Below are 72,089 nucleotides of genomic sequence, written 5' to 3' on the forward strand. Positions count from 1 at the left end.
TGGAAAATAAGTTATACAGTCATTCTATTTAGAGTAGTTTTCACAACCCTATGTTCCTAATCCTTAATGCCCTTCAAATATTGGAGATTCTGTTGTATTAGGACTTTTTTTTTTTTTTTTGGACCAAGGTGAACTCTTTTCCTGTGCACTTCTGCAGAAATAACCTGGAACCATGGGAGAGTCGAATTTGTACAGCTTTGGGTGATGACATCTTTGGTTGCCTCAACATGCTAGGAGAGTTTTGGCTTGAGCAAGACTCCAAGGGGCCAAAATATTTTGGTGCAGTTTTTATGAATCTGAGGCCACTCCTGTTCGCTGCTTGACATTTGACCCATTTGAAAAGGAAGAAATATCAGGTTTCTCCAAAGCTTTGAACGTGGAATTCTCCCACACTCTGGCAAAACCCATTGCCACGAGAACTGACATACGAGTGACAAAAGCGATGATGAAAATTTAGAGCTTCAGATGATTTCAACTCCCGAGTATCAGGTATGTGGTAAAGGTAGTTTAGAGACCTGTAATGATGACTGCTTTGCGCCCTGACCTTTTGTACACACTTTTCTTCCTCCCCTACCCCCACCCAGTCATCCAGCCCGTCCCTACTCTGTCTGCTTGAGTGTGGTACATTCTTATTAACCTGAGTCATAACTGTAGTTACTAAGTCAGATATTTGTTCAAAACAGATTTATCAAATACTTGTCATGTACTAAAACTTGGATCATAGAGATTTTCAAAAGGTCTCTGCATTCTGGAAACTCACATTCTAGAAATCGAGACTGAAACCTTGGTAGATCATTAAATTGTCATATGATAAGGAGCATAATGGTGGTCTATCCAAAGGGTTATGGAAACTTTAAGGCAAGAATGATTGATTACGTGTTAAACTTGAGGTGTTCTGTCAGATATTCAAGCACAAATGCCTTGTAGGCAGTTAGGAATATGGACACGGGGCTCAAGAAAGAGGCTAGAGCTAGAGCTAGAGCTAGAGAATTTTGTCATTTATAAAGAGGTCCTTGTTGGAGTCTATCAGAGTGGTCCATAATGTAGCATAGAGTTTAAAGATGGAAGACTCTGGAGAAAAATCCTGTTCTTGTAAGATACTAAAAAGAGTTTTTTGTTTCTCTTTTTGATTTCTATTAAATGTAGTTTATGTTAAATCATTTTTGTTTGGTAGTATATAGATGTCATGTCATATGTCAACTTGACAAATATGTCAGGATGACAAATTCACATTTTCCTTTCATTGGGGAAGGGAAATTACTTGATTTCTGTTAAAATGGCTAAAAATGGATTTATTCCATTATATAACATTAATGCTTCTTTAATGAGATTCCATCTATCTATCTATCTGGAACAACTGAATGTGTTATTTTCCTAAATGGGGATGATGGAGATAAGATTCTGGTGGTGAGGAAGAAAATCTCATGTAAATGAATACATTGCAGGAACTAGCTCCAAAACATCTATTGTTCTATAAATATTCCCTCTTATCTCAAGGTGTGTGAGATAAGGCAATCTAGATTTTATCTTAGAAATGACTCAGGAAAGCTAATCCTGATTGGAGACATATGGCCAAAGAATGCTTATCTCCCCCTACTCCTTTTTACCCTGAAGGCACAAAATAAGAATGATACTAAGTCTTCTGCCCAGCATCTCTCAAACAAAGAACTAAATCTTTGGACAGTTCTTCAGTCTCTAATCACCATCTAACTCTCCCACCACTGCCAGGGATCATGAAATTTTCTGGTGGAAGAAGGAAGACTGGAGACATTACTTGATTGAAATGACATAGGAAGGCAGTGTGCAACCTGGAACAGTATGCAAGACATGCTCTGAGATCCTTCTTCGATGATGTTTTTGTTTAGGATGTGAATGGTTGAAGATATAGAAATGATTTACTTTAAATAGCCTTGAAAGAGAAAAGAGTCTGGAGGAGTTGTATGTGTTTGTATGTCCTGAGTAGGTCTGCATGCGGAAAGTAAATGTTAAAATTTTCAGAGATATATAGTACTGTTTTTATAACAACAACAAATAGTAACAACAACTAGAATAATACTAATAGGGGAGAGTTATGTAGCAAGTACTGTGGGCCACATATTCTTCCAATCTCTTATTTAATCCTCACAATCAAAATGTTATAAGGTAGGGATATTATTATCCCCAAGTGACGTATAATAAATACTCTTAATGTATTAAGAGTGTTCTTGAGCAAATTTGGGATCCTAACTTGATTAAAATAATTCTATCTCAGGGCCAGGCCAGATTTTCTTACAGGTACATGAGAAATGATAATGAGAATTATCAGGAAAATTCCATAACAAAAAAAAAATTTTTAAAGCTTACTTTTTATGGCAAATTAATATATGCATTTGAGATTTTTTTTAATTCTTGACATAGAGTTGTATTTGACTTGTGAATGGCACAAAGAAACACATTCTAATTAAGTTGTGAGTCCCTTTCTGGATCACCTTGTCTTGGGTTCAGCCAAACACATGCTTTTTCTGCACCAACCTGGGACTTAAACAGGAGGAGGATCCTCAGGTAATCTCTTCAGTAAAAAATCACACCAGATACTCAAGAACTTGGTATATTTCAAGTAATATTTATCAAGGGATTGAAGAAAATATCCATTTTTAGGAATCCCCAGAGAGTTTGAAACTTGGTAGTATATTTAAAATTGAGTCCTGGGAACTTTAAAGTGTGTTTTTGCTTCTGTTTATGGTTTTGGAAGGGAAAAGAAAAGGCATGTAATACATTTTCCTTACCCTTTCAGAGAGGAATGAACAATTCTGTATTCATAATTTAGGTATTTTTTCTGCATAGTCTTGATGACTGGGTCAAGCAGGTCTGATGAATCAAGCCACAGGTTGACTGGGCTGCCATAGGAGGCCAGCTTGCTGGATACTCTGTGCTGAAGCGTGAATGTCAGAATAACAGAGCTCGTGCTCTGTGGGTGACTGATAAGAGGTCAAGGTGTATAGGAAAATGAACACAGGGCTGAAGCCAGAAGCTCAGGGTTGGAGCACCAGTTCTCTAAGATAGTGGGAAGGGGCTGCAAAAAAATGGCCTGGGATGTTGGGTTTTTCATTAAGAAATGGCAAGAACATCTAGCTTACCATGAAAATATTTTCAAATTATTAAGTGATAAATTAATATTTTATTGATGATAAAAGTAGTAGCAAACTATCTATTCTGCAAGTATCTGTTGAGGGATTGCTGTGTGCTAGGCGAAGTTCTAGGCATTGATGATACAATGAGTGAGTGAGTCTTTCTAGTAGGAAAGACAGCATCTGAGGTTCAGGAATCTCGGAGTGACTTAACTGGCGATTCTGGCTCAGGATCTTTCAGGAGATTGTGGTCAAAGTGTCACCTCCGGCTTTGGTCATCTCAAGGACTCACTGGCCTGAAGACCAACTCTCAAGCTCCTCCGTGTGACTGTTGGCAGCGGGCTTTGATACTGTAGTACATGGGACTTTCACTACATGGCGCCTGGCTTCCTCCAAAGCAAGTTACACGAGAGAGGAGAGAAAGAGAAAGGATGGAAGCTGCAGTGTCTTTTATAACCTTGTCTCAGAGAAGTGACACATCATCACTTCAGATCAACCCTGCTATCCACAGTGGGGCGGAACTACAGAGGATGGAAATAGCAGGACCTTAGAATCACTGGGGACCATCTTAGATGTGGTTATCATGATATCCTAAAATGTGCAGTAAAAAGTGCTGCAAAAGTAGTTAAGTGCTGTGATAAAGAATGGCAGAGGGCCTGATTTAGGCAGCCTTTCTAAGGAGGTGACTCCTAACGTGGAATCTCCCAGCAGCCAATGAGCCAGCCACAGGAAGGTCCAGGGAAGAGGCACGGCAGGCAACAGCAGGGAGGTGAAAGAGGTGTTTTCTGGAAATTGTTAGGACCATAGTGTGAATGAGTAATGGTGAGGGGAGAGAGTGTAGCTTGAGGTACCACTGGAGGGTCAGGCAGGGGCCAGATCACATAGGCCATGTCGCCAGAGTAAGAGTTTGCATTTTTTTCAAAGAGCAATAGGAAGTTACTCAAAGGCGTTAGATGAGGCCTAGGTATGACCTGCATTAAAAAAAAAAAATCTTCATTGGAGAAGTGTCTGTTCATATCTTCTGCCCATTCTTTGATATGATTCTCTGTTTTGTGTGTGTTGAGTTTGAGGAGTTCTTTATAGATCCTGGATATCAACCTTTTGTCTGTACTGTCATTTGCAATTATCTTCTCCCATTCCGTGGGTTGCCTCTTTGTTTTGTTGACTGTTTCCTTTGCTGTGCAGAAGCTTTTGATCTTGATGAAGTCCCAAAAGTTTATTTTTGCTTTTGTTTCCTTTGCCTTTGGACGAATGGATAAGGAAGATATGGTACATATACACGATGGAGTATTATGCCTCCATCAGAAAGGATGAATACCCAACTTTTGTAGCAACATGGATGGGACTGGAAGAGATTATGCTGAGCGAAACAAGTCAAGCAGAGAAAGTCAAGTATCATATGGTCTCACTTATTTGTGGAGCATAACAAAAAACATGGAGGACATGGGGAGATGGAGAGGAGAAGGGAGTTGAGAGAAATTGGAAGGGGAGATGAACCATGAGAGACTATGGACTCTGAAAAACAACCTGAGGGTTTTGAAGCAACAGGGGTGGGAGGTTGGGGAAGCAGGTGGTGGGTAATAGAGAGAGCACGTATTGCATGGAGCACTGGGTGTAGTGCAAAAACAATGACTGTTACACTGAAAATAAACAAATTAAAAAAAAAATCTTTCTGACCCTTTCTGGAGACTGGATAGAGGAGAGCAAGAGTGGAAGCAGGGAGACTAGTTCTGAAGTTATTTTAATAGTTCACAGACAAGGTAAGAGGGGATGGTGCCAGATACAAGCTGGTGACAATGAAAGTGAGGAGTGCTGGGCAATAAGGGCTACAGTTTGGAATGGGAGCTTTCCGGATGTGCTGATGGATGAAAATTACTCTTTATGTGTGTGTGGAGGGGGTGGGAGGTAAGGACAGGATCAAGAATGAATCCCAAGTTTCTGTTGGTGCCATATACTCAAACGGAGAGGAGTGAGTTGGAAGGGATTGGTTGGGGTGGGGGTTAGTGGATAGGCGTTGGAGAGGGTCAAGAGCACCTTTGTCTGTGATGTCTTAGAAATGGCTATGAAATACAGTTAACAAGAAGGCAGTGGCACATATGACCCTGGGGCTTTGAAAACAGATCTATGAATCTGGGAATCACTAACAGAGATGTTTTTAAAGCCACAGAATGAATGAAACCCTCTAAAGAGGGTGTAGATGGAGAAGCAAAGAGCCCAGAGAAACCTAAGTGCATCCTGGGGAAAAAGAGATGACTCCAGCCACCACCACTGTCACTCCAGGCTCTCCTGTGAGAGCCGAGAATATGGATTAAAGAAAGAAGGAAAGAAAGAAGGAATGAAAGACCCAGAGGAAAGGAAGAAAAGGAAAGAAAGATCTGTCAGAGGAGGAGCCAGCTGAGAGAGTGGAAAGGCGTATCTGTGAACAAAAAGATGAGGTTGACCCCCAGGACAAAGGAGAGGAGAGAGTGTTCAATGTGTCCCAAGCTCTTGAAACACAGAAGAGTTCTTTGGATTTGATTACAAGGAGATGGTTGGTGGTTTTGCCAAACGGGGTTTTGGGAATTAATAGGTGAAATCGTAGTGGACAAAAGAGTAGGGGGATATGGGAAAGAAAAGACTGGATAAGTAGCAACTCTTCCAGAACTTTTGCTGCAAAGGGAAAAGGGTATACAGTGGGAGCTGAAGGACAATGTGAGAATGAGGGTGTGTGTGTGTGTGTGTGTGTGTGTGTGTGTGTTTCAGGATGCTTTTCCACTGGAAAGGAGAGAGAGAGACTTTTGATGCATGAAAGAGAGCAAGAGGGAGAGAGCAAGAGAGACCGAACAAAAGAGGATAACATCAAGATAAAACATGAAGCAAAATAAACAAAGAAAAAATTAGTTTAAACTTTTAAATTCGTTCCTTCTCTCTGCTCCTACCCTCCTTGACTAAAAAGGATTTTAAAAGTTGATTTCTGCCAGATCCATTTAGGATGTGGTGGTACTTTCTTCTTTCAGTCTTTGAGTAATTATTTATTTATTTATTTTTGCCCAGAAGGCTGAGTTACTCATCCTGAGTCTGACTCATGCCTGGATGGAGGATCTTAAAAAAATAACCCCAGCTGGGTGCGGAGTAATATCTTCTATACAACATAAAGGTCTTGTGATACTCCATGTGGTAAAACAAAGGAACCACCTGAATGGAAAAGAAATAGAATTTTCTTGGTTTGATGCCAGCCTATTGCCTGAAGGTGAAAGGCAACAAGAAGGGAGAGAGAACCTGCAATAGTGTCCTGGAGATCCCCAGTATTCCTGGTTCCCAGGGTCCTTGCTTCTCTGTAGGATGTGTTAACGAAAATACCAATCAAGCTACTGGGAGAATTGGCTTGTGTAGTAGCGTATCCGACAAACTAGTTTTACTCTTCTTTCTCTCCCTTCTCCTCTCTTTTCTCTCCTTCTTTAATTCTTTCTTTTGTCCTTTCTTTCTTTGATACATGTTCTTGGCACTCTCGGGGAGGGTTGGAGTGACAGTGCTGACGGCTGAAGTCATCTATTTATCCCCAGAATAAGCACAGAATAGGCAAGAGATTACGCAAATTGACGTGGATTGTGCATCCAAAATACTTTGGCCTTAATCGAGAAGGAGGGTGGTTGTCCTGAGCATTGACCTTTCCTGAGACTGCCTGGACGCTACCCCCCTCCACCCACCCCCGTCAGTGAGACTGATGGTAACTTCTACTGAGGACCAGGCACCGTGCTGGGCATGCATTATCTCACTTAGTCCTCCTCAGAGGAGTTCTGAGAGGTAAGAATTATCATTCTCATCTCCGTGAGACATATTTAGTCATTTTGGCTGAGCCTGGATTATATTTATTTATTTTTAAATCCTTTTTTTCCCCCCCATGAAGGATGTAGGATAGTGTTAACTAACAGGTGGATAAAAAAGTGCATTGAAAGTCAGTATGGTCTTTGGTGACTCATTCACTCAGGACCAAAGCCTATTAGTTATCAGCATATTTGAGTCCCTTGAGACCTTCTATTCTATGGTATCATGCTTCGCCACTGAGGCCATAATAGGCTAGTGTCAAAGAGAACTGCTTAACCTCAGGCAAAGGAGGAATTTGGGTGAAGTTTCTGCATCCCTGGCTTCTACTTTCTTCCTCCAGTCTGTCCTTATGCCCTCCCTCATTTGTAGATGCCTCCCACGCTGTTCCTTCTTATAAAAGCCTACTCCATTCCAGAGAAAGGAACAGATAAACTGATTCTCAGTGAGGTGCAAATTACTCATCAGTAGTAAACAGCCTCTCCCACAGGAATTTTCTGTTTTTAAGAGTGGGGGAATGAAAAGTTCTCAGGGTAGAACTTTTATAATCAGTGGACAGTTGGGCAATTGAGATACATTTTCACCTGAGGAACTTTCCTATGGCTCTGGAGAGTGCCCTACACCCTCTGAGTTGGCTGCTCTTGGAAGAGAGAGGACAGCTTGGCTGTGACAAGACACACCTACTGAAGATTGCTCTTTCCTCCTCCTTTGGCTTACTCATCTCCTGATTTTCAGGTTTATTAATATGCCTTCAGGTTTTGTATAGAGGAGAGGAATTTGGTTAGTGGTCATTGATAACCCAGAATAAGAAAACTAGAGGGTCCTCTAAACTGTAATTTAAGGGAATTGAACTATATTTTGAAGGTAAGGTAAGGTAAAATGACCTAAACATTTTCTAATTTCTAGCACTTAAAAAAACTATCTGGGACTGTACACCTTTATTTAAAGGGGTTTGGGTAAGGATTGTCAGTGTTCTTTTTTCAATCTCTTTATTAGATTAAAAAAATCACAAATATGTGCTCATTAAAGCAAGTCATGGAATTCAATGGCTTATCAGGAAAATGTGTCTACTCTCTCTGCCTCTCTCCTGAAGATATTAGTTTGGTGTGTACCCTTCCACAACTTTCTATGTGTTCTTACAAATGTATCTATAAAATAAGTATATATAATAAATGCATCTGTATATAATAATTTGTAATAAATATAATGTACATATACATGAGGTATAGATATGTATATACATATATATACACGTACATTAATGCATATAGTAGGGTTTATTTGCTAATTTTTGTAAAATGGTATCATACTAATATATTCCCTACAGTTTTCACCTCTTCACTGATAATAACTCCCAGACAGTCCTCCAGGTCAGCACAAACAGATCAAGCTCTTCTTTTTTAATAATATAATATTCCATAGTATGGCAGTGTCATAATTCATCTGACCACTGTCCTGTTGATGTACATTTTACTATTTCCATGGAGCGGAATGGGGGTGTAAATTATAAGCTCTAAGTATAAAGAACATCCTCAAATTGGTAAGAAGAATAAAGTCCAATAAAAATCTTAAAAATGGGCAAATAGATTCACAAACTGAAAATGTCCAAACGTATAGGAAAAGAAGCTCAACTCTCTAGAGCCATAGACACGCAAATGGAAACCATTCACTACGTTTTTTTACTCAGTAGATTAACAAAAATTAAAAAAGTCTGTCAACACCAATTGGTGACAAAGATAAGGCAAATCTTGTATCTTGTTTGTGGGAATGTGTATTGTGACCCAGTCATGTCTTTCAAAAGCAAGGCCTCTTATCCTCAATTCTGCAATCCCACATTTAAAATTCTAGCTGACATCATAAGGGCATCATTATGTAAGAACCTATGTTCAAAGATGTTTACCTCCTGTTCAATCTTCAGATCTAGTAATTTTATTCCTGATGTTCACAAAGGAGATGTCCACAAATTGATTTTAGAAACCTCAGAAAAGAGGCAGTTGAACACTAAGTACTACTATTATTATTGAAAAACCAGAGATAAAACAAGAGTAAAAAACAAAACAAAAGAAAACAAAACAACAACCAAAGGGAGGAAAAGCAAGCGGAAAAGCTGACCAACTATGAAATGACATAGCTTAATGTTTGTGGAATATTTGTGAGCATGAATTCCATACAGATGTCTCCCACTCTCCAAAGGGATAGAAGCCCCAGGAAGGTGGGCGAGTCCCATCCTGTACGTGTTCTGGCTACCAGGCAGCATGCTGCGGTTATGTAGGGAAGGTTAAAAGAAAACTCCCCTAAACAATGGCTCTAATTATTTTCTCAAATTATGTATACGAGACTTAATTCTGATTTTGTCCATGGAAAGCAAGGCAAACATTTAAGCTTTTCCTTACTTTACTGAAACTACTGAGCCACTGCTCAAATTGTAATTTCAGAACACTGTGAATCCAACAACCTCCTTTGAGGCTCTGGACAAATCATATAAACTTTACAGCCTCAACCAGCAAATATGGATCATGAACCCATTACAGTTGCAAAAAGGATGAAATGGGACATAAGGTAGGTTCAGCATTGGAGGGGGTAGCAGCCCCGTCTGAGCCATGGCGGATGGCAGGGCAGGAAGTTGTGCAGAAGAGAAGATTACACATTATCATACTGTAATAAGATCAAGTACTAAAAACAAAAGGAATGAATTTCCTTAAGAGGAGGTGCCATTTGAGTCTTGAAGGATGAGTGGACTTACTTCTTGGTGGATGAGCATTTCATATGGGGGAACAAAATATGCAAGTGCACATGGAGGTTGGAAAGTTTTTTAAAATGATGCTTGGTATGTGGTGTATTACAAATAAGTGTTGAGAAAAAATTAATAAATCTCAGTAAGAGGTACTGAATGTCAAGACTAACTGGCAATAAGAATAGAAAGGAAGAGCTGGAATAATGAGAAATGTTTATTTTTGAGGTACAATTTAGATAGTTTTGGTGACCAGTTGGATGTGGGAGATGAGGAAATAGGAAGCATTTACAACATAGTGGTGAATGAACTCTACCCTGTAGAGTAACACAACCCTGGGCCCTGTGAGTAGGTGACTTAAGATCACTCTAAACTTCATTTCCCCCCCTCTATGAAATCAGACTGCTAAATGCATTACAACCTCATAGAGCTGTTTTAATGCTTAAATCATAAAATGCATATAAAATGCTTAACACAGTGGCCAACAGCTAGTACGTTCTCCATAAATGTTCCTTATATTATTATGACTCAAACAGTAAGGATAAGAGAGAGAGAGAGAGAAAGAGAGGGAGAGGCAGAGAGACAGAGACAAAATGGTTTATGCTGTTATTCATCAAGATGGTATACATGATGTTGAAGGGATGGAGGAAAGACAGCGAGTTCCATTTTGAATCAAGTTTGAGACACCTGCAGGATATCGTGAGAGATACCTAGTTGGGAAATGGCTCTGGATCTCCTGTGAGAAATATTGAGATGGTTGGTGCTTAAGTCATGAGACCAGATAAGATCACCCACAGAGAACAGAAGAAGAGGTGATCAAGATAGAAACTCTGCAGACCCTAACATTCAAGGGTCAGCTTGCTGGAGGAGGAGCCAGCAAGGGAAACCAAGAAAATAATCGTGTCCTAAAACAAATACAGTGATAGATGTGTCCCATAATACTATGAAAGCTGGATTTCTATCCATAAGAATGGTCTTGTGTCTGAAGTGTTATTTACAGTACTTGCACATACATTATCTATTTTTATGTTCTAGCAATCATCTAATGGCTTCCTTAATTATCATAAATTGAAGCTCATGTTTTCAAATGGCAGAACTGACTTGAAACCGCATCTTCTTGCTTCAAATCCACTGTTCCTTCCAGTTGTTGTTTTAAAAAAAAAAAAAAGCCAAGTGAAATGTAGATTTGTGCTACTTTGTTCCTAGAGACTAGATGACCTGTTGAGATATTGTGATGATCCACTTATCAGTCTCTTCAATCCTATCAATTGACTTGATATTTCTGTTGACACCTGATCTTTGGCACGACTCCCAGGTAACCTAGCAGAGTAGCCCTGCAATGCCTCAGGGATGAGGAATCCACCTGTTTCTTCAGAGCAGGAGTGGGGAGAAGGATGGAGCACAGACCTTCTTGCAGGTTATCCCAGTGGGGTTGGGATTATTTTGCCCTCATGTTGCTCCAGGAGTCTTCAGCATTTCTGTTCATTTCTCCTTCACTGGATGAGAGGGCATGGGCTTTAAAGTTGGGCTAATCTGGTTTCAAATACTGGTGCGGCCACTTGCCAGTCATGTGACTTTGGGCATGTCATTTAACTCTTAAAAGATTCAGTTTTCTTTCCCAGGAAATGGGTCTAGTAATATATTCCCAAGGAAAGAATTATTTATGTTTGGCAAACAATTGATGATCAAGAAAAATTGAGTGAGTCTTGATTGAGATCAAAACTCTTCTCTGGCTCTCCATTGTTCTGGGATAAGAACTCCTTTATCTTATCTGGGCTAAAAAGCCTTGAAAGGTCAGTCTCTATTTCTCTCTCCAGCTTCCCATTGAGATGGATTTCTTATGCTCTTGGCTCCAGCCATACTGGCCTTCTTTCTGTCCCTCCTTGCCATGTACTTTCTTACCATGCAACCTTTGCAGATGCTGCTCCCGTGTCTAAAATATTCCCTTCTCTCCCTCCTTTCCCAACCTAACACCTATTCACCTTTTAGAACTCAGTTTAACGTCCCTAACTCCCTAGAAGCCTTTTCTAGTTTCTAGACCAAGTTGACCTCTGTATACTTTCCCTAATTGTAGTTATTACAGGTAAATTTTCTTATTGATTTGTTTAGTTTGCAGTACCTGTCTAGGAAGTTTAAGACCTTGTCTGTTTTTGTTATCTTTGAATTCTTAACGGCTGGTACACTGCCTGTCACATAGTAGATTCTCAATATTTGTTGACTAAATGAGTAAATGATATAATATATGCAGATTACCAGACAGTTGCAAATGCTCAATAAACGTCTGTGGGTTCCATAACTTTCAGAAGTGTATCAGCAAACTCTTGTGGTTACAAAGCTCTGGATCCCTTTGGAAGACAATATTGTTTTTGAAATTATATGGCACTTACATTTGCACTGAAACTGAGTCTGAATGCCAGCTTTGCTTACTAACTGAACAAATTGGAAACTTCTCTGACCCTTAGTTTCCTCATCTACAGAATGGGACAATCATACTTTCTAGGGATGTTATTGATGTTCATTCAGATATTCAGAGTACCTTCTGTGTGGTGGGCATTGTTTTTGTCCCTGGGGCAGAGGGTGATGAGAGTAGTAATCAGTGAGGTCTGAAAGGTGACAGGGTCCAGATCATGTAGGGTTTTATGTGTCACTATGAGGACCTTTATTCTGATTGAGGTGGGGAGGGTTTTGGATAAAGGAGTGATATGCATTTTAACAGGGTTACTCTGGCCAGTAAGTTCAGAATAGATTGGAGGGATGCCGAGGGAGGACCAGGGAGACCAGTTAGATGAGAGACACTGGTGGCTTGAATCAGAGAGGTAGCAGTGAAAGTGGTGAAAAGTAGTTGGGTTCTTTATATATTTTTAAGGTAGAGCTGACTTGCTAATGGTTTGGATGTGGGGTAGTAAGGAAAGAGAGGACTCAAAGGTGAATTGTGGACAACAGGAAGAATGGGGTTGCTGTTTACTAAGATGGGAAAGATTTCGAGAGAAGTCAGTTTGGTACCTGCAGTGGAAATCAGGATTTTGTTTTTGGACATCATAAATTTAAGATGCCAAGTAGAGATATCCAATGGCAGTTGGATATGTAAGTTTGGAGTTTGCAAAAGAGGTCTGGAATGGAGACATAAGTTTGGGAATTGTCTGCAAAAAGATGCTATTTAAAGCCATGAGACTGGATGAGAACAACGTCCAGTCTAATGTTGATAAATGCAGATATAAAAATAGAGACATTAGATCCAAGGACAAACACTTAAGAGGTTGAGATGATAGGGAATGCCAGCAAAGGAGTCTGATAAGCTAGGGAGGTAGGGGGAAAAACCGAGTGAGTGTAGTATTCTGGAAGTCAAAAATGAGGAAATTGTTCAAGGAGGAAGGAGTAATCTGTTAGTGTCAAATGCTATTGAAAAGTCAAGCAGGATGAGCTCTGACAACTGACCATTGGATTTAGGAGTGTGAAGGCTAAGGTTTTTGTTATATGTATTTACATATGTAATGGAGGAAGAAAAAAATTTAAGCCGTAGTGACCTTCTAGGAAAGATGTCTTCCACTGAAGGAAAATCTCTTTGGGTCAGCAGAGTCTAGATTAATATGAGCAGGGGTATTCCTAGAGCTATAGGTAGTAGTATCTGAGGTAAGCTGGACCCTTTTCATAAAGGACTAAAAAGGATCTGTACCGGGGGTTAGACTGGGTGGCTTGGAAGGAAAGAGATGAGGAGGAGGGATGAAGTCAGAATGAGTGCACGAGGTTATTGAGATGATCTGAGGCTGGGGTTGTGGAGCACTGACAAATGCCTGATGATTAAGGCCAAAGAACCCTGAAGAACTGGAATGATTATGTTTAAATTAAGTAGTGAATTGAGAGGATGAAACCATCTCACCTGTGGCCAAATCTTTGATTAAGTCTATCACTCACACTGACATCTTCTAAGAGTGTGATTTTGGGGGGTACCTGAGTGGCTCAGTTGGTTTGACTGAGCTCATGCTCTCAGGGTCCTGGGATCAAGTCCTGCTTTGGGGGGGGGGGGTCCCTACTCAGTGGGGAGTCTGCTCATCCCTCTCCACTTACCCTTCCAAGCCTGCTTGTGCTCTCTCTGTCAAATAAATAAATAACATCCTTTTTAAAAAAAGAGTGTAATTTTTGTTGTTTTGGTAGAAACAGAAGGTGGGGTTGAACTTCATGCATGTGTTAATGTGAAGTGGACCATACACAAGATGTGTGAGGTAGAAAGATAATCCATCAATCAGCAAGCAGCAGGGGCAGGAATTCAGAGCTGCAGATGACTAGGGGAGTGTTAGCCTCCCTGGAAATTGCAGGACATTTTGCAGAGAAGGCTCTGGACTTCTCCAGAGTGTGGAATGGGAGGCTTACAGTTGTCCTCCCTAGGTGACAATATCCAGGGACTTCTGAGCTTCAACCTACAAGGCACCAGCCACAAGGTAGTCTATATAAATGTTATTTTCCTTCCTCCATCTCAGTTCCTTTCTACCCAAATTTAAGCAGGTTCTCCAGGCATTTTATCAGTAGCCTCCATGATTAATGACTGACAATGGCATCAGTTGCAGTAGGTACTCTAGAGTAGAAGGTAGACAAGGTCTTGGTTTCCCGGGTGCTTGTAGTTGGGATGGGGAAGCAAAACTAAGGCAAGGCAGGATGAACTCAAAGGTGAGGTGGCATGGCTTAGGCTATTCCAGCTGTGGAATTCCTTGGTCAGTATTGTATTGTTTTGGCCTTCCAAGCATTGACCTGTTCTCTTAAAAGAGCGATGATATTCCTCAATGAAAGTCGTGCTAGAACAAGCAGCCCCATATTTCAGTGACTTAATCTAATGATTCAGTTCTTACCTATTCCCCAGGTCAATGTGGATCAACTGGAGTTGGAAAGGTAGGGTGCTCTGCCACACACTGTCATTCAGAAACCCAGGCCCTTTCTTTCTAGTGGCTCCTCTGTCCCTTCAGGCCTCAGAGTCCTCTGCATCTGTCTAGCCACCCAATGGAGGAAGAGTGTGTCAGGGATTCCCTGACCTTAGTTGCCTGCATGAGATGTGTTGTCCCCTCAATGCAAGGGAGGCTGGAAAATGTGCTTTAGCTGAGTATCCATGAAGAGGCCCTGGGTATAGTAAGTATCTAAATTTTTAAAATAATCCCTGCCATAGGCCCAGGGTGGAAAATAACATAGTTCTACAGTGGAGGGAACTAACAGAGAGTGTGCTGAGGTCTGGATGCAGGAACAAAAATTTGAGTCCATCTTACTTCATAAGAGACAAATTAAGAACACAAATGAGATGGTAAGGGCATTAAATCTGCTTTATAGCTCAGCACCTGATGCGAAGGGATCCCATCAAGCCTCTTTCATTAAGATTTTAGCATTTGTTTATAGACATAATTGTGTGCCTGTTTAGGTGGTAAAAGCCATCTCTTCTAAATAGGCATCTGGACCAAGACAAGTTCTAAACCACTTTTATCGCTGGCCTAACATTGGGGAAGGTAAAGTTCCTTAAGCCAAATTTGGGAGCTTTGAGGACATTTTTAGCAAAAACCTTTGGAAGGAAAATGGAACCTAAGCAGGGGAAAGTATGGAGTGAGGGTAAGTGCGTGATGTGCTTTGTTTCTTCATTTTAGGGGATCAATCAGGTATTCAATCCAATGGATAATTTTCAGGCACAAACCTAGTATTGGTTACTGTGGATATAAAAATGAACAATTCTTTTTTCTAATTCCCACAGAGGATTTTGAATAACATACACATAGGAGGCTTTAGAGTTCACTAAAATAGCACAGTTAGCCAAATCTTATTGTCCTCAAACAAAATGTTAAGACAGGCATCTTTCTTCTCTCTTGTGGCCCAGCTGGAGAATTTGAAGAGAAGCATAAGCAGGCACTGTGAGAGGGAGGTGGGCAAGAGAGGAATTCCACAGATGGTTTGTAAACTATACATACCATTTTCAAAAGAACACTGACATCTTGGGGTAAAACATTATACTTCTGTTGTATACTAGTCATATGCTGTTGCTTGAAAGTGTATCACCCATGCAGCCTTGAAATATGAGATTTCTTTTAATTAACATTCTCATGAACCTTATCACCAGGCTCAATGTGATTTTTTTCTTGATATACTCGCTCTTTTGCCTGAGGCTGCCTACAGGAGGCCATGTCCCAACTTTCCCATAAAAATGACTTCCACATTCCACATCCCAATTACTCTGACGGACCTGCCCAAGATGCCTATAAAACTCTACTACAGTCTACACCACCTTCTAACTAATATTCGACATGTGTTTTTGATCATTGAATCAGATTTTCAAAAGTCAGAATGGTTTTCCACGTGGAGTTTGAGTAAACATATAAACTTTTGTTATTTATATACATGGTTCAAAAAATAATATATGAGGCCAAGGTTGTGGAAAGAGCATCGGACTTGGAGTCGGCTGAGCTCAGTGCTCAGGTCAACCACTTATTTTCAGAGTGACTTTGGGAAGGTTAGCTAATCTTTTTGACTCTCAATTTCCTGATTTGTTGTAACCTCCAGGGTTACTGTGAGACTTATGTGAGCTAAGGCATGCCAAGGACTCACATAGTGAGGGCTTATAGTAGATGCTTAGAAGATAAACTTGCCTTTGCCTTTATTCGGTGCTTTTAGGTGCCAAGGAAGAAACACATTCAGGTTAAACCTTACTGGAAGTGCTTTTGGTTACAGTTGACAGAGAACTTACACCAAATGATTTAAACAGTATAATAAATGTATTGGCTTGTTTATGTGAAAATTCCAGATGTGGGACACCAGGTATGGTTTGATCCAGAAGTTCAGAATGTCATCAGGATTGCAGCACTATTTTCCTATGACTCTCCATTACATTTGGCTTCATCCTTAGGGTGATTTTTCTTGTGTCACTTGACTGCTTGCTGCCCCAGGGCTATTGTTTCCTTCTTCACATTCAGGGGGGAAAATAGCTTCTCCTGCCCCAAACATCAAACAATAGTTATGAACTCCCTCTGGTTAGGTTAATGGGCCCATCCCTGAACTTAACTATTACTGCGATGGGGGAAATCTGATTCCTTATTGGCTTAGATGAGTCAAGTCTAACTTCTGAAGCTGGGGGTAGAGTTAAAGCTTCTCAAAGCACAAAGTTGGGGAATTTCTTTTCTTCTTAAGAATGGGAGAGAGTAATGGATATTGAGGAGACGATACATTGGCAAATCCACTCCTTTGGTTCCCCCTTTCTTTCCATACCTACACCTTCAAAAGTTCTTGCTTATGTGAACCACACCCATCTCTTCCACAAAAGGGAAGACCTCAAGTCTCATCTTAGGTCCAGATCTGGGATCTGCTGATGTACCTTCTTCTAGGTCAGTTGTTGGATGGAACTCTTCATAGTCTGATAATTTATGACTAAATAATATTGTCCACTCTTGTGGAAGAGGCTGCAAATAGACTCTACCATCCAGTCTCCCAGTATTCCCTCTACTCCCGAGTTTTGATGGGGATCATGGCTCCCAGCAAGATGCTATCTTTCCCAGCTTTCATTGCACTCTGTGTGGCCATGTGTCCCAATTCTCAACAGTAGAATGTGGCCAAAAGTCACAGGTGCAACTTCCCCACTACATACTTCAAATATATTATTTGCCCTCTATTTCCTTTCAGTCTTCCTTCCTGATAGCAAGAATGCCATGAGGTGGCCAGAAGTCACGCACAGGAGCATCACCACCTAGAGAGTGTTCTCAAAGAGCATCAGCGTCACCTGGAAGAGCATTAGAAATGTGTATTTTGGGGTCCCACTCAGGCCTACAAATTCAGAAACTATGGGGCTGAGGCCCAGAAATCCCTAGTTTATAAAAAGTTACTAGTTTTATAAAGATAATTTGAGGATGCTAATTTAGTTGAGGAAGGAAGAAAGTGGTTTTTTAATAATCTGGAATTATTTGTGAGATGAGGAAGCAGTGAATATGGCTGGAGACAAGACCCTGCTCCTAAAATCATCTCCTAACATTGCCAAATTCATTCACACTTATAGCAGAGCAAGAATTTTGCATTCTAGTAAGGAAAGGTAACAGAAACTTCTGTCTTAGACTGCTATAATGAAAGAGCCCATAGCAGAATGAAATTGCTACCAAGAAAAACTTGAAAAGTTAGATATGATTTAAAAACAAACAACCAACCAACCACCTGTATGAAAGCATCAAGGAGTTACTAGGGCAGGGCTCAAGAACTCTGTTTTAACAAGCTCTCCTAAATCCCCATGCCAATTTCACCCATTTCCTCCCCCTGACCCCATCCCACCTCCCCTCTGGTAACCATCAGTTTGTTCTCTGTAGTTAAGAGTCTGTTTCTTAGCTTGTCACTCTTCTTTTTTTTCCTTTGCTCATTTGCTTTGTTACTTAAATTCCACACATGAGTGAAATCATGTGGTATTTGTCTTACTCTGACTTATTTCACTTAGCATTATAATCTCTAGCTCCATCCTTGTCATTGCAAATGGCAAGATTTCATTCTTTTTAATGGCTGAATAATATTCCATTAGAGCTAGCTAGCTAGAAACCACATTCATCTATCCATGGACACTTGGACTGCTTCCATAATTTAGCTATTGGAAATAATGCTGTTATATAAACACAGGAGTGTTTATATGTGTATATGTGTGTAATGTATATGTGTATAATGATACACACTTAAGTTTGAGAACCACTGCTGGGGTGACTGGTGCTCCTAACCTCCAGCATTTGGTGGTATTTTTGATTATCACAAAATGGATGGAGGAGAGGTGGTTCTAATAGCACCCCATGGGTAAGGGACAGGAACACAGTGGTTGTGGGTAGGAATACAGTGCATGTGACAGCCCTCCACAGCAAAGACTTATATGGTCTCAAATGGCAATAGTGCTGAAGTGGAGAAACTCCACCCTAGGGCTGGTGGAATAGTGAAATAGAGCTGTAGGTCCCTGGCTAACTTTGTAGAGCAGGTCTGTCTACTTGCTCTGGATGCCATTGTACCTCTACCTCTGCCCTGCCCAACATGGTAGCCACTAGCCACATGTGGCTACTGAGCACTTGAATTATAGCGAGGCTGAACTGAGATGGGATATAAATAAGTACAAAAGAAAAAGAATGTAAAATATCTCAATAATGTCTTATGTTGACTACGTGTTGAAATTTAGACAGCTTAGGTTAAATGAAATTAGGTTAAATGAAGTGTATTTTTAAAATTAACTTCACCTGTTTCTTTTCTTCATTGTGGCTGCTAGAGAATTTTAAATGACAAATGTGATCTGCATTATGTTTCTATGGGGCGATGCTGCTCTAAACTGGTGTATGAAAGGGAAATGAACTTCTGTCTTCTTTGAGCTACTGAATTTTTAGGTTTTCTTACAACAGCTAAGCCTAAACTTCTGTCTAATACAACAGGTTAAATATAAAATGGTGGTGGAGTAAATACAAAATTTAAAAAACCACAAGAAAAACTTTTAATGGAAGAAATAGACAATGAGAAGGCAATACCTAGGGGTCACTGGTGTATTGCCTAGATTACAACCTGCTTGACAGGGACAATGCTTGGCTTGGCCCTGCCGTGAGTCACTTGTTCAGCTGATCTGGCAAATGCTGGCTAGGTTTTCTGGGAGGATCCTCCTTGTCCATTGTCCTTCTTGGTTCATCTAAGATGGATACTGGTACGTATGCCCTTTCTGGGATCTGTACCTCTTCAGAGCCCATTACTTTTTGGTGCAAATTTGGGGGGCCTGGGAATTGCCTTAGGAGCTGAGTAATTACAGGCTATTGTCAGCCAAGCTTAGGTTTCTTGGTTGAACCGAATTGCTTAAAACCTTAGGCTTCCTGTCTGTTTGCTTCCCATCAATTCCATAAGCTGGTAATCAAAGCCAGAGTTCTTGTCTAGCCATCTCTGAGTCTGGGAATTCCTGTCTCCTAGCAACAGACTTCTGTACTCTGCCATGTCAAGATGGCCAGGGATGATGACTTAGACAAATTTTGGCCAACCATGATTGTCCAGCAGGCTGTGAGGCAACCAGCCAGAGGGTGCCATCCCACACGGCTACATGGTACTGCATGGGGAGTGGACAAATTGTAGGGATCCTGTATTAAGTCTGTTTCAGTTCAAGGCATATTGGAAGAATCAGTTGGTCAGCAGTGGCTGAAGCAGAGGCAGCAGATGCAGAGAGGTGGTTGGGTCCTTGCAGTGACCGAGTACTTCAAGAGGAAACAGTAGCTCCTGCTGCTGAGGAGTGACAAGGTCAAACAGGCACAAGAACTGTTTATATCCTGAATATGGTTCTAGCTTCTGAATACCATTCTGGGCATCATAAACCTGGCGATGTGGCCAGGGTGGTGGGCTTCATGATCGAGAGCAGAATGACCTATCAATGTAAGAAATCCTTTAAAAGACCCCTTTCTTGGGTTGCACAATGCACCCTAAGTGAGTCTCCCAGCTCTGGATCCCTGCCACGTGTCTGAAATGTGTCCCATTCCTAGCGAGTATTTGTCAGGCACTCTGGGTCCCCTCTCTTTGAAATGGACAGAATAAAACTCCTCTCTTAGATTTGAGAGTAGATTTTTCTGGCAGAATAATGAGCCCCTCTTGCCATTAATCTTATTAGGCTTTGGGGCCAACAAAATCCATTTTCCCAAGGTCGAAATTATTCTTAAGTGGACTTTGGGAAACATTTTAACCTTTTTGTCACTCAGGCTAAAGAATTAAAACACATATCTGGAATTTTTTTCGGGGTTACTAGAAAGCCAGAGTGAGACGTGGCTACCTTTGTGTATTTTTCTTTACAGAAATCTTGACATCAGGGAACATTGGCCCTTCTTATTTCTGGTTCATGTTTGTATTTCCATATATGGTGCACATTCCCCGTAGATATTTCTAAGAAAAAGAAGTGGCATAATGATAAACCAAGGAAAGTAAAAAATATTTTTTTATGAAGCAAATAGGCCAAAACTTAAAAAAAAAAAAGAATGATTATGACACTGACATACCACCCTGGTTATAACCCAGGCAGCGGGGTCACCGGCTTTGCATTAGAGGCTCAGACTAAATTCTTCTAATGTAAAACAGTGCATGGCAACCAACTCCCCATTTTCTCCCAGGTAGAGTGACATAGTTAGGGGATGTCACTTTGAATACTCCCAAATGAGAAAGAAAGATGACAGATTCAGCTGCTGCATGGTTCAAAGATGCAGGAAATGGATACGATCCGTGGGGTCGTTTAGATTTAAAATAAGCGTCCTAGAGTGTTCAGTGTTACTTGCAATAAATATATTAGATTTAAACCTCAGTTTGAACCTAACCATAACTGGACTCTTAACTATCTGGTTTAAAATGACTGGTAACATGAGGCATTTCATAATTTCTGGTCCATTAGTTGCGATCAGGTCCCAATTAACATTCCAGGACCTGGCTTTAGCCAACCTATGTGGAAAACTGGAAGTGGGAGCACATATTTGGACAGCCTGTGCCTTCAGTTGGTGTTTGTCATGTAGTTTGTATTGCTTTTTCTTTTCGTTCTTTCTTTGTGTGTGTGTGTGCGTGCGCGTGTGCGTGTATGTGTGTGTGGTTGGACTGGTGGAGGTCATCGATATTTTCTTTCTTTAATATTAACCTGAGGTGTAGGTACTTCCTGGTCCAAAGATGCTCTCTGTATAGAATGCAAAGGAAAACCCTTCTCCAGGGTGGTGAGGTTATCTATTGATCAGGCCATGCTAAAAGCTAAAATCCACTTCTCTGCTTAATTCCATGCCTGACTGAGAAGTTAAACTGCTGCCCCATATTAGCAGATTCATGTAAAAACACCATTTCATGCACACCTCACACCTCCAACACGAATCCAGCTTGCTCCTGTGGGGTCTACTGTCCCTCTCAGGAAAACCTCACAGGTTTTTCTTAAACTCCAAACGTTACCAAGAGGTGATATGCCCAAAGTATTTGCAGGAAAAACATTAAAAGGATTCTAATGCTCCACCCAGAGGATCTGACAGGCAGGTTATCCTAGGTGGGCTTTCCCTGAGCTACAGTCACTCAAGTGGCCCACGGAAAGGTTAAATATTGCGAGTCTGACATCACCTCAGTACCTGTAACCCTGTCAGGCTGTAGAAAGTGATCTGGATGCAACCAAAAATAGTATCTTTTTAACATTAAAAAAATTTTTTTAGAGAGAGAGATAGCGTGCACATGCGTGCTAGTGCAGGGGTGGGGAGGGGCAGAGGGAGAGGGAGAGAATCTTAAGCAAGCTCCATGCCCAGCACAGAGCCTGATATGGGACTTGATTTCATGACCCTGAGATCATGACCTGAGCTGAAATCAAGAGTGAGATGCTTAGTCAACTGAGCCAGCCAGATGCTCCCCCAAACAGCATTTTTTTTTTTAAAGTATAGCTCCCTCTCTTTAGTTTATAGGTTTACTGGGAGTTGTGTATCTGGGGGCAAATGCATCGTGGGTAACATCTGAGAGCTCAGGGTTTTGTGCTGATGATAAGCTCATCTAATGGCACTATATTCCTGTTTCCAACTTCCACTGAAAACACTCCTTGTTGAAGAGTCGATCATGAATTCCCATGGGGCTCCTTGAGTTCCTGGATTGTTTGGCTGGAAAGAGCATATTGAAGAGGTGCAGTGCTTCTATGCAAGTTTTACTGGCACTGGGCTAGGCTTTGCCGGTGTTTCTGAGAGTTAGAATACATGGGCACTCAGACATCTGCACTTGACTCCATAGTCAATTCCACCATAAATTGATCCACTTCTTTCTGTCTCTGGACACTGTGCCCATTGAAGACCCCTCCACCTCTCACCTGGACAGCTATGATCCTCATACCAGGCCTCCCAGCAGCCATTCTTGAACCTCTCCACATCCTTTCTCTAGCTGCTGACAGATGATCTTTCTAGATCGCAAATTTGATCATCTAACTTCCTTCCACAATACCCTTCCATGGCTTCCCACAGCCTTCAAGATAAAAGCCTCAAACTTCCGAGGTGGCCCATAATAACCCCTCTCTCCTTCCCTAGCCTCCTCAGGACACTTTGTTCAATGATCGTCTTTCCCCCTCAGACTGCAACATCATGAGGACAGACTGGAAATAAGTTGCTTATTGATGTGTCCTCACTCTTGGCATGGTACTGCACTGAGCAGGTGTTCAATATTTTCTGAGTAAATGAACAAATGAAGGAATGAAAGAATGCCTCAATGACCCAAAGTTAGGAATTATGTAATGACCAAACCAACTGCAGACCTGGGTTCATCCATTAAATTAGCTGTATGTTAAAAAATAGCTAAAACCTAGAAGGTCAAAGATTTCAGCTTTTTAGGAATGAATGGAGGTAGAAGGATTTGGTATGTCTGCCTGGTCATGGAACAATGCATTAAATAAGATTACAGTAAAATTGCAAATGAAATGTCCAGTAGTACTTATTTTTATTCTGGTCTAAAATGGGATAGGAGTGGGCTGGTGGTTGCATCTCAACTCTGGTTGTGGTTTGACAATCTGCAAATACTTTCAGCCTCAGCAGGATGGCTGCCTATGTTTTCATGCATGCCTTTGCATGTTTGTGTGGCTTTTGCATTTGTCACTAGAAAGCTTCTCCGTAGATTAATGTGTCTCTCTGGTTCTACTCCCATGCCATTTTTGAAAGACTAGAGATGAAGAGCCTTGTTTGGCTACATGAGACTTCTTCTTTAGAGGAGTCAGGGCAAATTTTCCTGATAACCCAACTAGCTACTTACCATCTCCAATGGGAACAAGAGGTGGAGGAGGTAGGCATAGGGCTACAGGTAGACATTTGCATGCCCAAACAAAACTTCCTGAATGGAACTCATATAATACACAGATCTCCAACAGCCACAAAGAGTCTAGCTGAATAGTATTAAAAAAGAGGAGGATCTCCCCACCCATCCATTTTTCCAGCATTAGTTAGATTCATATCTCACTTTTATCAAAGTAGGTAATTAATACTACTGTATTTGGGCAAATGCATCTAGAGAGACAAGAACTTCCATCTACTTCCAACATAATAGATGTAATGACCATAAGTGATTGTCACTATCTTCTGAGCAATGACCAGAACACTAATGAGGTGTTTTATATGCACAGCCCAGAAGTAGATATAGTTCCCTTTTGTTTGGCCCTCAATGGATATTTAAATTACCTATAGCAATTTAAATTACCTATAGATGCTAACATCTCATCTTACTCATAGGGGATGAATGGGGAGAAGAGACCATTGAGCTGTAGTTAGAAAAAATGAAAATATTTATTTCCTTTTCTTCTTCTACTCTCTGATTAGTTACTTTACAGATATGAGGAAACACGTACCAGAAACTAGTAGCTGCCCATCCCTGCATCTAATTCTGTCTTCCTCCTTTATAAAAGAACATGATATTTAGTTAGGCACATTGTCTCCAAGATGAAGTGCGGTATTTTCAAGCCTCTTTTTGTAGCTAAGTGTGCTCATATGATTAGTTTCTAGCCAATAAGATACAAGCACAATATTGCGTGGAGTTCTAGGAACTCTCCTTAGAAATCAGAGAGTGGCTTTTCTTTTCTATCCTTTCTCCATCCTGCTGACTGGAACTCATATGTCATGGCTGGAGCTCTAGCAGACACCTTGGACCATGAGGACAGAGGAGAGGGTAACTGGAAAAAGCCTGGGCCCTTGGTGTGGATTAGCTCTGGTTGATGTATTTCCAGTCTTCTTTTACATGAGAGAGAAATAATGTTGTGTAAGCCACTGTGTGTGTGATGTGTAGCCAGACCTAAGGCTAACTGTTATACTGTGAGCAGGGAAAGAATGGGTGGAATGAGTTCTTATTCTTGGCACCCAGTGTCTGCGTGCAGAAATAACATTTCCTTAGAGCACATTTTTCCCCCTAGGCAATATATGAGTTCTATATGAGGCACACACTCACTCCTCAGATTGAGGTCAAAGCAGCAAGTGGCAAGATTCATTTGACGGGGCTTTGTGCAAGGGTTCATGGGGATCTGGCTTTCTGTCCTAGCTTGGAGGCATAGTCTTGCCATCATTCAGAGAACACATGGAGAGGGGGGGGGATACTTTGGGAATTTTGATATGACTCCAGGTATGGTGTTTTTATTAAAGATGCTGCTCTTTTGAAATTTAATCAGAACTAGTGGTATGGTAGATCTGACTTGTACCAACTTATGAGAACATCTTTTCTCACTTCTATGCTCCGTATATCACACTGATAGCTTGAAATTGGCCTTGGTGGGAGTATTTATAGTATGGAAACCAGCAAATGCTAAAAATCAGTTGGTTTTTCCCCCCAGAAATCCTGCTCAGCAGGCCACTGGCTAACACTGGACTAGTGTTCTAAAAAATCTTCCTCTTTCCCACTGAACTATCAGAGAAGAGTCTGGAGCATAATAATTACTTCTACGGTCCATAGCTTTAAGAGCTACAGAATGCTTTTCCTGACATTATATCATTTCAGCATTGTAACAACCCATGAAATAGGCAGGGCAAGGGGCTGAGATTGAGAGGTCCATGCTGAATGAGGAGTGAAAGTGGGATCAGAAGCCAGTGCTGTTGTCTCTTATTCCTGCTAATTCCAGGAAGCAACTGCATTTCCTTAGGAACTTAGGATAGCAAAGAAGATTGGGAAGGTCTAGCTCTGAAAGAAAAGATGAATCAAGGAAGATAGTAATTTTTTGCATTTCAATGTTATTTTTTCTAATATAGGCCTATTTGAGATGTAATACATAAGAAGTCAATGTGACAGGTTGGAAGATAGCATCATACTTTTCTTTGAGTCCTGTACTAATTATAGTCCTTTAAGAAGCTGTGGAAGCTGTGCTGGAAACCAGCATGTTACTGAGGAAAGAGCACGAATTCTGGAATCCCACACCTGGTGTCTGAATTCTCATTTTACTGCTGTGTGACATTAGACAAATCATGAAACTTCCACATGCATCAGTTTCCCAATCTGTAAAATGGGTATAGTAGTGATCGCTCAGAGCTGTTTTGGGGATTAGGAGATCATCAAGAGTCATGCCTCCCCACTTTGCTTTTAGATTTTGAGATGCTAATTATCATAAAGTAACTCACAAACATCATACCTACATTTTCCTCAAAATAGGTCAAAGTGTCTCTAACATAAAACCATTTATATTCTAAATGTTCTGAAGGGACTCCGGGGTTTTCAAAGCCAGAACCAGCATTGTAGGTTAGTGGGAGATGGAGTTCAGAGGAGAATTTTGTGAGAAAAGGCCAGCAGTTTTTAATTTTGCTCTGTCTGTAGTACATTCCACGCTGGCTTTTGAGACCAAAACCAAATCTGGCAGCAGCAGGCAATCATAGAGTTTTCATGTAATTCAATAATTTATCACAAAAAATATTCATTTATAAACAATGACTTGTTTTGGAATGATAGCAGCTGTCAGTTTGGAGGTCTTGTTTCTCCCCCTGGGGAGTGGAGTCTGGCTTCCCCTTTGCTAAATCATACAGGGTCGCTGGGTTTGGAATCTGAGGCTGAATGCACTTTACAATGTGTTTATGTTTTGGTATGTGCATTATTTCATTTTTACTTTGTGGTCATGAAATCCATGTTGCCAGATGCTGAAAGTGCCTCTGAATAGCCCCCCTGCTTGCGGAGAGGAAATAACCAAGCTCGGAACTGTGATTGCACCTGAAAACACTTGGATCAGAAGAGGTACAAACGTAACTCTCTAGCATGACAGACACACAACATCCTGGTGCTCCTCTGTGTCATCGTTTGGATTTGCTTCAGCAAGAAAGAATCCTGGATCCTTTGCTTTTTGGAAACTCCATTGCCAGAATGATTTGTAAGTCTGAAAGTTGTGATTATGTCTCTCTAGTGTCTTGGGAAATTCAGTGTTTTGAGTTCAAGAGATCAGACTGCATGCCGGGAAGGAAGTGTTCAGCATCCTATGAAACCACTTGCACCTTGCATCATTTTTTCACAACTTCACATCCGTTTCACTAAGAGCCGAAGGGCCCTGACTTCTCTTAGAGCTCCCCAGGCTCTCTTGAGAGCTTGGAAAGCTGTCGAGTAAATGCAGAAGGGATCTTGCCCAAGAGCCGGAGGTCTTCCACTCCCAGCATCCTCTTTCATTGCCTGCTGTGCCATTTTCCCTCCCAAGTTAGTCTTTCACAGTTCAATCAAGTTCACTCTCAATGGCCACATACTAACCCTAGCCAACTAGAAGACCTATGACAGAGTCTACTGGGGGGGAGTTATTGAGACTTTAATTTTGCCACCTCCACCCCTGTGCAACACATACCAAAAAATATGTTGAGGTCCTAACCCATAGTACTTGTGAATGTGATCTTGTTTGGAATTAGAGTCTCTGAAGATACAATCAAGTTAAGATGAGATGATTAGGGTGGGCCCTATTCCAAGATGCCTGTTGTCCTCCTAAGAAGAAGGGAATCTGGACACAGGCCCACAGAGAGAACACCATGTGACAAAAGAGGCAGAGCTTGGAGTGAAGCAGCTGCAAGAATTACCAAGGATTGATGGTCACCTGGAGAATGTAAGAAGAGAAAAGCATATCCCCAGCAGGTGTCAGAGGGAGCATGGCTGACGCCTTGATTTCACACTTTTATTCTCCAGAACTGTGAGACAATAAATTTCTATTGCTGTAAGCCACCCCATCTCAGGTACTGAAATTTGTATTAGTTTGCTAGGGCTATTATAACAGAAGTACCACAAGCTGGGTGGCTTAAGTTTTCCCTGTGGGTCTTAAGAATTAGAAAAGTCCAGTGGAATTCTGTGAATCATGTTCTCCCATCCGTTTATCACAACTCCCCATTCCCGTTCTTCTTCCCCCAGAATCTTACAATGCTCCTCCCAATGCCTAGCTGTTGACATTGCTTAGTCATACACACTCAGCAGATGCTCAGGCTCCTGACTGCCTGCCCCCACCAAAGCTTCTTGCCCTGTGTCCAATGTAATCACTCATTGGCCCTATGACAATGAGTAGCAATCATTTAATAGGACAAAATAACTTCCTAGTGGGGTGACTTCTCTGTGATACTCCTTTTACTGACAGTTATGCTGATTTAAACCAAATCTCTTGAGAATTTCCCTAAGAAGCACAAACGAAGTCTTTCAAACCCCCTAATGGGTTAGTAGGGAAGATGGTATTAGGAGGACCTGGAGGACCTTTGTGGTACAAAAGGTTTTTTTTTTTTTTTGTACCTTTGTGGTACAGAAGGTGTTTTCATTCCCATCCTACAAAGGAAAAGATAAGGAAGAAAGAACCAGTAGCGATGCTTCAGTCAGGGCTATTTTTGCCCAGATTTTGTCTCAGGAGAAGGAATTTTCACTGTGCAGTCAAGAGACCATATGTGGTTTCTAGCAAACAGGCCTTTTTAACATTTTTATTTATTTATTCTTTTGGTTAACAACATACATCTTCTGGACTGGCACTTTTTCTTCAAGAAACTTCAAATGAGTTGTAAATTTGTGATGGTATTAAGACAGCTCCTCTCATCCACTTCTTTCCTCTAAGTTGGAGAGGACCGAGCCACCTTCATTCGGGCTGCTGGTGTGCAATGAATGGTCTGTGGAAACCACATGATGCAGCAGGACATTTGGTAAGTGTCCATTCCCCTTTCCCCTGAAATATAAACTCCCAGCTGGTTTTTTTCCCTCCTGAAGTTTTATTCAACTTAGTTTCAAACTGTTAGATTGCAGTAAGAAATATAAGACACCTTAGAATGGGAAGGTAGAATGGGTGGCAGAGAGGGAGAGAGAAGGAGAGAGAGAAAGAGAAAGAGAGAGAAGGAGCATCTGGAAATCTGGAAGAATGTGGTGCATTTGAAATCTGATAAGCTGCTGCTGGTGTTACCAGACCTCACGGTTTATAATAGGCATACAACATTGATGGCTGAAGGCACGTGTGCCCCTTACACAGGTTCAGCATACTCACACTGCAGGGCAGATGAGGGATGCAACACTTGGGATTTGAGCCTGGGACTGAGTCCTATACCTTGTGACTCTCCCTGATCAGGAACAGAACCTTGCGTACTAGCCTGAGCCAAGCCCTGTATGTGAGGACACAGCTGGGTTGACTTCACCAAAATCCATTTTAAGTAGCGGCCCAATATATAGCTGTAGGATGTCCAGGAATCATGACAAATTGGAACTAATACAGAAGAGATCGAGGAATTCCTAAACTCCTCAGAAGGATAGTATACAATACTATCAGAAGAGACCAGATGTTTTCCCATTAATGATAATAGCTATGATAATGACTATTTATGAAAGTCTCCTATGCGTCTGACATTGTGCTAAGCACTTGACATATATATCTCATTTAATCCTTATAACAAGTCTATGAGATGTGTTTTACTATTAGTTCCTTTTTATAGATGCAGGAACTATCTTAGGGCTTAGCACCATGTCTGCCATCTAGTTGGCCCTTGTTAAATACACACAGACTACACAATGAGAGGTAAAAAAAAAATGTGCTTAAGTTCATATAGTTAATAATTGATGGAGGTGACATTTATAGCTGCTCTGTGTAGTATTTTCAGTTGTACTAACCCAAGGACTCTAAACAGAATTTCAGATTGAAATAGCAGAGCTGGGGGCGCCTGGGTGGCTCAGTGGGTTAAGCCTCTGCCTTTGGCTCAGGTCATGATCTCAGGGTCCTGGGATTGAGCCCCACACAGGCTCTCTGCTGGGTGGGGAGCCTGTTTCCTCCTTTCTCTCTGCCTGCCTCTCTGCCTACTTGTGATCTCTCTCTGTCAAATAAATAAATAAAATCTTAAAAAAAAAAAAAAGAAATAGCAGAGCTGGAGGTAGGACATGTTCATGTGCAAGTCAGCAATCCTGAAGAGTAGCATTGAAATACTTTTCTTTTTTTTTCCCCAGAATAGAGAAAGGACGGTTGGAGTTGACTGAGGTAGTAGATGAAGGCAGTCAGGCTAGGGCTGTGAAAAAAGCAGGAATCTCCCAGAGGACAGACTTAAACCTATATAGGACCCTTTCCTGTGACTGAGGTAAGGGTGGAAAGGCTCTGAAACCTTACACGGTGTGAACAGAAGGAATGAATTAGCTAATAAGGGCAACTCTGGACCAGCCAATGCCAAGGGATCAGTGATAACAATCTTGGTTCCTTTCTGCTTTTGCTTGGAGGTAACTGCTAAGTCTACATGTTTAAATGAATAGTTCTTCAATTCCAGGTCCTATTTTAGACTCACAAGGGCAGTCAGGGCAGTAGAAGTCTGATTCCAAAGAGGTGATATCACACTGGTCTATCTGAAGATGACCACTTCAGAGCTCAGAAACAGTCTATGTCATCGTAAGTGAACATGGCCCTCCAAAAAGCAGCTGCTACTTGAGCCAATGGAAAAAATATCGTGAGAAGGAAAATGTGAGCCATGTGCCTGTGCCCCACCCAGTTGCATCCGCATTTAAGGAATAGCCTGCCCTTTGAAATCTTAGGGGTGAGGAGTTTGCACGCAGAAGCCTGAGTACTTTGCGACATGGGAATGTAGTGTTGGCCACTTCTCCAGGAAGGGAGCTTAAGTTCAGACAAGCATTTAGGCCTGGTTGTTACTTCATTATTGAACTGCTCCAGCAGGAGGGGAACAAACCCAAAGGACTGCAATAAGGACTGTCAGATGTGGTCCCCATAGATCAAACAAAGCTGTCTGAATCCTCCGTGATCCAAAAAGGCAATAAAATGGAGCTTTGCAATTAATTATTTCTTATTTATTAGTTACATCAATGTGTCATCTAAGCAGATAAAGGGAACTGATACAGAACTTAATATGGAAAATAGCCAATATCTCTAGTGGACATTGTTAACTTCTTATTCAGCATCCATTCTCTCTTTTCTTCACAGTGACATCCCAGTTTTCACATAATTTAAGGGGAAGTTACTCCATTTCTAGATTTAGAGGTGAGAACCAATTAATTTTGACCATCAAAGGAATTGAATCCATTTATCAGTGAATGCTTGGGGAATGGACATATGACCTCATTTTGGTTTAGGAGAAGGTTGTTGGAGACCTCAAAGACAGTTCTTCCCTGTCTGTAAGATAGCAGGCCAGAAGTCAACTTTTCCTTTCAAGCAATCTGAATAAAGAATGATGTTCTATACTTCTTACTGCAGGATGCCAGAGGGGAGGTCAGATTCAGGACAAAGCTAACAGATGGAAGAGGGAAGAGACTCAGAGAGAAATGGAGTCTTGAATGTATGATCAACAGAAGTTCTCTACCTTTGGATTTCCAGCAATACAATTCCTTGATGTTTTAGCCAGTAACTGTTACTAGTCAATTTCTGTTACCAGCAGTTGAATAATTTTGGGCTGGCAAATCATAAAACTGGTAATAACATGGGAGATAGATAAGGAAGCAGTGGTTGGTGGTTAAGGTGAAGGTAAGAGGGAAGATTGCCAGATGGGGTTCAGTGAAAGAGAAGGCGAAATTCACCTCAGATAGCTTATTGGTGCATTTGGGACTTTTAGTCAATGTTTCCCTGCATTTTTCTTTATTAATTATTGTAGGTGAAAGGAGCAATGATAGGTGTCATAATTTCTATTGCCTACCAGATCATGGCCAAGGATTTCTCCCAATCTAAAAGTACAGCCTCTATATCAAGGTCAGATAGTAGTAAAGAAGATAGGTGATGAGTGCATATCAGAAGAAGAAACAAGTGAAATGGCCCTGTCATTGGCCTGGAAAAACTGTATGATTCCTTCCTTCATCTGGGTGCATAGTGTACCCATGGTCAACAATGTGGATTTATATAGCCATCCAGAGACTGGGAATTTTTAAAATGCCATTGCAGAGAGATTTCCTTTATCTCTTTGGAGTAGTTATTTTTTTTTTCATTTTATTTATTTTTTCAGTGTAACAGTATTCATTCTTTTTGCACAACACCCAGTGCTCCATGCAAAACGTGCCCTCCCCATTACCCACCACCTGTTCCCCCAACCTCCCACCCCTGACCCTTCAAAACCCTCAGGTTGCCTCAACCTCCCACCCCTGACCCTTCAAAACCCTCAGGTTGTTTTTCAGAGTCCATAGTCTCTTATGGTTCGCCTCCCCTCCCCAATGGAGTAGTTATTTTAAAAAACATTTTATTTACTTATTTCAGAGAGAGAGAAAGAGAGAGAGGGAGGGAGAGTACAAGTATGAGCAGAGGGAGGGGCAGAAGGAGAAGCAGACTTTGCTCTCTGAGCAGGGAGCCCAATTCAGGACTTAATCCTAGGACCCCGGGATCATGAGCTGAGCCAAAGGCAGACACCTAACTGACTGAGCCACCTGGGCACCCTGGAGAAGGTTTTATTGTTGTTGTTTTTAATTATAAGTAGGAGCTTGAGGAGTATTGAGTTCTCAAAGATCCATACTGATTGTTATGTTTTGTATTTTGGTTTAGGTTGCAATTATGACACGCATTTGGGAGATACTGGCTGAAGGCTAGGGTAGAGGTGTGGGGATTAAGGGACTCCCAGCCTGTGGCTATGGGATATTACGAAGATGAATAGTCTTAGTACACAGACTGAATATAGAGCTATGACACTGGCCTCATTAGCATTCCATCTAGGGCCATTTCTAAAGTGCATCATGGTTTTCTTTCTTTTTTTTTTTTAAGATTTTATTTATTTATTTGGAAGACAGAGATCACAAGTAGGCAGAGAGGCAGGCAGAGAGAGAGAGAGTGGGGGAAGAAGGCTCCCCGCTGAGCAGAGAGCCCAATGTGGGGCTTGATCCCAGGACCCTGGGATCATGACCTGAGTTGAAAGCAGAGGTAACCCACTGAGCCATCCAGGCACCCACATCATGTTTTTCTAGGTCTTAGATATGGTTGTGTCTATGGTTCACAGAACCAGTAACTCTTTCTACACTAAACAAACAACCAGTCAACCAACCATTCATATGAGCACATAAACACACATGTGTACATCAACACACACCAGGCAGGGTAGGAGAAAGAGAGGAAAATTACATTGGTGTCTGTGTTATTTACTAAGTGTGTTTTGCTCTAAGATCATGCTGTTCGGGAATGATGCTTTGGCCACCGAAACTCTTGAATATCCCTTTCTGGGTATGGGTTTACCTAACATAATGTTCAGGGGTACGAAAGAATAGAAAAATGGAATCCCTATGTTTTAAAAATGACAAAGACGCATACAATTCTGAGACCTTGGGTGTAGCACTCCCCAACTGTTTTCTGCCACAACATGCGTGATGGATGATGTTGACAAGCAGGACACATTTCCAGGAGTGTACCCATTGTGTCTCCATGTGTGGTTCCAGGGGTCCTCAGGGTAACATGAACACTTTCTCTGCAACTCAATAAAGCATACTGGCAAATGTGGGCATTTAAAGTGACAGAGGGAGAACCTCAAGGCTGCTCCCAAGTTTTATTTAAAAGTGAATCATTCACAAATGTCAGTACTTTATTATTAGCAACCTATCTCACAACTGATTGTGATACACAAGTAGGACATTACACCACAGTTGAGAACTGTTACTCTCACACGTGCCTCTTTTATTTTGAAGGTTGTTTTCCTTATTTAACCCTGTGTCTGTTTAGTCAGTCTTTGGCTGATTTTGAGAGGTCTTTCCTTAGGAACTCTAAATACAAATAATCCACATCACTCCACAAATATAACTTTGTGTTAACTTTTCTATAGGATGCAAGACTTACTGAAAAACTATGAAGGAATGAGATAATCAGAGTCTATAAAAGGAACATTTAATACAGAAAACTGACCTGATAGATGCAGTTAGTGCCACCCCTTGAATAGCGTGACAAGTAGCACTGTGATGAATAAGATTTCAATCGACTTTTTTTTCTAAAGCAAGTTTTAAGTTTGATAGAGGTTAGAAGTTGATGGCCCTCTCTGCTGAGGGACAAGTAAGGGAAGGCATTTACCATTTGACATGGCAACTCTTGCCTGGGCTGTGGGACAGCTTTAGGCAGCCCAGGTCTCTTTTGTAGCTTCCTATTTGGGGGAGGCTCTGGGTAGACTGGCATAGCCAAGTGATAGTGATAGTGATTGTTTCCCTCGTTAGTGCATGCTGAGAGTGGATCTACCCTGTGGTCATCTGTGTGCCCTCTCCCCATCTGGGAATAAAGCTGACTGGAAGGGAGAATGCTGGGAGAACTTCCAGAACTTGAGTTCTTCCTCCTGTTACTGAAAGCTCTTGCTTCTCATTTTTTTGCTCCTGGTTGACAGGTGGATAAAACCCAGTGTAGTGGAAGTCATAGGAGGAATTCGGTCCAGTCACATACTCTCCAAGTCAGCCAGTTGGTCTGATTACAGAGAAGTGAAGCCCACCCATAGTCTGAATTAATGCCACAAAATATGTTTAATCACAGCCAGTCAATGCACACACACTCTCACAAACACATGCGAGCTCACTCACACACCATAACAATAACAGCTCAATCAAGCCAGCGCTGTGAATGAGAGGAGACATTTTGCCAAGCCCACAGTGGACTGAGGCATCAGGAGGTCTGGAATTTGAAACGTCTTTCTACTCACTCCCCAACTGCACTCCTTCAACCCCAGGGAGTGGAGAGTGTCATCTCTTGGCTAAACAAGACTTCTTGATATTCGGGGAGGAAGGGTTCAACATGGCACACCAGTGCAGAACCTGTGGGATATGACAGCCCTGACAAAAGGAGAGTTGACGAGTTAAGTGTAAATGAATCAGAAACAGATGGATGAGATTTTTGTTAAGACACACATGGGTTTTACAATTAAGGGAGGAGGGGTGTTGGGGGACAGCTTTGGCAAAGATGTCTTGGATTCTGCTGCACCCTACTGAACTGTTTGATGAACCCACAACACAACCAGGGTCAACCTTCTATCATTAATGGGGAACATATAGCCCATGACCACACACAAGCCATGAAGAAGAAATGACCTTAATAATTATGTCCATGCCTTAGCAAGATTTTCAGGTTGTGACAAGAATGAAATGGGTCAAATTATGTCAGGCGATCACATGACATGTATCCCTCAAGCCAGCCGTTGACTTGATGTTGGAATGTGGACAGAATGGAGGTGTTCTCTGTACCTCCCTCTCTTCCTGGGGGCTGGGCACTCTTCAGTCATAATATTTCACAGGGTATTAAAAAGTGAGGTTTTCGAATTCTAATTTGCCCTCCTTTTTGCCACATTTCTTTACTAATTGAAAACTGACAGCAGAAAATGCCCTCAACCACAAATATCTAGAAGAAAATGGAGACATTTGGACAGGCTGAAATACTTTGAGTTTTATGAGTTCTAATAAGGTTAATCAAGGCTCTGGAAAGAATTTTATTTCATGGTGGACTCAACAAAACAATGAGCTTGGACCTTTAGTGATTGGCCAGAGGGGAAGGCCTGGGAGCGGGGGCCGTGATGAGCTGCTGGTAAAGTTGGGCGAGGCCGTGCCGCAACTTCTTTCCACGCTGACGCAATCATGGTGGAACTTGGACACTCTCTATTGCTTGGCCTTCAGACTGCTGTCAGTCTCTGACCACTGGAAGTCCTAAATAAGTCTCCTCTGAAGTTCTCACAGCTGAGTTTATCCCTCAGTGAATTTGTTTTCTGAGGAGATTCATCTGAAGTGGAGGTAAGATCCCCCACTTCAGTTCTTTATGGCAATGTTACATAACCCAGGCTGGGGTGTGCTTTGTGTGGATGAGGAGCAAATAGGAAGGAGCCACTCAGTAGGAATAGCAAGGGATAAAAAGAGAGCTGACAAAATAAGAGGAAGTGGTTCTCTCCAAGTCTTAGCGCCAGTGTCAGGTTCCCCACATGCTGGGAAGAAGGGAGAAAGAATCCCTTTCCCCGACCCATCTGCCATCTTCTCCAAAGGGGCTCTTAGGAAATGAGGAAGGTTATACCAACCAGCACATTCTGAGGACTGGCTAACCATCAAGGCCTCCTTCCTGACAACAAGGCTACTCTGGAGTAGGAGTGGGGGATGGGGAGGGTAGGCATTACCTTTACCTGGGTGGTGGGTGTCTCCACAGAGGTCTAGGGGGAGTGGCACTTTATCTTCAAAACCTCCTACCCTCTCTCCTAAAGTGCTCTCTCCATTTCCTTCCCTAAGTCTCTTCCATGAGTTTTTTCCTTTTCCTGACGTCCTAGGAATTTCCTTAACTTCTCAGGGGAAAGGATTATACAGTCTTTAGGGGTAGGAACTATATCCAATGTAGTTTTGTAACCTGAGCTCCAGCACAGTGTCTAGCACATAGTGGGCTCATCACAAATGTTGGGGAACTTCTGTAACTGTGGCTCTGCTTGCATTTGAAACTCAGGCATGAAAGGGCATGGCCTGCCATTCTTTTTCAGTGCCTTGACATTTTTCTTCCTTTCCTCCTCCTCCACATGTGTGTTCACATGCTCCCTACTGTGTGTTGGTAGGACCCCCTCCACCCCAACACCCTTCCCCCACCAAGTCAGTAAGACCCTCTTTACATTCTCACCCCCAGCAGTGCACTTGACCAAAGCATCAGAGGTTAACTGTGCTACTGTGCTATGTGTGTTCTGTTCCCTCTATTCTGGAAAAGAAGTGTCGAATAATTCCCTGTTAATATGGACTAAGTGCTAATGGATCACTTAGCTAGGTCTCCCAGGTAACATATTTCTGTCAGAGATAATGCCCTAAGCCAATAAGTGACCCAGTGGTGGGAACTTTAGGCACCACACTCAAGTCCAGTGCCTTTCCTCCAGCAGGGATGTGGTATGTGGCATCAGAAAGGCTTAGCCTTTTGGTCAGATAGAACTGAGTTAGTTCCCTGGCTCTCCCACTTACCAGCTGTGGGAAAATAAAGTAGGCAATTTTCATAAGTTCCCAGAGCCCATTGGATATGAACACTCATCCTTGGGCATCATGGCCATCCCCATCCTCCTCCTCCTCCTCCGCCTTCTCCTCCTCCTCCTCTACCTCCTCCTCAGGGTTACTGCAAGGATGAAATGACATGATGTATGTAAATCTAACACAGTGCCAGGCACACAGTAGCCACACACTAAACACAAATTCTTTTCTTTTTCTTTCAGTTATTCATTTGCCGCCATAATGAACTATAATTAAAAGCCTGCTCTTGCCAGGTGCAGTGATTGTCCTACAAAGATGCTCCCCCTGTGCTGTGTAAGAACTGCTTCCCATTGGCATTAGAGGCCTGGAGCTCTCCGCTTCTCATACAGGCCCCACCTTACCTGAGGAAACTCTTGCCAACCAGATGCTCTTTGGCTGCTGAGGCCAGGGGTGGCCATTCTCCAGCGAGTCCTCCTTATAGGTGCAGACATTTCTGTGACTAGTCTTCACTCGCGCACAGCTTGCTGGTTCTCCTGAGCAGACCCTGAGGGCTTGCCTCTCTCCCTGACAGATGGGTAGGCTCTTTCACAGCTGTGAGCCCAGCTTCTGCAGGGAGAGGTGTACCCCAAGCTTCCTCTTCCCAAGAGACCAAGCTCCCCAGTTAGCATCTCCTATTCCCTCAAGTGCTAGCCGGCATTGCCTCAGGAGAAACATCGGTTGGTTTGCGCAGAGGAGGGTGGAGCAGCCCGTGAAGCTGGACTCAGCTCGTCCCCTGGAGTGTGGATCTCTGCTGACCAGCTCACTGCCGTGCTAATAAATATCAAACCCTTCAACAGGAAAATAAATTATCCTCCCGCTGCTAGGCAAAACAGTCATGATAAATTGTCGTTTTAGCCAACAGTGTTTAAAGTAAAATCAGTAAAGTGTGAGTAATGATGGCTGAGTCAAAAGTCTTGTATTAAACACAATGGTCTGATGAGGGCGGGGGCAGTGTTCAGAGAAAAGTGAATGCAAGTTTAACTAAAACAACTCTTGTTCAGAGTGGGGGAAAAAGGACTCGGGATTTATTATCCTATTAGTTTTTTCTGTAGGAGCAGCTCTCAGGGTGTCCTGGGCATAAAGTCAAAATCTCCATTTACCAGAGATGTTTAGAAAACATGTTCTTAAAAGTGGGAACTACCAAGTTTTTGACTGGACATCAGAAATATGGTTGAATTCTTTCAGTGCAGTGAGGAGTCCTGAGAGAGTTCTATGGTATGGCTCTGGTTCTCAAAGGGGCTGTCTGGGAAGGATTTCTTGGTGAGGGAACTCTAGAGGATTTTTGCTTAAAAGAAAAAAGGCAGGGTGGGTGGTTATGTGACCCTGTTTCCAATACTTATACATTATATTATATAATGTACAGTCAAACCTTACTAATTATAATGAAAATTAGAGAAAAATTGAAAGGAAGGGAAGTTGAGCATGACGTACTAAATGAACTGGCTTTAAAGTCCTAGAACCATGCCAATATCAATAGATAACATTTATTACTGAGAACTTAACATGTTCTAGGCCCCCTGTGGATCATTTTACATGAATTAAATATTAAATAAGTTTCCTAGGGTCATATAGGTGGCAAGTTGGTACAGTCAGGATTCAAACATAGGTCTGCCTATTTCCAAATCTGCATTCAAATCTGCATTCTTATGGCCTCTCTGGCCAATCTATAAATTCTATTTTATTATAATCTGGCACTTAGGATTACTCAAAATAATTAAACAGGTCTGCCAAATGAGCATTGTATGGACTCAGTTTAATGAACAGAAATTTCATTATCGATATTAATTAATAACTATCACATTAACTTGGTCAGGAAATGTGCAAATAGCTAAGGTGACAGATGCTTATAAATGATTTCTTTTCAAGGACACAATGTCCTTGTATTCTTAGTTACATTACAGATATTACTAACTTTAGTTAATTAAGGATTTGAGGTAAGTTAGTACATATGTAGATTATGAAAGAGCACTCATCCATTTTCCCACTTCAAGTTATTCTCTCCTCCCTTTGCTATTGCATGTGTTTCCTTCAACTTTCTCAAAGGGGACTTTGCTCGATAGATCATCTCTTGTCTCTTCTCCATTTTTGCCTTTTCTCTCTGTGCTGTTCTCTGAAAACTATTACTTTTCAGTCTGTCCAACATCCCTTGATTTTGGGAACTGTTTTTCTCCTATTCTATACAAATTAGGTAGAACTGCCAATCAAAGGCTGTGTCTTCTCTGCCACAGGAAAGGGCATATGATACAGACTGGCTATTCAGAATATCCTGTTATCTACTGACATTGATGATTCCTAAGTGACCATAGGTACCAAGCATAGTCAGGGCCTTTTTGATAGAGATTTGTATAAATGCTAGGGGAGGGGTGATAGGGAAAGGAAAAAGAAGGGAATGGAAGAGAAAGAAAGGAGAGGGAAGGGAAAGGAAGGGAAGAGAAGAAAAAAAATGAAAGAAGAGAAATTTTTTTAAAATATGTAAATTCTAAATCCTTGTAAGACTCAAGATAATTATAGCCATCTGTAAATATATCTGAATAAATCCTAATAATGAAGCCAATGCAGAGGAATCAAGGATAGGAGATAGAGAGAAGGAGTCCTGAAATCATTTTTGAACAGTGCCCCCTGCCATGACTTATGTTCACTGAGATCTTCATTTCTAATGATTGTACTTGACAATTTAATTAGCTGTTATGACAGAATACTATCCCTCAATCCTAATGGGATTTTCACAGGCTTCATCCCAATGAGATAAAATTTTCAAAACTAAATTCCTTCCATGTCCTTGATGATCTGTACAAATTACTCCCTGGTACCAATATCTGTAAGTCCAGGTTCTTGGTTGCAATAACTTTAGCAGGGATGAATTTATTGTTCAGATTTTTGGTTGTTAAATTTAGCAGAAACACATTTATTGAACGACCTTTGGGTAGTTTGTAGAATTGATTCAAAGCTAGAACACCAGATTAAACATTGGTAAGGACCAAGGGAACCTTGGTAACAGAGAACGTCCTAATTATCCTTGCATTATTTTATCACCCCACTCAGAATCAAAGTCCTGGAGGGTAGTATCCTACTGTCAGAGTCTAAGTCCTTTCCCTACCCTCATTCTTGTTAAGGAGTTTTGTGCTTGTGTTAATAAGGGATATTGGTATATACTATTCTTGTAATGTCTTTATCTTTTGCTATTAGGGTAATGCTAGCTTCACAAAATAAATTGGGAAATGTTATCTGCTCGTCTGTTTGCATCATGTACAATTGGTATTACTTCTTCCAAATGTTTGGTAGAATTTGCCAGTGAAGCTATCTGAGCTTGGACTTTACTTTCTGGGAAGGCTTTGAATTAACAAATCCAATTATTTAAACAAATGAAGGACCATTCACACTTTCTATTTCTTCTCATATCAGTTTTGGTAATCAGTATTTTTTCAAGAAATTTGTCCATTTCATCTAGCTTGTCAAGTTAATATTTCTTCATTATCCTTTGAATATCTGTATGATCCCTAGTGATGTCACCCTTTTCTGATCAGTCTAAAGGCTTATCAACTACTAATCTTTTCAAAAAACCAGCTTTTGATTTCATTAATATATCACTATTAGTTTTCTGTTTTTTATTTCATTAATTTCTCTTCTTACCTTTATTTTGTTTAGTTTGATTCACTTTTTCCTCTATTTTCATGAGTTTAAAGTTTAAATAATTGATTTGAAACTCTTCTGATATAAGCACTTAATGTTAGGAATTTTTCTCCAAGAAATGCTTTCATTCATCCACCAATTTTGATACCATTTGTTATCAGTTTTTACTTTTATTCCTTGGTGGTCAAGGAACACACATTACATGATTTAAAGTATTTTAAATTTATCAAGGTTTCTTTCTTTCTTTCTTTCTTTCTTTTTTTTTTTTTTTTGTAGTTCAGAATACAATCTAGTTTAGTGAATGTCCCTTGTGCACTAAAAGCATGTATCTGAAACTGTTATCGGATGGAGATTATATAAATAATAATTAGGTTGAGTTGGTTGATAACTTTTTTTTACATCTTTTATACTCTTACTGATTTTCTTTGTACTTGTTTTATCATTACTGGGAGAGGATTGTAGAAATTTCCAGCAATAATTAGGGATTTCTCTATTTCTACTTCAAGTTCTATTAATTTTTATTTCCTGTACTCAGAAGTTCTGCTATGAGGTATAGACATTTATGATTATCATGTGGTTTTGATTATTTGATCTCTTTATCATTATAAAATATACATCTTTATCCACTGTATTATTTCTTGTCTTGAAGGCCGCTTTCTCTGATATTAATATAGCCACTTTAGTTTAGTGTTTGCCTGATATCTCTACTTCTTTTTTTATCATTTGAGTTTTTTGAAAAAAAAAAAAAAAGAAAACAAACAAACTACTTATGTTTGCAGAGGACATAATCTTGAATGTAGACTACAAAAGAATACTTTAGAACTAATAAGTAAATACATAAAGACAGCAAGATACAAGATACAAAATTCAATTATATTTATATAAGCAATGAACAATCTAAAAATGAAATTAATAATAAGTTCTGGGACAACTGGGTGGCTCAGTTGGTTAAGCATCGGCCTTAGGTTCAGGTCATGATCCCAGGGTCCTGGGATCAGGTGCCACATCAACCTCCTTGCTCAGAAGGGAGCCTGCCCTCTTTTTCCCCTGCTTATGTGCACACACTCTCTCTCTGAGAAACAAATAAAATCATAAAACAAAATCTTAACCTTTTTAAAAAAAAGAATAAGTTCCATTCATTACAGCATTGAAGAATAAAATACATAGGAATTATTTTAACAAAATAAATACATGACTTGTTTGTTGAAAACTACAGAAAATTGCTGAGAAAATTTAAGGAAGACTTAAATAAATGGAGAGATATTTTATGTTCATGTATTAGAAGTCTTAATAATGACTAGATGGAAGTTCTTCCCAAATTGAGCTATATAGTAAACACAACCCTTATTGAAATCCCAGAAGACTTCTTTGAAGAATCTAAAAAACTGATTAAAAAATTTACGTGGGAACTCAAAGGACCCAGAATAGCCAAACAACTTTGGAAAGAACAGAGTTGGAGTATTTATGGGACCCAACTCCAAAACCCACCATAATGAAGACAGTATGGCATTGGCCCAAGGGCAGTTATATAGGTCAACAGAACAGAACAGAGTCCAGAAACATTTTATAGTCAATTTTTATGAAGTTTCAAAGGTATTTAAATAGGAGGTAGTATTTGCAACAAGTGATGCTGGATATCCACATGCAATAGTAATCATCATCATCATCATCCCATGCCCTACCACACATCATACACAAAAATTAAGCCCAAAAGGATCGTGTGTCTTTTTACTTTTAACCTAGTTATTAGGTCTTCAGATTTAAAGTAATCATGCTTTTTAGTCCCATCTGACAACCTGTGCCCTTTAAATGGGCTAATTAGACCATTTATACTTAATGTAATTATTGATACACTCAGATTTAGATTTACCATCCTGCTCTTTATTTTCTGTTCATTCCTTTTGTTCTTTGCCTTTACTTCTTGGAAGACGCTGTAGAATTTCTGTAGAATTTCTTCCTTAAGTGTTTGGTGAATATATCTAGGTTTGGTGCTTTCTGTTTTGAAAGATTGTTAATTAATTATTAATTTGATTTCGTTAAAATATTTCTTTAAAAGATTTAGGCCTCCACAATAGCCAAACTGTGGAGAGAGCTGAGATGTCCTTCAATAGATGCATGGATAAAGAAGATGTGGTTCATATACACCATGGAATATTATGCAGCCATCAGAAAGGATGAATACCCAACTTTTGCATCAACATGGATGGGACTGGAGGAGATTATGCTGAGTGATATAAGTCAAGCAGAGGAAGTTAATTATCATATGGTTTCACTTACTTGTGAAACATAAGGAATAACATGGAGGACATTAGGAGAAGGAAAGGAAAAGTGAAGGGGGTGGGGAATTGGAAGGGGAGATGAACCATGACAGACTGTGGACTCTGAGAAACAAACAGGATTTTAGAGAGAAATGTGGTGGGGCGATGAGTGAGCCTGGTGGTGGGTATTAAGCAGGGCATGTATTGCATGGAGCACTGGGTGTTATATGTAAACAATGAATCGTAGAACACTACATCAAAAACTAATGATGTATTGTAAGGTGACTAACATAACACAATGAAAAAAAGACAAAAAAAACACACACAAAAAACAAAAACAAATGAATAAAAACAAAGATTTAGTCCTGTTCATATTATCTATATGTCCTTACATGAGTTTTGGTAGATCATATCTTTCAAAGAAGTGGTCCATTTCATGCAGATGATCAAATTTCTGGGCCCAGGGTTGTTTGTAATATTCCTTTATTAGTTCCTTAATTTCCACGGGATCAGCAGTGATGATCCCTTTTTCATTTATGATATTAGTAACTTGTGTTTTTACTTGTTTTTCCTTATTTAATCTTGCTGGAGGTTATTGATTTTATTAACTTTTCAAAGGACCAGGTTTTAGCTTCATTGATCTTTTTATTGATTTCTTATCTTTAATTTCAGTGATTTGATTTAATTTTTATTTATTTTCTTTTTTAAGATTTATTTATTTATTTTAGAGAGAAAGAAAGCACACGTGTGTGTGTGTGCGCGCGCACGCGCGTGTGTGTGTATGAATGGGGGGAGGGGCAGAAGGAGAGGGTGAGAGAATCCCAAGAAGACTCCCTGTTGAGTGCAGAGCCCAATGTGGGACTCAATCTCACGACCCTGAGACCGTGTCCTCAGCTGAAACCAAAAGTCAGATGCTTAACTGACTTAGCCACCCAGGCACCCCCTTATTTCGTTTCTTTTGCTTTGGATTTAATTTGATTTCCATTTTCTAGTTCCTAAAGTGAAAACTTAGATTATTAGGTCTTTCTTCTTTTCTAGTGTTATGCACTTGACAGTACAAATTTTCTTCTAAGTATCACTTTCATTACATCCCACAATTTTGATAAGTTGTATTTTCATTTTTATTTAGTTCAAAGTGGTTTTTAATTTTTCTTTAGACTTCTTCTTTGACCCATGTGTTATTTGGAAGTGTGTTGTTTAATCTCCAAATATTTGGAGATTTTCTAGATATCTTTCTGTTATTTAGTTCTAGTTTAATTCCATTGTGGCTGAGAGCATTACTTTGTATAATTTCTGTTCTTTTTAGTTTGTTAAGGTGTGTTTTATGACCTGGAGTGTGGTGAATGTTCCATGATCTTAAGAAGGATGTGTATTCTGCTCTTATTGGATGAACTATTCTACAGATATGAATTAGATCCAGCTGATTGATGGCACTGTTAGTTCAACAATGTCCTTACTAATTTTCTGTCTGCTGGATTTGTCAATTGTTGATAGACAGGAGTTGAAGATTCCAAGAAGATACACAATACTTGTATCTCTTAAATTTTCAAACTCTTCTTTCATGTTATGCAATTTTACTGTGATAGGTTACTGTTTGGTCTATAAAATTTATCTTGTTCAGAACCTGATAGAATATTTTAATGTGAGGATTTTTCTTCAGTTTGGGGAATTTTAACTATTTCTTTATTGCCTTATTTTTCTAGTGACACTAGATTCTTAATCTATTCATCATATTTCAACCCTCCCTGCGAAAACAAAACCAAAACAAAGCAAAACAAAAAACCCACAAAACTCAAGCCTATGTTTTCTTTTTCCATCATAGGCAAACCATTAAAGCATAAATTCACTCACTCTCTTTTCATCTGTGTCAGCAAATATATTGTATTTTTATTTTCATATTTTTTTAACATCTCTAACTGGCATTTTTGTTTCAAAACGATCTATTCCTCTTTCATATATGTAATACCCACCTTTATGATTGTGATGTTCCTAATTATGCTGAAATTATACATTTTACTCTACAATTTATTATCCCCTCCATGCTTCAATTTCCTCCTCTTTAATAGGAAGGAATTACAAATAGCACCATTTCGTATATTTCTTTAAGGATTAAATGAGATAATACATGAAAAACCCTCACATCAGCTAGCGTTTCTCTGCCTGACAAAACATTTCCTCTTCCTACCGACATCAACTGAGACAAGGCTGAGTAGTTGCAGGGGCTGTTCTCCAAGGTTTTCAGTGAGAGTTGGGGACCGATGATGTTTGCTGGTGGGCAGAGTACCTGGGTTGCCCCTTTTTTTTGCCTTGGACGCTCTTTGTTCATTCCATGCAAATTTAGCGCTGTGTGGTATTGCTCAATCCCTCTGTTCTAAACATGGCTATTAAAAGGGACATTCTTTTTGCTAATTGTCCCTGGGGGATGCAGGGAATTAGGGAAGATAGAGGTCAACTAGCTTTCTATTGTCAGGTCAATATCCTCAACCAATCCTATAGTCAGTTGCCCTATGCTTCTTCCCAACCTTGGCTTTCCCCCAAGTGTGAACAATATTGCCTCTCCCACCTTTGACATAATCTTCTCCTGAGGATTCCTGCACAAATCGTGAGTGATCTTTTCTCTGCGTAATAAATCCCATCTGTCTCTCGGGGAGGACTTACTGATAATTTTCCCTTTCACTTTTGAGTACAATTACATATTCCGAATATCTGTTATTTATGGTAGTGTGTAATAGACTACCTCAACACTTAGCAGCTTAAAACATAAATATTTACTTAGTTCATAGGTCAGCAGTTTGGGCTGGCCTAGCATGGTGGTTGGGCTGATTGTAGCTGACTGATCTTGCTCAGGCATTTGCTGGCAGCAGCCTAGTCAGCTGGGGGCTGGCTAGCTGGTCCAAGATGTTTCAGCTGTGATGGTTTGTCTTTGCTTTACATGGTGTCCTGTCATCCAGCAGGCTAAGCTGGGCTTGCTCACATGGTAGCAGCATTAGGGGTTCCAAGAGCAAGAGTGGAAGAATGCATGTATGGCATCTTGAGGACCAGACTCAGAACTTGGCTTCCATTATGTTCTATTGGCCAAAGCAAGTTTCCAAGCAAGCCCAGGATCAAGGAGTGGAGAAAGAAGCTCCAGTTGTTGATTGGAGGAACTGTAAAGATCTGCGGCCACTTGTACAATCTACCACATTTTGTTATATAAAAACTTATCTTGTCTGTAACTTTTAATTTTCTTAATTTTGGTAGTGGTGGTTGTGGAGAGTTTTTAAAACATTTCTCCATGTATTCTGTTCCTCATTTTCTATTTAACTCTTTAATTCCATCTGCAGTTTATTTTGGTATATGCTATAAGACATCAATCTAATACATTTCCCTGTGAAGTGTCTATAAATCTGAATTTCAAATCATTTATTAAAAATTATTTTATAATTATTGTAGAAAGCTTTATCACATACTGATTTTTTATAGATAATTGAGTTTCTTTCTGGACTCTTGTTTTATGGCACCATTTATGATAGGTTTTAATGACTAACAGAGGTAAATACTCCTGTTGCTTTTTTTTTCAGAATTTTTGTCATTCTCATATGTTTAGTTTTCTTGTAAACTATCAGCATATTTTCCAAATTCCATTCTAATACTGCATCTAATTTCCAAATAATATGGGCAGAAAAGTCAATTTTTTGCCCAAGTATATATAGGTATATAGAATAAGTACTTATATAAGTATAGAATTTAAAAAAATTCTCTTATATATTTACTTCTCTCTCTATTATATATATAATATATATTTATATATATCTATATAAAAATTTCTCTCTATATTTGAAATTTTAAAATACCCACATTAATATTTATACTTTTAAGATAACTCCAAATTTCTCTCAAGTAACTCCTATCTTGTTGTTAGGAAATTGTAAAATCCCTATTGTAAATGGGATCTGGATCTATCTTTTTCTAAAATTGATGTACTATTTAAATAGTTATCGACAGTATAAAGGAGCAATATTGACTTCAGAATTTATCTTGAACTTTACTCCTTTACCTAAGTTCTTTTATGACTTTGAGTGAGGTTTCTAGTGATTTTTTGACTCCATAACTATGGGAGCCAATTCTTATAATACATCTCCTTTTATATATATATGCCCATATATATCTTATTGGTTCTGTTTCTCTGTAGGACCCTGACTAATATATGTATATAAGCATGTCATCTTTAACTATTAATTTGTCTCTCTCTAATACATATTCATTTTATTTGTCATAACATTTTGCATTAGTAAAAATCAGAACAATAATAAAATTAAAATGGTAGTGGTAGGCTTCTTTGCTTTGTTTTTAAATGTGAGTACATTATTGAGAATGAAATTGACCAATTTTAACATTTGCTGAACGAATGAATCTTATTTGAAATAGTTTTGATATGGCCATTTTATTGGATTTTTAAAAAAGATTTTTATTTATTTATTTAACAGAGAGGGAGAGACAGCGAGCGAGAGAGAGAGAGAGACAGTGAGAGAGAACACAAGCAGGGGGCATGGGAGAGGGAGAAGCAAGGTTCCTGCTGAGCAGGGAGCCCAAGACTATGCTGGGGCTCCATCCCAGGACACTGGGATCATGACATGAGAAGAAGGCAGACGCTTAAGGACTGAGCCGCCCAGGCGCCCCTGGATTTTTAAATAATGCATTATAATTCCATTTCTGATATAATAAGCATTTGGTTGTGATGTTCTTTTCATTTAAATGTTTGCTGAATTGGGGCACCTGGGTGGCTCAGTCATTAATCAGCTGCCTTCGGCTCAGGTCATGATCTCAGGGTCCTGGGATTGAGCCCCACGTCGGGTTCCCTGCCCCACTGGGTAGCTTGCTTCTCCCTCTCCCACTCCACCTGCTTCTATTCCCTCTCTTGTATCTCTCTCTGTCAAATAAATAAATAAAAATCCTTAAAAAAATAAATATTTGCTGAATTGTATTTGACAAAGTACTAATTAAAATGTATATTTTTATATATTTCTAAAAATGAAAATCTCCAAGTACAGTGCAGTTTTTGTTAATTCTCTTCTTTTTAACACTTTTTTCCCATCTGGTGTATTTTTTGGTGGTAGGTTATTAAATGCATACAAGCCTACTGCATTCTTAATATTATATCTTTATAATTAATCTGTATCTGCCATCATAACACGATTTTCTCCTTTTGTATTCTAAGTTTATTAATAATCTTTGCTCATATTATATTTTAAGCTTTTCAGAATCTTTGTGCTTTTTGTACATCTATAAATTCATCATGGATTTAAATAATCAAATAGCATGTCCTTTGGTTAGTGAATTAAATAATTTAATGTTCTTTATTTTATTTGTTCTGTCCTCTGTTTTCCTAGTTTATGTTTTATAAAGTAGGATTCTATGTTTTTTCCTTTATATTGTAAATTCTGATGAATGGACTGTAATATTTTCTTTTTCATATTAGAACAATTTAAAAGTTAAAGTCCTAAATCTACCATTACTTATGATTAATTTAAAACAGGCTATAATTGTAGTAGTCATTAATTTATTACTGTAAAATCTGTCATAGTTACTTTGGCAAATGTTTAGTGTTCTAATCATTAATTTATATCTGTACATTTAAACACAATTACTTTGGTCTTTCCTCTGTGGAGGAAAAGACATTTTTGTATTTCATGACTCCCCATTTCTTCTATTTGTCATTTGCTTAAACTGAGGTTCTTATGCCTTCATTATTTTTGATTTATTTTGTCTACTTTTGTTTAAACAATTAGTCCAATTAGTTAGATGTCTCAGCAACATCATTCCCCTTTTGTTTCTTTCTCCCTCACATATTTACTCTTGTCCTATCATTATTGACACACTACATTTTCCTATTAACATTTGCTTATTTTTAAAATGAAAAGAAGGGAGGGTTGGTTTTATTAGATATCATAATTATTTTCTGCATTAACTTTTTCATTCAATGATTCCTTCTTATACCTCTACCCTAGAGCTTAATGTGCAGGTTAACACCCCATGTGATCTCTGTGGAGAGGGCATTCAGTAGGTTTTCTAAAGGATATGTTGTGACCTCAAGGGAATCCAGCCTCCTTTCAATCAACAGGTTCTGGGTATGTCAACTGACTGAAATCTAAAAATTGGGTTTTTCACTGGGGTGGCTATCACTAGCCTTCAACTCATCAACCCTCGACTTTCTCAGATTATACAAATTGAGCTGTACCTCTGTATTTCATTTATTTTGCCCCCAGGAACATCATGATCTATTCTCTATTACCAGATCCCTGTGGGCTAAGTCATTATGGTAATTAAATTCACCTTGCCTCTGCCCTGTTAGTCCTCCTTGCCTGATACCTACTATTCTAGAATCCCATCATTCTCACTGATGATACTCAGTATCATTACCTCCTATTATTATACTAGCCTTCAGAGAACTGCCAGCCCCTACTTTCTCAATTATGCCAATGCTCCTCTTACCAACAAATTCCTTAATGCTTTGCTTAGTGAATTGAATGTTCTCTGGGTCTTGCCAGGAACACCACCAGGTAGAGAGTTCTCAGGTAACATAAGCATAGTTGATGCTTTTTTTTTTTTTTACAGCTTTATTGAGATTTACTCACCAACAAAATACACAATTAAATGGCTTTTAGTATATTAATAGAGTATTCTAACTTTCATTTATCACCACCGTTTAAGAACACTTTCTTGCCCCCACTAACACCCTGTATCCTTCAGCCATTACCCTTCAATCCTCTCAAAGCCTTTATCCCCAGGCAACTGCTATTTTGGTGTTTCTATATATTTGCATATTCTGGACATTTTGTATAAATGGAACCAATAATACATGGTTCTTTGTAATTGACTTCTTTCAGTTAGCATAATATTTCCAAGGTTCACTCATGTTGTAGCACGTATCACTACTTCATTTCTTTGGTATTGTTGGTAATATTCCATTGTATGGTATATCACATTTTATTTATTAATTGATGGACATTTCTACATTTTGGTTATTATTAATAATGTTACTATGAACACTTATCTACACATTTTTGTGTTTGCTTATGTTTATACTTTGCTTGGGTATATACCTAGGTGTGGAATTGCTGGATCATATGGTAACTCTATGTTTAGCTATTAGAGAAATTGTCAGACTGTTTTCCAAAGTGGCAGCAGCATATCCTCAGCAACACTTGTTGTTATCTGTCTTTTTATTGTAGTGAGAATTTTTGCTAAAATTGTACTTTACAAGGACAGAAACAAAACCCCAAAGTTGAGGAGTAGTTGATAAAAGGGCTTAGAGGAGCCTGACTAAAGTTTGGTTAAGAGAGAGTCTTTGTCGCCACACCAAGGAAACCTTACCATGTCACCATTGTCATAACTAAGTTTCAAGTAACCACCATCTCTGTATAGTATTAGGGCCAGTTCTAGGTATCCTTGTCAAACATTGAATCTTGAGTTGAAAGTGAACACCCTCTATCAGTGAATTTTCCCCTATTAGGTTTTATAGTTTACTCCCAAATCCTAACACTCCCCAAACCTACACCAAACATATTCTCCCCTTTCTTGCCATAAATATTGGGCAGGTTCTGCATTTCTTTTGGTGTATAAGACAGTTCATCCTTCAGGGATTATACTATCTTTCTTAGATTATTCTGAGACCTTTTATTAACAGTTGGAATGCAATCAAGAGTGGTGGGGGCAAAGATCACCTGGGCAGGCACCTGCTTCAGTCCAGCTCATTGTATGATACTTAGGCAAGGGGAACTTTCTTCTCTGACAAGAAGAGAGCCACTTTTGCTGGCCTGGAGGGCAAGGGATATGAGGTTTTGAAGATTCTGTGTTTTTAGAAATTTTATTTTATTTCACGTTCTTTAACATACAGCATATTATTACTTTCTGGGGTAGAATTAGTGATTCATCAGTTGCATTTAACACCCAATGCTCATTATATCAAGTGCCCTCCTTAATGCCCATCTCTCTGAAGATTCTCAGTCTTATCCATCTAAATATCCCCATTCCATATTTAAGGGGACCACATTTCCTTTCAGGACCCTAACTTTGACATGAGAGACTTGTTAAGGCTACATATCCAGTCTCCATTGCAGTTCTGTCAGTCTTACAATCAGATCCTGGGCATAACTTTCAGCACAGTCTACCTTGCAACTGAAAAAGATGAGAATCTCTTTAAAGCAGCCATAAAGGCTTTCCGGCTTTCAATGTATGTTCTAAACTTACTAATTTATGTTTTCAAAGTTTCCAGTATAATCACAAGAAGTCAGCCCTGCATAAATCCATCATTCTCATAGTTCACATATTATTCAAGTGCCACAGTACTGAATAACTCAGTGTCTTACCTTCTGTTTACCTCTAAACCCAGGTGAAATCCCTAGTACTTGTGATGCCATTGAAAGCCAAGGGTTTTCACCCCAGTTACTACCAGCAGTGATGTCTCGGGCTTTCAGACCACTGAATAATCCACCTCCAGAATCTAGTATTGAGAGTCTGCTTTTTAGTGTCACTCGCAGTGCCCACTCTTTTATGCCAGGTTCATCTGGACGCAGAACCCAAAATAAAAGTCTATGTGCTACTACTTTATCAGGCAGTGAAATTTCTGGTGGAAATGGGAGCAGTGAGGAAAGGAGCAAGTGCAAATATCAGGGTACATTACCATCTGGATACCACTTGATGTCAAGTGCAACTGAGTGTTAAGTCTCATGAGACCATCTTCTGAGGGTTGTATGAACCTCAGAATGTCCATCTGGGAATAGGATTATGGTCAAATTCTTGCTTCATGGGCACTCGCTTTCTTACACTCTGGTTTGGGCACACATGGGGTATGCCAAGTGGGACCTACAGCATCTCATGCCTCAGCCAGGGGAACACCCGTGGCTTGAGGGGAGAGGAAGGTAACATGGAAATGAGTAAAAGGGCTTTGGGTGTGTGCTTTTGTGAAATTCGCTGCTATGGTGGCAATGTAGAGATTATCACTGATGAGGAGATTGGGCTGAAACAAATGGTCAAGGGTCTAGGTCCAGATGAAGCTGAGAGGAAATGAGGTCATGAATATGATGTAAGTACAAAACCCATCTATTCAATATGCAATTAATATGTCTGTGTCAAGCAATATATTTTAAGTTGCCATTATGAAGTGAACCATAGTAAGATCTATGACTGGTATGTAGATGAAAAGTATATGGGGTGAAAACTTACTGAACTGAAAGAGACCAACATTTCAAAAGCATTTGTTCTTGAACATGAACGAACGAAGAGATGCTGCCTTAAAATGCAGCTTTATATTATTACAATAAAATATGCCTGGCTTCCTTCACTTGTTTATTTTAGTCCTCTGGCCTCATGAAGCATTTGTGTTTTAGACTACAGTGAAAAGGAATAATAATGGCATATACCACTTACTGAAAGCTTAGCATGTTCTGGGTGCTTTATATAACTTATTTATTTAATCTTCTGCACAGCCTTAAAAACTACGTATTGCTTCTGTTTTAAAGACAAGGAATGAGGCATAGATAAATGACTTTAACTTGCCCTATTTTCATAGCTAATGGTGGCAGAGCAGGGATGAAATCCAGAAACATCTGGCCATGAAGCATATCTGTTGAACAGTTACTGTGTGTACTGAGGGATAGATAGTACACTGTATTAGTTGGAGTTCTCCAAAGAAACAGAACCAACTTATATAGTATAATATTACATGTGTGTGTATATTATATTATATAATTATAATAATATTAATTATAATTTTAATATGTTTTATTATACAAAACTTGGTAAGTTCCAAGATTAGCAGCATAAGTTGGCAAACTCAACACCTAGCAGAGCTAATAGTGTAGTTTTAGTCCAAAGATTGGCAGGCTTAAGGTCTCAGTTTGAGTCTGAAGGCAGGAAAAAAGGCAAATGCACCAGCCAAAGGCCATTGGGCAGGAAAATTCTTTCTTACTCAAGGGAGTCAGCTTTTTGTTTTATTCAGGTCTTCAACTGATTCAGTGAGGCCCACTGAAGAGCAATCTGCTTTACTCAGTCTACTGATTTAAATATTAATCTCAGTCAAAAACACCCTCACAGACACACCCAGAATAATGTTTGACTAAATATCTGGGTACTAGTGGCCCAGTCAAGAAGACAAATAAAATTAACCACCAGACATACCTTGCCTTACTCAGGCCAATGTCTGCCAATGATTCCTATTTTATAGTTGAGACACGGGAGGTGGGGGAGGTGGTAGAGACTAAATGATTTTCCCATAGTCACTTTCCCATAGTTGCCAGAAGAGCTGAGCTTCACACTCAGCACTCCTGGGAGCCAATGTTGGAGTCATTTCCCCTGTACACTTCTTTCAACAGGTAAATTTCTATTCTATGATGTGGGGTTGTCAAGGAGAAGAAGATGGGGATGTATGTTCAGCCTTGTTTCAGGAAGATTAATTAGCAGGGAGTATAGAATGGATTTGAGTTTTGTCAAGGGTAGCAGAGAGCTGGGAGACTAATGTTCATAATATAGCTTCATTTAACATCTCTAGGTCATTCATTAGCCATGGGGGGATTTCATTGTTGAGAATCTGAAGCATAATTCTAGGGGGAAATATTGTATTAAGACTCTTCTTAATTTCCTAACAAAATGGATTTTAATAATTTTTCTTTTGTAGTAAATATATCCTGTATTTCTATAGTGAGTTTGTTTAATTTAGCTTGGTTTTATTTAGTTGTTGAATTGCTTTCATTTTTCTCTTCCAAATACCTAACCTTAAACAAACATATGTATATGTGTGTGTGTGCATATACATTTACTTTTAACAGACTGCAAAATTAATTAAAATCCATACTCAAATATACATTGGTACTTACTGTTGAAAGGCAGTAGAACACAGTGGTTAAGAGCTGGACTCTAGAGATAGACTATCTTGATTCAAATCCTGGCTCTGCCACCGACCAGCTGTGTGACTTTGGGCAAATTACTTAACCTTTCTGTGGTTCAGGGCTTTTTAAAATCTGTAAGTGGGTTGTATTAATAGTACTTAGAACAGTGCCCGGCACTTATTAAAGTATCTAAGGGTTAATAACTTTTGGAATGAAGTTGGCTTCTAGAATCTAAAAAGGAAAGGGGACAGAGAGTTTCCAATAGCTTCCAGCAGGAATGCAGCCTTGACTACACCTTGATGTTAGCCCAGTGAAAACCATTTTGGATGGCCTTCAGAACTGTCAGGAGTGGTCATCTGCATGCTGCTGCTTTTCTTGGACATGTCAGGTGTCTCTCAGGTTCCTGCTCTGATTTCTCATCATTTGTGGTCATCACTGTAGGGATGCTGCCCCGTCTCTGTAGGAAGCCACCACTCTGAGTCAAAATGAAAATCTACACTAAAATTAAGAACTGTTGAAGTTCCCAAGCTTGATTAGACCAGCTGAATGCAAAGATGAGGAGCTAAGGTGCAGTCATTAAAGGCAGTACAGGCATGAGAGTTTTTGTCCCCTATCCTGGGAATTTACTATGAATTTTCTTTATCCCAATTCTGAATATATAATTTCCATTATGCAACAAATTTGTGTTTGCCTGCTCAAAAAATAATTTTTATCATCGCTATATGAAAGGCACTGTTTTAGATATCAGTGATAGAGTAGCAACTAAAATAAATGAAGTATTTCTGTTCTTTACTTTTGTGAAACTCATTCTATTGGAGAATACAACACCCATTCTTATTGTTTATTAAAAGAAACCAACTCTAGCTCAAAATACTGTTTTTGCAATCGATTAGACACAGATGGCATACAAACACAAAACATATCTAACATGAAGAAATGTAAAACAGTTTAACATTTTGGCTTATTAATTTTTCAAAGAGGAAAAAATATCACTGGTGAGGTTATGGGAAAAGAGCCTATAGCACACTGTTGAGTACCACAACTTTTCTAGGGGATATCCTCAATTAATTCTATTTTCCACATGCCCAATACCCAGTCCATCTGCAGGTCTTGTCTTCTATTTTGAAATGCTTTTAGAAACCACGTTCTCCCTCAGGGCAAGGCACTGCCCCCAATGCCAACCACCCTTGCTTCTTGCCTCTTGTCTGTACAATTGTAACATACACCAAACTGAAACCGTTTCCGATTGCCCTTTCTACATCCATCAGCCAGCCATATTCTTGATTAGGTCACTCTATCCCATCACAGTTAAAGTCCTCATGATCTGACCCCTGCCCGTGGCCCCCACATTCCTCCTCTTGTCTACTCCATGCCAGCCACCTCAGGCTTAAAATCTCACACACCCACCAGGCTCAGCCCACCTTCAAGATCTTCCTATGTGTTCTTTCTACCTTGCATAATTTCCCCAGGAGTGGTTGCTGCCTAAATGCCATGTCCTTGGAGAGGCCTCCTGGCCATCCTCTTTAACATACCTGGCCCTATCACTGTACCCTCCCTTTTTAATTTTTCTTCAAAGCACTTGGTGCTCTCTGAACTCACATCATGAAATTAATTTTTCACTTGTGAATTATATCCAGAGTTGCCTGTTTTAGAAATTTTAGTATTAAAATTCCCTGTCAGCTAGCTAGGATCCTGGTGGGTGGTCTGGATTAAATGTTCTTGTTCCCCCAAAATTCATATGTTGTGAGCAGAACCCCAACTGATAGTGTTGGGAGGTGAGGTCTCTGGAGGTGATTAGGTCGTGAGGGTGAGTGTCCATGAACCGGGAAGTGGACCTGACTATACTAAATCTGCCGGCACATTGACCTTGGACTTCCAGCTTCCAGAACTGTGAGAAATGATGTTTAAGCCACCCCATTTATGGTATTTTTGTTTTAGTAACCTAAACAGACTAAGATGTTGGGTTTTGGGCAAATTAATGGGTTGCTGCCACATAATCCACTCTATATCACAGCGTGAGACTCCTTTCTGAACAAGGAAAGAGCTGGGCAGGAAGTAGGCATTTGAATAAACCAATTAAAAAATTCATGGAGTATCATGCTATGTAAGGACAGAAGAGGGAAGGAATGAAGGATTCAATGTAGGGAAGAAGAGCAAGGAGGTCTCTTGATCTCCAGAAATAAGAAAACAGAGATGAATATTTACCTGAATGTTAGATTCATCTTGAATTAGCCCAAGTAGACTGATGTGGAACCAACTTAAATAAAATTACATTTCTTTCTTTCCTTCCCCAATCCACTCTTATATTCATTTGCAAGTGTTTTGGCCAGGATCCCAGGGGATTCCTGCAAAGAATAAATTTTCTCCCAGTTTAAATGTGCTTTGTTGATGCCACAGAGTGATACCATGTTGGAAGCAGCTCTAAACTCTGGACATATTTGTAAAATTTGTAAAACTTGCAGCTAGTATGAATGACTGCTGATGCCATTTCTTAGAAGTTCATCTCCTCAAGGTGACGTAAAGTAGTTTCATTTTAACAGAAATCTGTAAGCATCTATACTTAAAAAATACATTTATGTAATTTTATAGCACAATTTCTTGTGCCTTTTCTGTGTATGGACTGTAGCATGAATTCTTTTCTAAAAGAAGAGATTATGTCATTTTGTAATAGTACCCTTGGAATCAAAATCCTTAGGTGTCTTTCATTATTCTGTGCATGTAAGGGTGCAAAAAAAAATTCCAAAGTTCCCAATTTGAATGCAGCTTATAGAGTTGTAATACTTTAGGAAGGGGGCTTCCATATTTTTTGGGCAATAACTATCATCAAGAATATCACTCTTGTGAGGTAGAGAAATAAACGATCTTAAAAAAAAAAGCAATATACATATCTCCTTGCTGTTCTGCTTCTGATAGAAACAAGAAAAGAACTAGAACTCTCTCTTACAATTAGTTTTGTATGAAAATGCCCAGAAATGGGCAGGAGGATTGCAGAATGGATGAACAGCAGGTCATAAGTGAATTGAAAAGAGAGTCTCCAAGGGCCTATTGCTTATGGCTAATCTGTAGCCACCATGTGAAAAAAGTACGATCAACTTGAGGAAAGAGAAGTCTGCAATGAATTCCGTCTTCTTTCTTTAGAGATGTTCTGAGTTGTTGGAAGAGGTCTAGCAGAGAAAGAAAGTACAGATCTTCCAAGAAGGTCTGGCTCCCAGATTGACATAGGTGAAATCCTCTTCTTACAGTGCCCTTGGTATACTTGACTTCTCTCTTGCCCAGGAGTGTCACTCAGATTGAAGATTTTCTCAGAGGTGGAAGGCTTTCCTGGCAGCAGCCTCTACCTGAGGGAGGACCTTGCTAGGGCTCTGTTTGTTGACTCAGAGTGGTCAGGCATTGGCATCCCCTACTACGCAAATGTTCCTTTCAGAATTCAGCCCACATGGCACATTGAGTCCTAGAACACTCACATACACACACACACAAAATCCCTCGTTTTGCACTGCTGGGGAAGCACTTTGGAGAACTTGAGCCTTTCTCTCGAGTCCCACCAGCAGATGTCTCTCCTGTGTCTAAAGGACAGACTCCTCTCCTAGGCTTGTGTCTGGAGCCAACTTGGGTCTTGATCTAATTTGACCCTCTCTCCAGTTCTTGGTCAGGGAGGCAGTACTTTGCCCCGTGCATGCTGTTCTGCTTTTAAAGACGTTCTCCTGAATAAGGCCGTGGAAAAATAAGATGTGTTTTGAAGTTATTTTTAAAAATGTCTAACTGGAAAAGACAAGTTTCCTTCATTTTCAAGTGACAACATAATGCAATAATTTCAGAAGGTTTTGCCACAAAACATTCTCTGCAAAAGAACTATGTGTACAAGACTTACTTCTGAGCATATTTTCAACTTTGTGACTCTGGGTAGGTCTAAAATATAAATCTGATTAAGTGGTTCCTCTGTTTAAAACTTGTCTGGCTTCTTTATTGCCCAAAGCTAATAATCAGAAGTTAATTAACAACAATATTGTAATAAGGAATAATAATATTTAGTGGAATATATGATATAACAATATTATTAGGTTAATTTTCTGGATTTTGTGATGCCTGTGATACTTGTCATCTTTTAAAAATTATAATTTGTTAGACTTACTTCTCTTATTCTAAATAAATATTAACTTTTCTATGAATACTTTATTATTTAAAAAAATAAACATAAAATATTTCCTAAATAAAAACACTCATTTTGTATTATTATTTTTACTGGAGTAGAATCTCTAAATGCATTCAGGTCCCACAAAACCTGGATCCTTCTTGGTCCTACTTCAATCAGAATTTGCTTAGAGTGATCTGGACATCTGCATTCCTTGCTAGGAAAATGTTCTTTTGAGGATACAGTTCACAGAGCACACAGAGACCCAGAACACATACATATACACACAAAATCCTTCATTTTTTACTTCTGGGTAAGCTCTGTGACTATCCTGTGACTATAAGCATCTGGAAAAACTAAAGTAGGGGAGAGAAAAAGGCCAAGGTAAGAAGGTTCCTTATGTATCTTTCACTGAGAGAGGAAATTGCTTTGTGTTTCTTGGAAGGATGCTTTAACCTGAATTTGTTTTCTTTGGGGATTCTTGGGAATTACTTTCTGAACATGACCTTATGATTCTGTGTCCAACCCATGAGCAACCTTGGGCTTCTCTGTGAAACATATACCTGTGTATGTTTCAGACCTACAGTTGTGTCACAGCCAGCGGGCCTTCCCCTTTCTGATGGTCCTGTCCCACCACCAAGCCTCCAGATCGTCTTGTAGGATGCTGCCCATCCTTCTCAAGGCCAAGCTGGCTTGTGCCCTCCTACCTAGCTTCAGAACCAGTTCCATGTGATGCTGTGGAAAAGACAAATACCTCCAGGTTCAGAGCCGGACAAATCATGGTCTACTGTGGTGGTTCATCGTTTTAGAAGATTTAAAATCCTTCCATTATACAGCTGACCACAAAGGCATAATTGCAAGCCCTCACCACCCACTCCCAATCCCCTCCCCCACTGCTAAAAATTTAGGAAGAGCTATTTTGGGTGAGATTAGTCTTCTGAAAAAAATCAACTTTCTCTAACCAATAATTTGAATGTAAGTGACTGAAATGCTTAACCTGAGGGTAGTCAGGAGTGCATCTGACTGTACTAGTCTTGTCTAAAATCCAGACCTGGTTAGTTGTGTCTTCCCAGCCAATACAATGGGATTGACTGAATAAAGTCTAGAAAATGAGAAGCTAAAGAGGTGGAATTTTTCAGAGCATCTCTAGCACTGTCTAGAGAAGCAGCACTCTGACTGGTCTTTGGGCCCATTTCCATCTGCTCAACAAGGATAGAGAAATTGTACTATGAGTAGGATGGAGTAAATTGGGCTGACCCCTTGCTTATTCCATGCTTATTAAGCCAAACTTCTTCTTCTTTTTCTTTTTTAAGATTTTATTTATTTATTTGACAGAGGGAGACACAGTGAAAGAGGGAACACAGGCAGAGGGAGTGGGAGAGGGAGAAGCGGGCTTCCCGCTGAGCAGGGAGTCCAATGTGGGGCTTGATCCCAGGACCCTGAAACCATGACCTGAGTCAAAGTCAGATGCCCAATGACTGACCATCCAGGTGTCCCTCAAGCCAACCTTCTTTTTATAATCTTGTTTTCCCCATATATTCTCCTCCTTAAAAAGTGCTAACTATGGAAAACTGGCAATTAAAGTCCTTGGCAGTTATATTTTTATATATAATTAATAAACTGGCATTCTCCCAAGCCTGAGCACCAAGTCTGAGACCATGTGGAGTTTCAGGATTGTGGAGCAGAGTCTGAATGGCCTATAGTCTCCTCATTAGACACTACCTCCAAGGTGGCAAGATCTGAGTCTGAGTACCTGCTGTACTTTCTAGGGAGCTCTTTATTTTCCTCTTCTAAAAATGTAAGAAAGTAAAACTTTAGTGTGTTTTAAAAATGTTGAAATTCTGGTTAGTTGGGATTTGGCTCACAGCTATAACTATATGCATGTTCTAAATGTTCTCCATTCATCCATTCATTCAATTATACATGTAACAAATCACTACTGATTACTGCTCTGTTCCAGCCATTGTATTAGTTGGTGGGAATATAATGGTGAATACAGCACAATCCCTGCCCTCTAAGGCCTCTCAGGCCAGTTGGAAAGGCACATATTTTAAACACATAATCACATAATATGTTAAGTACTGTGGCGGAGTTATAGAACAAAATGTGGAATAGGAATTCTTATTTGTTCACATAGCAAAGTCAGAGAAGGCTTCTTATAGGTAGTAATATTTGAGCAGTGTCTTTAGGTTGTCCAGGAGTTTGCCAGGAAGATGAAATAATTGGAAATTCTCCAACAGAATAAAGAATATCTTCAAATAAGTAGTTCAGTCAGGATGGAATTTAAGTACATGTACATGTGGGTTGGGAAGTGGAGAAAAGAAAGATGAAGTTGGAAAAATAGGCAGGTGTCAAGCAAATGGTTTTGTATATTAGGCTAAGGAATTTATATTTTTATCCTGTATGCCTGAAGAGGAGTCCTTGATCTATCTGTCAGGGAATGACATGGATCACATCACATTTGCTTGATTATAGAGGATGGATTGGATGGGAATGGGCAGGGCAGCAGAAAGACTGGTTGGGAGACTTTTCCCAGAAACAGACTTCAAGAAAAGTTAAGGCAGGAGAAATGTCCAAGCTAGGATAATTCCCACATTTCTGACTTGAGTGGATGGGGTGTCCTCAACCTCAATGGGAAGGTCCCTTATTGGGAGATGCAAGATGTGTTTTGTATGTGTTGACTTGGAGCTGCCCGGACATAGATGTTCAGTTGGTGGCTGGAAGTAAGAGTTTGAAAGAGACATCCAGGCTGGAAATAAATGTTTGAGGATTAAGGAATGGGTAGTAAGTGAAGCCACAGGAATAGATGTGGTTGCCCAAGAAGATCTAATAAAGGGAGAAGAGAACTGGACCAGAGGCAGCACTCTGGAGAACCTTAACACTTAAGGGAAGAGCTGAAGAATGAGGAAAGTGAGAAGAGGCCAACAGAAGATTTGTTTTGGAATGTTCTCATGTTAAATTGTCTTATTGATAGTTACTAGGACTATTCTTCCTTGACTTTTTCTTTCTCCTCCTCTCCCCTTCCCTTCATCTTCTCCTCCACTATCACCTTTTCTTTTTCCTTTACTTCTTTTCCCCCTCCTCCTCTCTCTCATCTCTCCTTCTTCCTCCATCTCTCCCTCCTCTTCTCTCCCCTTTTCCTTGATGCTCCCACCCCTCCTCATTTATCTTCTTCTTCCTTCTTAACACCCAACTCTTCCAAAATAAAATCAAGGGACACCAAAGCAGCATTTCTTCTACCTAGCACATTTTTCTCCTTACCCAATCTCAGAATCTTAATACAGACAAAGCACCATTTACTGTTATGTAACTACTACATAACAGCTAAAAGTAAGAAAAACTAACATTATTGAGCATTTATTAGGTCCCAAGAATTATCTCACTTGAATCTCTCACAGTCCTGTGGGAGAACTACTCTAATTATCCTAATTTTAAAGAGGATGAACAGAGGCCCAGAGAGCTTACACAGCTTGCCAAAAACCACACAACCAGATGTGGTGGTCAGGATTCAAACCTATGTCCCTGCCTAAGTCCTACATCATATCTCCCTTCTCCATTTTCCCATTACTTGCTTCTCTTGTCAATCCTAGTGCTGCGATGTTCTACCCCTTTGTACCCCAAATCTCTGTGAATCCTTCACATCTTCAGGTCTTCACTCCTATTAGCCTGGGGAAAAAGTCCCTTTCTGAGTCTCTTTCCAGCAGCTTCAGTAAGCCTTGTTGGCTTCTGGGTCTGTTCCAATTTTTTCTGTCTCCAGTCCCCTGAATGATTTTGAATCTCTCTTGTGATGGTTGATTATACCAATGGGGGCAGGTGACCTCATTCCTGAATAAAAATAGTACTAGCAAACGCTTATCCTTAGTATGTGTCAGGCATATACTAGCTCATTTTCACCTTACAGCAGCCTGCAGGTCATCTACAGGGCTTGCTGTACTCACCACAATGTCTTTGCATCTCAACTTGGCCCTGGCTGGCCTTCCAGGACTCTCACATGGGGTCGACTCCCTACTCTGATGGGTCCGTGGCTTAGTCCCAGCTGGTCCCCCTCCTGCTGGCAGCTGAAACCTTCTCTCTGGCTAGGCCTGTCTGCTTAACCCCCAAGAATGTGATCTCTATTCCCTAGGACTTTTGCCCCCGACTTCTACTGCTTTTGAAAATAAACACCCCCAAGTCTGCCTTAATAACTTGCTGACAATGCTATAGAGTGTCTTGCTGCCATAGACAGAGTAATAAACAGAGAGAGCATCTTCTGGCACAGACTGTGATGGAGGCAGGACTGTCTTGGTAAACCTATCATCCTGATTTTCTGGAGGCAAACATTTCTGGGCTAGTTGACTTTTATTTTATTTGCTTGATTTCTCTGGCTCTAATAAACTGGGTAACCTTCTCATGACCTGGATGGGGTTGGCAAATAAGGCCTATCTCTCAAGCCCCCAGGTCCATGCCTCCAAAACTGGAGGATCCCTTCTTAGGGAGACACAGAAGTGGGCTGGGGGTTTGTATACCACAGGATTCATTAATATGCTGCATCTTTCTATAGCAACAGTTTACTCCACAGCAGAAACAAAGTCCCTGTTTATGGAGTAGAACACAAATTCATGTTAATTTTTAAGATTAAATGAGACTTTAGGATTCCTACCTGCTACAGACTGGATTCCCTGTCACTCCTCTGAGGGCAGGGAATTTTGGTGGAAAACTTGGTGAGCTCTGGCCTGAGGTGAGGCAAGCAAAAAAGGCCAGTTCTTGTCAGGTACTCAATATATTCTCCCTCCCTTCTCCCCACCCTCCCTCCCTCTTTTCCTTGTCTCCATCCTGCCTCATCTTTCCCTCATCCCTCCTTCCCTCTCACTTCCTCTCTCCTTCCCTTCTCCTTTCTTTCTTTTCTTCTTTTTCTCAGGTTCTAGTCCCCTTTTTCTGTCTTAATGAAATGCTCTCTTTACTGGGGACAGTTTGTCACTCTCATTTTCCAAGCTGAAATGAGTTTGGGAATTATATAACTGTCAAAGACTCAAAATTCAACAGCCTGAAGCGACCACAGAAGACTAACCCTTCCACCTCTTAGGTAAGCAATGGGATGTGACTCAATCAAGGTCACGTGGATGGTTAAGGGCAGAGTAAGACTAGACCTCAGGGCTCTGGACTTCTGTTCCAGTGCTTGCAGTGAGTAGGGAGAATTGTCAAAGACAATTTCAACCAAGGCACCAGCTCTCATTTCATGAACAGGTTGTGGGATTTGCAGATTGTGTGTTGTTGGTGCTGCTGTAAGAATAAGATTGTGGTGATGATAGGGGGTGTCTGTTCCAGATTAGTAATACAACAGCTCTTCTGGAAATGCAGGGCTGGAGCATGACTCTTGCCAAACTGTAGCAACCAGTGCCCAGGAATCCAGATCCAGCCAAACCAGGGCCAGCTGCTCCAGGGAAAGGAACAATGTGTTCTTTCCCTGCCCATCTGGGAAGCTGGGCATGTCCCCAGGCAGTTCACTGTTAGTTACCACAGCTGCTTCCACAAGGGAGTACACTGTGGGTACCTTCACATTTTTGCATCCGCACACTTCTTGGCAACTGGCTCAATTATTTTTCTCAATGGTTACATTGTGGATTGATTAAAAAAAATGCATTTTTTAAAATTCTATGAGGAAGTGCTGATCTCTTCCTTCAGATAAGCTATTGCTATGTAAACCCACAGACCCAGAAGGATCTAGAAAATTCATGGGCAAGATAATTTTGTATCTTATCTTTTCTTTCACAAATACATCTGAGAATTACTCCAAGACAAGTTTTGTGAGAGGAGTTTAGAACCAGCAAACCAAAGACATGATCCCTGTTCTCCAGGATCTGACCCTCACAATTAATTATATTCGCTTCTTATTGGGGCTGTAACAAATTGCCATAAACTTAGCTGCTTAAACAACACATTTTATTGACTTGCGATTCTGGAGGTCAGAAGTCCAAAATAGCTCTTATTGGATTACAATCAAGGAGCTGGCAGGGCTGTGTTCCTTCTGGAGTCTCTAGGGGAGAATCTGTTTTCTTGCCTTTTCCAGCTTCTAAAGACTGCCCACATTCCTTGGCTGGTGGCCCCTTCCTCTGTCTTCAGAGATAGCAGAGGCCAGTCACATCTTTCTCCCATTGCCATTTTTCTGGTTCTCACTCTTCTGCCTTCTTCCAGGTGTAAGGAAACTTGTGATTACATTGGGCCCAACTGGGTAATCCAGGATTAATTCATCCTAAAGTCAGCTGATTAGCAAACTTATCCACCCCCCCTTGCTATATAACATAACCTAATTATAGGTTCTGGGGATTAGGATATGGACATCTTTGGGAGGTCATTTTTATGAGATTTAGACATGTTCATAGATGAGCATTAAACATTAGGATTGATGTCCTGATTGACAGAAGGGAAGGAAACTGTGGGAGTATGTCAGAGAGCCTAATCCAGTATGGGGGAACTAGTATAATGGTGGGGCAGCAGGGAGGGGGTCTTCCTGGAAAAGGTGACATTTGAGTTCAGATTTCTAGCTTGTGTGAGAGTCTGGCCATGAGAAGGGGGAAAAGCATCCTAAGAAAAGGAAAAAGGGTACAGGAGAAGCAAGGGTATGGCAGTGTGACAAGGAATGAAACTGTGCTGTAGTATAGGATCTGGGGAAGAGAGTGGGGACAATATAAAAGACTGAAAAAGCTGTGCTCTGGAAAGCCCTCACAGGGAACAGATGGCACTCTCAAAGGGGCAATGGAAGGGCCATTTTACAAAGTTTGAATGAGGGGTCCTTTGACAATTTCTGCACTGGATTAAGGGAAAGCAACAAAGGGTGATAGAGTGCTCCAGGGCGAGCAGCAGTCAGAGGTGTTACCACTCCTAGGCCTGGGGACAATGGGAAGGAGTCACTGAGAGATGGCAAGAGTTTTGACTGTAGGAGAAAACCACCTCCTTAAAAAAAGAGAGAGAAATAAAAACATAGTTGTGGCCAAACTATAGCCAGCGGGGAGTGAGTCAGAGGTACACAAACTCTCATGTCTTTATCTTCCCATCTTTCAATCTGTTGCTCTTGTCCTTCATTGGCAAACTCAGCCAGAAGCCAGAAGACAAGGAGGTTGGTGGTCATGGTCTGGTGGACACAGATTCTGAGCCCCCCATGATTCACAAGAGAGCAGATCTGGAGGGGAAACTGCAGGTACCAGACAGGAGGGACTTTGTATGTTATGAATAAAGAATCTGAATCTTATACTGAAGGCCACAGGGAGCCCTCAGAGGTATTACAAGCAGGCTCTTTGAACCTTTCTGTCAATTTGTTTACCATCCCATTTCCTATACTACCTTCATCCCATAACTTCATCTTGACTTTAACTTTAAAGTCAAGATGGTGATTTTGACTTTATCCCAACCTTCACAGCCTTATACACTCTTTGTCAGCAAAAGTGTTAATGCCAATAATGCCTTCATGCGCTACCTCTTTCACATAATGTTCAGATTTATTGGGAGCCTTCAGTGCCTGGATCATTTATAATGCCATAATTATGTTGTGTCATAAACTGATTCCAAACTCTGAGGCTCAAAAAAAAAAGTATTTATTTACCTCAGAAGTCTAGAATTTTGGCGATTTAGGCTGGGAAATTTTTCTGGTCTCATTTAGGCTTGCTCTCATATGGGGCCATGTAGCCGACTGGCTGAGAACTCACGTCTCTGGGGATTGGCTGGTAATCAAATGGTTTTTGATGCAGCTTATCTCCCCATGTTTCTCCTACCTCTCTAGTAAGCTAGCCTAAGCTGGTTTTAAGTAAAATAAATGAGATCAAAGAGCAGACTCAGAGATGCACAGGCTCTTGACCAAGCTCCTGCTTCTGTCACGACTACCACCATTCTATTGGTCAAAGTGAATCATGTGACCCAATAGACACCATCTCTTGATGGGAGAAACTGCAGTCACATGGTAAATGACATGGGTAGAGGATCAGATAAAGAACTGGCACCATTAATACCATCAAACTGCTAATCATCTTTGGATGTCAGGGTGCCTTATTTATCAAATTGCCTATTTATTGTCAGAATATTTCACTAAAATGTAAGCGCCGATGGGTCACAGCCCCATACTGCACCCGCAGAGTATTTCTATGCCCTAGGGGCTGTGGAGTACTTCCAGTGACTTATGTGCTCAGTAAATTTTTACTGGAGCTGCAGTGAATACCCGGGGCTTACCTGGGAATTATTTGGAGAATGTTCTTTAGAGACCTATTCTAGTTCACCAAGTCCCCATGAGCAGATAATTGTCCTTAGAAATAAGTGAGCACAGGGGCGCCTGGGTGTTCAGTGGGTTAAAGCCTCTGCCTTCGGCTCAGGTCATGATCTCAGGGTCCCTGCTGAGCAGGGAGCCTGCTTCCTCCTCTCTCTCTGCCTGCCTCTCTGCCTACTTGTGATCTCTGTCTGTCAAATAAATAAAAAAATAAATAAATAAGTGAGCACAAATATGGTTTCCTCCTGCACATTTAGGCCTGCTACCTTGCAGTTTTACTTGCTCTCTTTCAGGTTTTGATCAAGCCGGGTGAACCCCATCAAAGGCATGAAGTAGAAGGAGATGAGTGGTCCATCAGTCAAGGTCTTGTGTTACCTGGTCATTCTCAGTTAGGGGTTGGGGAGCTGGCTTTGTTGTACAGCTTGAACAGATGACATCACCGAACTGAAGGGTGTGATGCCCCAGTTATAGCCTGAATTGTACTTCCCCTTAATTTGTATGTTGAAGTCCTACCCTCCAATACTTCAGAATGTGGTTGTATTTGGAGATAGGGACTTCAGAGGTAATTAAGGTGACATTATATGGGTGGGTCCTAATAGAATGTGACTGTGTTCTTATTAGAAGAGGAGATCAGAACACAGACACACACAGATAAAAGACCACATGAGGGTACAGAGAGACATGGCCATTTACAAGCCAAGAAGAGAAACGTCAGAAGAAACCCAATCTGCTGTCATCTCGTTGTCAGACTTCTGGGCTCCAGAATTGTGAGAAAATAAAGTTCTATTGTTCAGTAGTAGGTATGATAGCCCTAGCAAACTAACATATCCCTCTTTTTAAAATAGTTATTTATTTATTTATTTGAGAGAGAGAGAGAGAGAGAGAGAGAGCGCGTGCACAAGGGAAGGGGTAGAGGGAGAGCATTTTAAGCAGACTCCCTGTTGAGTGTGGAGCCAGACATGGGGCTTGATCCCAGGACCCTGAGATCATGACCTGAGCTGAAACCAAGAGTTGGATGCGTAATTGAGCCACCCAGGTGCTCCACACATCCCCTTTTTGAAAAGGGGTTAGCCAGAGGAAGACTGATTTGGATGAACACTGAAACTCACTGTTAACATTGAGTCAGGGGGATCCAAGCTGACTGCTGGGGAGAAGTTTGCTCACAGATGAAGCTCTGTGAACTGGAAAGCTCATAGGACCCCTTCAGAGTGGCCAGAGCAGACTGGAGACAGACGGTGCTGTGGCCCTTTCACGTGGCCTTCCCTGGGGCTTTGCAAGCAGTTCTAATGTGTTCCTTGCAGGCTGATGTTAAATTCCATTCATTAGCAAGTTTCCCAGTGACCTGATTTTATTGGTTCCTCAGGAGTTCCTCTTGCTTTTCAGGCCTCCAGTCATCTAAAATGTGGTGTCTTCAGCAAATTCACCCACCTCATTATGTGTGATCCCTCTTCTAGGCTGTTTAGCCCTTCTCCCAGCTCCTAATAAATAAATAACTGATTCTAAGACTGAAACCCAAGAGGCCATACATTTAATTGCTTTCCATGCTGAGAAAGAACCATTTATTAGGGCTGTGCAAAGCGCTGTGTTTGAAAACTCCAAACCACATGAAACGCCACAAGTTGGGAGCCAGAGCCTAATGGAGAAACAGCCAAGTTTCATCTGAACTTTGTTAGGCCTCATGACCTTTTACAAAACCTCAAAGCAAACATAATTCCGTCCCCGGATAGGCTCAAACTCTGAGTCTCGTCCTGTCATTTGTATGGTTTTGTAGCAGCTGCTTATATCACAAATCCCCATTTGTGGTTAAAACAACAACAACAACAACAACAACAACAACAAAGGATCCATGAGGTGGTTTGAACACAGTGTGATGTTCTGTTTTATTGCTGTTTTGTTACAAGTCTATTAATTGTGAAATTTAAACCTCCTTTGGAAAGCTAACTCTATTGAACAATTTGTGGGTTTAGAATTGCCAGGTAAATTGGGGTTGAGAGATTTAAATGGAATTCTATGAGAAATCCATTGTGAATATGACTGGAATAATGAAAGAAGGAATAGATGGTGTAGGAGGAGGGATGCCAAAGGAGAATAATTCTGTTTTGTTTGAAAGATGAAAGATTTGGTGCTGAGGCATGGTCTGCATAGAGGGTTCTTGGTAAGAGTTTGTTTCTGACCTCTTCAACACATGTAATCTGTAGTTTCCTCTTGTCCTGAACTTAATCCCAAGCTCCCTGACAGAAATTTCACAGCCATTTCTATATCACCAAATATCCATCTGGGCCAGCTGGACTGTTGCCTGGCTGAGTTAGAATGGGACTGACAGCAAATGCTACTCTAAGAAGGAGGCCAGCCTGGGGCTTTTCTTGTTACAGTTGGACAGAGAAAGAGCAAGGATGTGGCAGACAGGGAGCATACAGACTTTGAATCAGACATATCCACTGGGTTGGGGCAGGTGCTTGGGGTGGAGGCAGACCCAAGAGTGCATAACAGAAGTTTGGTTGATTAGACTGAACACATTACCTGTAGATGATGGTGGTAGCTTAGGCAAACAGAGATGGACCAGAGCAAAAATATGTTCTTCTTCTGACAGGTGGAGCCTTGTGTTGGACAGCTATTTTAGTGGTCATCCCAGGTTGGCCTGGAGGAGGCGGCTGCCTCCACCATGGGATGGAGTTTGGGGGCAGATTCTGATCAGTGTGTGTTAAGAACTAGTTTGGGTAGGAAAAGATGGTAACCATAATGATGTTGGAATAACAGGAACAAGAGTGGATTCATCTGGGTTTCAGGATGGGAACTTGGTTCTAATAGCTAGCAGATGCCCACCTATTACATGTAATCTCAAAATCAGGTAAATGGATGCTGACTCATTTATGACTTAGACCAGAACTACTTAACATACTCCTTTTCTCCCTTTCATCCTCCTACCCCTTGTGCCACAGATGTGACCAGAAAGGGTGCACTGGGCAGGGGGCAAGAGAAGGAGATAAGGTTACAGAAGGAGGGATTCTAGATCAGGTGGGACCTTACAGACCACTATATGAACCTGTGAGATAAGGGGGCTCCAGCCATTTCACTCACTGCCTGATCTTCTCTGCTTTAAGGTCCCCAGGCCCAAGACAAGTCCAAGCAGGACTGATGAAGTTGGATTAGACATCTTTCACTATGTTCAAGGTGATGTGTAAACCAAATCCAAAGTATCTACATTGGCAACCTTTTTGTAGATATTGATCCCATTCTCAACAGCAACTACTTGCATTTGCTAAGGTTAAAGCTTATGTGACTTTCTTCTTCTTTTTTTTTCTTTTCTTTCAAAGATTTTATTTGGCTCAGGTCAGATCCCTGGGTCCTGGGATCTAGCTCCACATCTGGACTACCTGCTCATCAGGGAGCCTGCTTCTCCCTCCCTCTGCCTTTTCCCTGGCTTGCACACCCTCATTTTTTTCTCTTTCTCTTGCTCACTCTCAAATAAATAAAAAAATCTTTTTTTTCAAGGTTTATTTATTTGAGAGAGAGTATGTGCATGCACGTGTGAGCAGGGATTGGGGGTAGGGGGTGGGGCAGAGGGAAAGGGACGAGCAGACGTCCCTCTGAGGTGAAGGCCTGCAACTACCAGACCAAGACCTGGGCCTAGGTCAGATGCTTAACCATGTAACCAATGGCACCCACCCAGTGCTTATGTAATTTTACATCCGTCCCACCAAAAGGAACAATTTTGACCCTGCTAATTTTTGGTTTGTATATTTACCACATAGATATTTTATTTTGTTTTATGAACAAAAATATTTAATAAGAATCACACCAAAATTGATGGATTTTTATTGAAAAGGTTTTTTTTAATAGACTCAGCCTCTGTTAAATCAATTCAGTTCTCTGATAACGTTTCTATAAACATTTCTATAAACAGTTAAACCATTTTTATTTTTTATTTGTTTGAACAAAAAATTATCATTAGGATCAATTAATTTTTTGGTGTGATTCATTTATTTGGACTCAACTTTTACCTAGTTGTACATTCTGTGATTGAGTTTTTGTTTTGCTGAAATTATTTCTACCAAACTTGTTTCTCAGGTCAAATTTGATAAATATGCTAAGATTTGATTCTTCCGTTCACTATCAGCTAATAAGCCTTTTAAATCATGTGCAATTTTAGATACTGTTGGTTTTATTTTGAATAATTATTTCTGCCAAGCCTGTTTCCTATGTTTATTGTTCAGTTTTTCATCTATGACAAATTTTACCACATACACTTTTAGCCAATGTTAGTTTTACTCAGTGTTATTTTTTCCAGTAAATGTTCAATAAGAAATTAGATAAAGGGCTGCTATTTGTTAAGGTTTTATTGGAACAATGGGCCAAAAGCACAATCCTAGGCATCAGGTACAGGGCAGAGTCCAAAATGGAGATCAAAATGCCTTGCCCCTGGCCCACCCCGCTTCCCACCAGCCTACTATGCAAGCCCATTAACCCCTTGCTTACATGAAGTAAGGCCTGTCAGAAGATCCCTTGTTAGCTCTTTGATATACATGCTAATTTCATTAATATGGAGTGGTGGGGGGTGCTAGGAAGGAAGAGTCTAAGAAACAAGTGACTACCTCATTATGACAAAATTCCAGAAGAAAGCAAAAATTTGCATATCCCTTTGACAATAATTTTCGGTTCAAGATTGTTGTTCACTGGTTCCAAAGCTGCTGATACACATCTCTTTAATTTATCACAAAACTTTATGAGAAGCCTAAGAACTTAATAGAGTAGAAAAGAGACTGTGAGCTCTTTAGGAAAAGTCTAGAATTGCGGAGTTGGAGTAAAGTGAAGACTGACCTGACTGACCTACATGTGAAAAACAGAGCCTGAAAAATATACTGGGAAGAACAGGAATGTGAGGCCAGAAGACTGCTTTCTGGTCCCTGAGAGTCTTTTTGCTATCTTGGGAGACTTGGGGCCATATACTTGGCAGCCTTGACTCTCCGTTTCCTCATCTACAAAGCCCCGAATATCTTTTAGGGTAGTTGTAAAGTTTAAGAAGGAAGTACTCTGACTAACATCAAAGGTAAAGTGAACGGCCATTCTTACTGAGTAGTGGTTAAAAAATCAACTTTTCAAAAGAAAGCTTCTTTTCCTGATCTGTCCTGTTCTCTTCTCTCCCCTCTGTGCCTCCCATTCCCCACCATTCCTTCTTTCCCTCCTCCCTCACCTGGCCACACCAAATAGTCTTGGGATGGGGACTGACCACACCAAAAAGAACAACCTAATTCATTAATTAGTTAATTAATTTTAGTTAATTAAAAATTCTTCTTGTAGAAGAATTTAAAATTAAAAGATTTCCCTGTGGGCTTGAGCAAGTAAGTTATTAATTATTGATTCAATTTCTCTGATATAGGCTTACTCGGGTAGTTGGTTTCTTCTTGTGTGAGTTTTGACAGATTTGTCTTTCAAGAAATTGGTCATTCATCTAAGTTTTCAAATTTCTGAGCATACAGTTGTTCATAGTATTTTTTTCAATTGTCCTTTTAATTTCCATGGGATCTGTAGTGATGCTCCGTTTTTCATTTCTGGTGCTAATAAGTTGTGTCTTCTTTTTCTTATCTAGCCTGGCTAAAAGCCTATCAATTTTTTTGAACTTTTCAAAGAATCATCTTTTGGTTTCATTGATTGTGTCTACTTTTTAATAAGTATTTGGTAGTAGTTTTTCTTTTCTTTCTTAATCAGTCTTAAATTCTTTTAAAGCCCAAACTTAGTGTGAATTTAGCACTTGTATTTTTGTTGGCAAACACACACAGAAGACTGCCTGCAATGTACATTTGTATAGTTCTCATATACATAAATGATTCAGGGGTCACACTGTGAATTTAAATACTCATCTCCTAATCCCTAAGGTACCGACTTTTAAGTTGGCTATAGTATTTATTTTTTTATTTTTTTTAAAGATTTTATTTATTTATTTGACAGAGAGAGATCACAAGTAGATAGAGAGGCAGGCAGAGAGTGTGAGAGGGAAGCAGCCTCCCTGCTGAGCAGAGAGCCCGATGTGGGACTCGATCCCAGGACCCTGAGATCATGACCTGAGCCAAAGGCAGCGGCTTAACACACTGAGCCACCCAGGCGCCCTGGCTATAGTATTTAATTAATCTTTGTAACATCTCTTATTTAGAGCTTAAATAATTTTTTTTCTGTCTAAGAGCCAGTGTAAGAGATGTGACCAAAGTGTGCCTTGTCATGAATGGGGGTGTCTAAAATACACATCACATTTCCAATAAGAGACTTAACTCACACACAGATCATTTCTGCCACACCAGTCTGTACTTTTTAAGACTTGAGAGGAAATACAAGGAGTATGTTGTGTGCTGTTTGGCACCTGATTATTGCACTAATAATGTTTTTTCAAGTATGTCATTTATCACAGAAGTAATTAAGAAAAACTTATATGCCATTGAGTTTCCTGAAATCTATTAAGTAATCATAGAGTAATTGTGATTTTTTTTCCCCCCAGAAAGGGCCCTTAGAGATCACTTAATTCAATCTTCTTCTTTTATGTTGAAGAGAAT

Source organism: Meles meles, chromosome 1, assembly GCF_922984935.1.
Source record: "Meles meles chromosome 1, mMelMel3.1 paternal haplotype, whole genome shotgun sequence".
In the NCBI taxonomy this organism is placed as follows: domain Eukaryota; kingdom Metazoa; phylum Chordata; class Mammalia; order Carnivora; family Mustelidae; genus Meles; species Meles meles.